The sequence below is a fragment of the Trachinotus anak genome, unplaced genomic scaffold, assembly GCF_046630095.1.
Source record: "Trachinotus anak isolate AG129_WGS33_773 ecotype Australia unplaced genomic scaffold, CSIRO_AGI_Tana_v1 ptg000005l, whole genome shotgun sequence".
In the NCBI taxonomy this organism is placed as follows: domain Eukaryota; kingdom Metazoa; phylum Chordata; class Actinopteri; order Carangiformes; family Carangidae; genus Trachinotus; species Trachinotus anak.
The window spans coordinates 23,037,068-23,098,015 of NW_027273856.1; the positions used below are offsets into that span (position 1 = coordinate 23,037,068).

General features: G+C 41.1%; 3 protein-coding genes across 4 annotated transcripts; 2 read left to right on the forward strand and 1 right to left on the reverse strand.

Moving 5' to 3' along the window:
* Nucleotides 1–16,919: 16,919 nt before the first annotated feature.
* myb (v-myb avian myeloblastosis viral oncogene homolog) lies at nucleotides 16,920–26,602 on the reverse strand. The gene is made up of 15 exons (XM_071479055.1): nucleotides 26,426–26,602; nucleotides 24,127–24,244; nucleotides 23,818–23,889; nucleotides 23,454–23,546; nucleotides 22,320–22,540; nucleotides 21,493–21,712; nucleotides 21,309–21,374; nucleotides 21,092–21,196; nucleotides 20,301–20,564; nucleotides 19,544–19,662; nucleotides 19,352–19,457; nucleotides 19,165–19,260; nucleotides 18,759–18,857; nucleotides 18,470–18,553; nucleotides 16,920–18,364 (listed from the first exon to the last, which is right to left on the reverse strand). Exons 1-15 carry the CDS (start codon nucleotides 26,446–26,448, stop codon nucleotides 18,254–18,256), a joined length of 1,797 nt encoding a protein of 598 aa, XP_071335156.1. The 5' UTR covers nucleotides 26,449–26,602; the 3' UTR covers nucleotides 16,920–18,253.
* A 5,083-nt stretch (nucleotides 26,603–31,685) lies between these two features.
* On the forward strand, nucleotides 31,686–52,826 carry hbs1l (HBS1-like translational GTPase). Of its 2 annotated transcripts, XM_071479056.1 has the most exons (18): nucleotides 31,686–32,038; nucleotides 32,680–32,748; nucleotides 33,078–33,209; nucleotides 33,366–33,617; nucleotides 43,549–43,645; nucleotides 43,766–44,007; nucleotides 45,090–45,255; nucleotides 45,940–46,057; nucleotides 47,258–47,404; nucleotides 47,960–48,034; nucleotides 48,199–48,316; nucleotides 49,017–49,085; nucleotides 49,184–49,288; nucleotides 49,915–50,005; nucleotides 50,227–50,335; nucleotides 50,797–50,897; nucleotides 51,538–51,682; nucleotides 51,925–52,826. In XM_071479056.1, exons 1-18 carry the CDS (start codon nucleotides 31,996–31,998, stop codon nucleotides 51,934–51,936), a joined length of 2,091 nt encoding a protein of 696 aa, XP_071335157.1. In that variant the 5' UTR covers nucleotides 31,686–31,995; the 3' UTR covers nucleotides 51,937–52,826. The 2 variants fall into 2 exon arrangements, with proteins under 2 accessions (XP_071335157.1, XP_071335159.1); XM_071479058.1 differs by lacking the exons at nucleotides 43,549–43,645; nucleotides 43,766–44,007; nucleotides 45,090–45,255; ... (9 more) ...; nucleotides 51,538–51,682; nucleotides 51,925–52,826 and adding an exon at nucleotides 34,396–37,040 and having other exon boundaries at nucleotides 31,850–32,038.
* A 2,251-nt stretch (nucleotides 52,827–55,077) lies between these two features.
* aldh8a1 (aldehyde dehydrogenase 8 family, member A1) lies at nucleotides 55,078–60,692 on the forward strand. Its single transcript, XM_071479059.1, has 7 exons — nucleotides 55,078–55,337; nucleotides 56,285–56,432; nucleotides 57,268–57,423; nucleotides 57,509–57,658; nucleotides 57,925–58,181; nucleotides 59,235–59,396; nucleotides 59,508–60,692. Exons 1-7 carry the CDS (start codon nucleotides 55,191–55,193, stop codon nucleotides 59,958–59,960), a joined length of 1,473 nt encoding a protein of 490 aa, XP_071335160.1. The 5' UTR covers nucleotides 55,078–55,190; the 3' UTR covers nucleotides 59,961–60,692.
* Nucleotides 60,693–60,948: the final 256 nt, after the last annotated feature.

Here is a 60,948-nt window from a genome sequence, read left to right on the forward strand (position 1 = left end):
ATGATAAAATTGCATGACACTAGGTTATCTACCTGGATGCACCTGTGCATGTGTGTATGTGTGTGTGTGTGTGTGTGTGTGTGTGTGTGTGTGTGTTTGCATATGAAAAACTCTTCCTCACCCTGCAGTTATCTGCCCAGAAGGCTGTGCACCTGTACTTTATAACTCACCTGACTAACGTGCCAGACAATAATACTAATGATAACTGAGTCAGACCAAATACCTCTATGAGGTTCCACTGTTACATGTGGGGGTTTCCTGTCTGTGTTTATTGCTTCCATTTTGTTTATTGTAATGAATAATCAATTTATCTAAGACCGTGCCCATTGAGGTGGTTTCCCTTGGAGGCAGGTGTGTACCTGTTTGCATATGAGTGAATATATGGGAGTGACTCTGCAGCCAGGAGTTCCCCCGAGGTAAGTTATCCACAACTTTTGCTTATCAATACCTCACATTGATAAACGAATAAATAATTATGTAAGACATATTGTTAATACAGCCAAACAGCAAGTCAGGGATTTTTAATATAATAACAAACACTACCCTCAGTGTGTCTGTTAGTGAAATTAATGTTAATTTGAAATTTGCATTGCCTCTGTCTTACATAATAGCAGGCCTGGACCAGCACGTGCCCTTTAGGTGTGGCCATGGTTTATGCTAGGGATAGGTTTGATTGTAGTAAATTGTGGTCAAGTGAGGTACCTACTGTAGTATGTGTGTGTGTGTGTGTGTGTGTGTGTGTGTGTGTGTGTTTGTGTGTGTGTGGTTTGTGCTCAGGATGGGTGGAGTTGGGCAGGGCTTTTTGCTCCTATCATACCCACAAAAGGCTGGGGCCTCTTTACTGAGAAATTAAAGTGATAAAGGTCAAGGCAGGAAAGTGTAGAAATTGTTCACCACAGGCATCGACTGCACAGTGAAAGTAGGAGAAAGGCCAAAGGAGATTCCAGGACAGAGCGGTGAGGGGCTAATTTGCGTGTGAAGGCCTCTGGTGTCTGAGCAAGAGTTTGTTTATGTCTGTGATGCTGACAAGACAGAAACGAATACTGCTCTGTTTATGTCAGTGGTTCTCAAAGTGGGTTCTAGGGACCTCCAGGGATCTTTGAGGGGTTTTCTGGGCGTCCCCAGTAAAAAAAAGGGGGAATAATTTATTTCCACTATGATTCCATCACAGAATGTCTGACTGTTTTGGTCAGTTCCATGTTTCCAGGTTGTGTTTATTCAGATTCCTGCCTACAAGAAAATGCCTGTCAATGGGAAATTTGCTAAATCATTTTCTTCTTTGTGAACTGTTTGTTAGCTTTCGACCAAACTGTACATCACAGCCCACATCTGCTCAACAATGGGACACTCAGGACAGATACTTTAATGAGTCGTGTGCTTACGTGTGCTGCTCTGCCAATGTGTTGATGATGATGTCTGACAGAGGAACAGACAGGTTGTATATTCAGACAATAGCTGTAGATCAGCTGTGGTATACATTTGTGATCACAGAGTGTGTAAGGCACACTAGGAAGCTTCTTTCACCATTGGTTTTCCAAAGGCTCTGTTTTCCTCATCCACACTAAAACGCGAGACCCCCAATTTTCAAAATGTTCCGCTCCCAAAGCTGCTTTTTGAAAAGCTCCACCTGTGTGAAAAACAGCAGTTTAGTGTTGACGGATGGATGTGATGTCACAGTTGTGATCTGGGTAACAATTTATAAATGCAGTGCGTGAGTGTCCGGGCGTCTGAAGTCCGCTGGAGATTGCTCTGATTCAGGAAACATGTACTTGATGTGAATGGCAGACAGAGGGAATATTCACCTTCAGTGCAGATGTACTTGTGTGTTTTTGCTAGGCTAATTAGCATCTTCAGATTTTGCCCTCCAGGACCATAACAAAGCAGAGTTGAGCATGACCAGAAGAGCAGTGAGGTCAAAGCTGAACAGGAGCAGGACAGACCGCTGCATAAAAGCAGGTAAAAGTTGTCTTTGTAAATCCAAACCAATCACAATAGATCTTTTTAAAAGCAGTAAAGTTAGAGAAGGATTTTTTTTGCCTGAACTGACTGAGCTGTGATGTGGATTGTGTAAAAGAAGCTACAACTCATTTGAACACATTTTTGTCCATCAGATGTGTCCATCAGTGTGCTCCGCCCGTCAGCCAGCGTGGTGGCAGCCGCGTTGTGCGCTGTTGTGTTTGTTGTTATGGTACAGAGGTGATCCCTCACTCTCTCACTGAGCAGCTGTCACTCCCTGCACCTCTGCTGTTGTTGTTGTCTTGATGAGGTACTTTCCCTCCCTCGCACTTCCTCCCACAGGACCCTTTGTTTATGACAGGGTGTGTGTGTGTGTCTGTGTGTGTGTTCGTGTGTGTGTGTGTGTGTGCATGTGCATGGTGTGTCTAATACATTTGGCACATGCATCTAATGTGGGCCCACGGATTCTCAGAATATGGTTTAAACTGAATGTACCTTCACTGCTTGTGATGCGCGTGCACACTCAGACAGTGCGGTGCAGTGCAGATGCACATTCACAGCAATCTTCTCCACTGACACGTGCTACCAATCACAATCTAAACTGATTATCAAACAGTGTTTTTACCGAAGAATAAGTACTTTGTCATTTCTTCCACTCATCCAGATAATGACATGCTGATAGTGTGACGAAGTCGTGTGATTGTTTTTGCATAACTCCTGCTTCTCTTTTCCTGGCACACTCTCTCATCTCACTTCCCTTGGTTTCCACTGCCCTGATGCCCACTGTGCAAGAGTGTGGACATCCTTCAGGGGTAAAATCAAGCTTTTCTCTGGAAGACAGGAAATGACAGGTACTCTCTCATGTGTGTGTGTGTGTGTGTGTGTGTGTGTGTGTGTGTGTGTATGTGTGTGTGTGTGTGTGGTTGATGAGGAGTGCGAGCAACTGTGTGAGGATAGACAGGGAGCTCTTTTTAACAGCAAAGACAAGATTTGCTTACCTCAGCTGAGCCGTGCTGCGGGTCTGTTTGGTGAGAACATGTGAATGCCCGCTTGGAGTGGATGCGTGTGAAAGTATTGTAGCAGCTTTTGCTGCATTGTTTCTCACCTTTTTGTTTTATAGCAACACTGTTAATGTACATGAAAGGCAGGTGAGAGACTGATCTGCCTTCTTGTGTGTGTGCATGCACGTGCGCAGGATGTACAGCAGCGACAGCGCTCTTGTGCGAGCTTCCCGACTTGAAAGTGTGTCCATGTATTTGTAGCAGCAGTGCTGAACACGCATGCGCTACCTGGACCATAATCCTCACCGCTTATTTGGATATCAGTGCCAATTGAGGCAGCATTCAGATTCTGGTTCTGCTCTCTAACGCTGTCTCTTCTTTGAGGAATATCTTCCAACTTCAACTTTTCACCTTGACGCTTGTCTCTGTGTTTACTGGACTTCTCATCCTCAAATCACAGGAATAAGACTCTGGGAGGAATTGGGAACCCCCTGCTAACGGCTTCAGTGATAAAAGAAAGGTAGAGTGCTGCACCCAGCAGATGGTACGTGGTGAGTGGATAAGGGCTGAACATGACACATGTACATTATTAACTCTTCTCCAGAATAAAAGAGGCTTTAAACATTTATTAGAGCAGCATGAATTCTTAGTTTGAACATGATGTATATCATGAAATATAATACTGACATTATGTAAATCAATTTACTTGTATCATGAGGTCGTCTTTTTTTTCTGTATTTTCACTAGTGTTCAAAACCAGTACAAAATGATGCCCTTCTATTTATGCAACAAAAATAATTTCTGAGCTTCATGTTGACTATAAACAATGTTTTGTTTTTTTTTTTGCTATTTATAAAAACAACATCTCAACTATCAAAGGTCCCTAAGTGGACTCCATTCAGCTAAAACTTTTAAAGAAAAGAAAAAAGTTGGTTAATAATTTGAAAAGCTTCCACCCAAAATGTGACCCCTAATCTTGTCATGGCTGCAATGAAGTTGTGTAGTTGTGGTACAAACACACACACACACACACACACACACAAACACGCACACACATACACACATTCTCTCTTTCTTACACTTACTTATACATGCACACAGTCTCTACATCCATCTGTTGTTTCTGCTTTTTTTTCCTCCCTCTCGACTCGACAATCCCACAACTTCTTATCTCTCTGCACGGCTGTGTTCCTACCACCCTGAATCCTGCCCCCCCCCCCCCCCCCCCCCCCCCCCCCCCATCCCCAGCCCCCCCCTACACACATACACACACACACACAAACACACACACACACACACCTAACACCCCTCTTATTCTGCTGATGAGCCAAGGCGCCTCTGCTTGGTCACATTACCCCAATGTTGCATTCAGATAACTTCACTGTGAAGCCTGTGGTTTTGTGCATGTGTGTGTGTGTGTGTGTGTGTGTGAGATCCAATTCTCAAGGTGTGTATAATGTTCCTAATTTCAAGTTTCTGTTAGTTTATGACATGAATAAACCAAAATGAATAGAAAACTGTGTTGTCTTCTTTGCAAAATGCATCACATAAACATGCTTGCATGCAAACTCAGACACACACATATGTTTCACCAGTACAAAGCTTCATATTGAGGTAAATGTTTTAATTTGTATATTTAAATTTGCAGAAAAAACTGAACCTCAGCTGCATTTTACATCTTTTGGAATTTTGCTTCATACAAAAATGGGTTTCATCAGTGTGAAGCATTGGGTAGTGTATGTTGTGGTGTACAGCATGTGTATTATAATGTAGTTCAGTTGCCTAGTTTACAGGAACATTGTTTTTCAGTAGGAGAAATAGAGGCAGCTGGTGGATGATATCACAATCACTTATGTATTAATGAATCAATAATTGATAGGAAAAGACCAAAAATTAGGCTAACAAGCAACGTGCTGCACGTCTCTTCTCTCTTCACATATATATTTCTGGCTCATCAGTCCTAATGCTGACACTGCACATCTGTTTAAAAGCGCTCTGACGCAACACGTTCATTTGAGTGTAAAGTGTAAAGCAGGGCTTGTTTGCACATAAACATCTCCATGGACACATCTCTCATTTTGTTTGGCAAGCACTGGTAATTGACTGACACTGAAATAGACTATGGCCTATAGCTCATTCAGTACTCTAGCAGATAATATTTTTCATATTTGTATAGGTTCCTCTCATCTGCAGATGCAAACTGTTGACTGTGTCCTGCAGATGTAAAACAGAAGAGGGCACTGGCTCTTGATCAGATCTTTTGATAATGATTATGGCATTTTAGAAATAGGAAAAAGGTGAAACACTGCCGTGTTGTCCTAAAAGGTCTTAGTCTAAACTCTTTCATAAGCCAGTGTAATATTTTGGGATATATTATACACTCACTGAGCACTTTATTAGGAACACCATACTAATACTAGGCAGGGCCTCCCTTTGCTCTCAAAACAGTCTCAGTTCTTCGTGGCATGGATTTCATGAAGTGTTGGAAACTTTCCTTTTGAGACTCTCATCCATGTCAACGTGATTGAATCATGTAATTTCGACAGAACTCATGAAACCAGTTTAAGGCGAATTTTGCTTCATCATAAAGGGATGCACATAGTCAGCAACAATACACAGACAGGCTGTGGCATTCGAACCATCATTGATTGGTACTGAGGGTAGAGAAAAGATTCCCCGCACCATTACACCACCACCAACAGCCTGAACTGTTGACACAGTGCAGGTTTGGCCATTCTCATTTGAGCACTCACATCAACATCAAGGCAGTTTCTGTCCACAGAAGCTGCTGCTCGCTGGATGGTTTTTGTTTTTTGAACCATTCTGAGTAAACTCTAGATTATTGTGTGTGAAAAACCCAGGAGATCACCAGTTTCAGAAATACTCAAAACAGCCCATCTGGCACCAACAATCAAAGTCACTGAGATTAAATGTTTTTTCCCCATTCAACGTGTGTGTTTGTGTGTGTGTTGGTGTGTGTCTGTGAGTTTTTTTGCATAGATAGATAGATAGATAGATAGATAGACAGATAGATACTCTTTGTCCCATATTGCACACACTGTTTTGTGTCATGTGTGTACATATGTGTGTTAGCGCCAAGACTCCAGAGTCTCAAGATACATCAGCTCAGATAAGACCTGTGAAAGACACCTTTCAACCTCTCTGGTATCTGCTGGGCTTATCTTTAAGGGGACAGGTGTCCCAGAACCTGCCGTCTGCATCACTCAGTACATTTATCAAGCACACGCCCACACACACATACACACACACACACACACACAGAACTGTTTGCTCAGAATTTCCCGCCACTGATAACATCATTTTTCTGCACCCACTGGAGACGTATGGATAACCCACACAGGGAGCAATGCTTATGATGTAGTAATTTTGATATTGGCTGTGTTTGCAGCTTTTGTCATTGCTGCTGTGTATTGTCCTCTTGATGGCCACAGCCCAGAACACGGTGACTAATTGGTCAAAACATTCTCAACCTTACTAAAACACCTATTTTAGACAATAGCTTAATATGAAAAAAATCAGTATATTGCTATAAGTGTCTTATTTGGACAATCAAATGTATGACATTCTTCATACCTCTCTGCTTCTCTGAAAACTCTTGCTCTTTTATTTGCATTCATGTGTCTTCTGCCTGAGTGACTGTTGAGCCCACAGGCCTTGTACAACTTTTGCTATAATTAAAGACCATTATTAGCACATAATATTAGCAACCTCTGAACAGGCACACTCAGACTCAAACTCAGAGCCATTCGGGTTAGTTTGCACTTGTCAGCATTTGCGCCTCTTCCTGTCCAGTTCCACAGAAGAAATGAGAGGAAAGAAACTAAATTACATCCGCATTCATGGTGACATATGAAATTAGTCAAGAGTTGCCACTGTAAGTTTGTGTGGGTGGGTGTGTGTGTGTGTAGTCAGATTTTCAGTTTTCATGCTGAGCTGCAGAATAAGGCAAGATGCATAAATCAGGACTAGGCACATTAAGCCTGGCCCTGATCAGGTGTCTCTTTCTTATGAGATGGAAATACATGGGACTTAACAATCTGGTGATGGGTCCATTTTACTATTTTTGCTTTGTGAAATCAACCTCTAGAGAGATGCTTCACTTTCCTTGGAAATCCGGGAAAGTGGATGTGTCCACTGCTGTAAGTCAGTTTTTACCCCCAGAAGATCTGGACACCCCGAACACATAGAGAAACACACTTGCATCAGACTGAACTTAGTTATGTTTGTAAGAACTGTTGTGTCCCTGGACTAACGTATATTTTTCATACTGTCAAAAACTCCCACAAAAAAATAATAAAACCAGCAATGAAATGGTCTGTCTACCTTAGTCCTCTGGTTTATTTAGTCATTCCCACAAACACCTCCCTGATGCTGTAAATAGTAGTGCACCAAATCTGTGACTGAAAATAATCCCCAATAACTGCACTATTTAATCCCGTGTGAATAACAGTTGCTAAAAGTATATAGGTGGAAGTATAAACTCATCGAGCTCTTTCTTAAAAACACCATTCATGTCCATGACGCCTTTGGCTTCATCAGCAATTGCGTGTAACCACTACCCAAAATATCACCATCCATTCTGACCAGAAACCCTGACTGACTGCGGAGGTCCTCTTTCTGCTGAAAACCTGTAACTCCGCATTCAAGTCTGGTGATGCATCTGGACTCAGAGCAGCGAGGAGAAAGCTCCCTGTGGACATAAAGAGCCCCCCACAACAGTGATGGGACACAGCCCTCCCCCCCAACACACAGACACACACACACAGACACATCCGGGGAGCCTCACCTGGAGCAGCAAAACAACGGAGTGACGGAGACCCACCAACACCTTAAAGAGGCTGAAACCCGTGGCCTTGGCACCTCAGCGCTCACTTCCTTCTACAGGTGTGCGGTGGAGGGCACCCTCACTTCCTGCATCACCATGTGGTACGGTAACTGCTCTGCTGCAGACAGACAGGCACTGCAGCGGGCGGTGAAGACAGCACAGAGCATCACTGGCAGCAGCCTGCTCACCATCAGTGGCATATACAACAGCAGGTGCAAGAAAAGGGCCTCCTGCATCATGAGGGACTGTACCCACCCTGCCAACGGACTGTTTGCCCCCCTCCTTTCAGGCAGGAGGCTAAACAGCATCGAGGCCACAACCTGTGGCACTAACAAATTTTGCATCCCAATGAACAGTTGCTGCTATTATCACTATCAATATTATTATTATTACTATTACAGTGTGTTGGGGTAATTTGACTGATAAATTCTGCACTTTGCCTGAAAACTACAATCTCATTAAACACTGCTGCTCCTCACTGGACACTTTGCTGCTATGATTACTCTTGTTTCATATCTGGGCATAGCTGCAATTTGGGCCCACTTGAATTATCTTTTAGACTTTTATCCTTGCTTATTCCTGTGTTTATATATTGAGTTACTTATTGTTATTTTTATGTTGTTTCACTGTGTGCTTTCTTCTTGATTTTATCTCATTTCTTTTCATGTGCAACATGTTGAATGACAACAAAAAACATCCTTATCCTTATAAAACCACTCTGAGACGACTTTTGTTTTGTGACATTAATTACTACATTAATTTAAAGCCTGCTTATGTTTAGTATTCTGTCTCCACAGTCACTGTTACCGTATTTATTTCCTCAGTTACAACTACATGACATCCCATAGTCTCTTACATAGTACATATAATTAAAAGGTATGTGTGTTTGTGTTACAGTGTGTATCTATAATGACCATGTCAAAGAACACTGCATTTTTGTCCTGTATGATGCCATTCACTGCCAGCTGTACGGTTTTTCTGTTTTTCTTTTTTTCTGTTTCGCTCGTCACACACTTTGCTTCCCATATGTCTCTTCAACAGAGGAACATTTGCTTGCCTCAGCTGTCTAACTTGGAACAACGATGATGTCAGAACTTGACAGTCATAGCTCTATTCACCCGCTTATTTCAGAACAGGTGTCATACATACAAAGAGCAAGTGTGTACGCCTATCCATGTGTGTGTGTGTCTGTGTGTTTGCCTTTTCAGCCTGTCTGTGTTTTGGACTGCAGACCACAAACAAGCCCGAGGTCTGAGTATTGTTATCTCATTGGTGCAATTATACCCACTCACACACACACACATGCACACGACTTTCACCCCATTACCTCCAACCACACCCACCCTCCAAATGAGTTCAAGGGCAGTAGGGGGTGTATCTGAAGGGAGTGTGTGAGTGTGTTTTGGAGTGGTGGAGGGCGGATGGAGGGCAGATTTATTGACGGCTGGGGGACCCCGGTGACAAGTGCCCTAAAACGGGGCGGTCAGGCGTGATCATGCCATGTGAATCGACTTGTCAGGATCACTTAGCGACAACAATGGAGTGGGCGAATGGGAGGAGAGGAAACAAGAAGAGGAAAGGCATTTTTTTTAGGAGACTCATAAGTGCGTGTGTGTTATTGGATGTTAGATTGAGGAAGAATTGAAATGTGATTTCCATGTGAGTATTTGTGCGCAGTCGTAATGTTGGTGTTATGTGGTGGTGGCAGGAGGGGTGGGGTTATGGTGAATGTGTGTGTGTGTGTGTGTGAGTGTGTGTGCTGGGCTTCACTGAAAGGCCCTTCCTTCTGCTCTATTTACCCAGGTGAATAGGGAAGCTGGACCAAGCCTGAGCGGGAAAACATGTCATTTTCTACTGCATCAGTGTTTGTGTGTGTGTGTGTGTGTGTGTGTGTGTGTGTGTGTGTGTGTGTGTGTGTGTGTGTGGGAGGGTGGTTGGGCACTTGTGACTGTATGTAAGCACAAGTTCTCAAGAAAAAAAGTTTGCCACATGAGCCCACATCCCCACCCCCCACCCTCAATCCTGAATCTAAATAGACACAAACCCTAGCACACACACATATACACACCCACACTGACACACATATGCAAACACACAAACACACATCAGAAATTCCCAGACATGTTTTGGGTTCATAGTCGCATAAAACTACCTTTAAGTTTCTTCTCCCCTCTCTTCCTCCCCTTCTATACCTTTCTGTTTTCATGCACGTAAAGAATAAACCTGACCAGAGACAGTATGAAAGTAGACAAAATGAGGTTTAGGTTGAAGTGTCTGCTGTGTGTGTGTGTGTGTGTGTGTGTGTGTGTGTGTGTGTGTGTGTGTGTGTGTGTGTGTGTATGTGTGGGTGGTGTGTGTTTAGGGGTGCTGCATGGGAGAGGGCCTTAGCCTCAGCAAGTCAGGAAATTGGGTGACAAACCTGACCACACACTCAGCACCAGAAGGCTGCGGGGGCAGGTCTCTGCGAGTGTGTGTCCATTTCTGAGTATGTGTGTGTTTGTGGTTATTTAAAAACAGCCTGTTGAACTCACAAAACACCTGCTTTAATGAATTCGATTTATTTTCAGCTCAGATGCTTCTAGAAGAAGTTGCCAAAAGCCACCATGTTGTTAGGAGTTGTCTTTTGTGTCCATATGTGCTATGATTATATATATAAACAATAAAGTGATAAAGTGTAAGCACTCTCCAGCACATTATAACAGTTATGTGAATAAAATCTTCAGCTTTTGCAGTCTAACTAGGACCAACACAAAGAAAACAGGTGTCAGACGACTCTGCATGATTTTTTTTATGGTAAAAAATAATCCCAGATATAAATGACAGCCCATAATTACTATTACAATATTATAATATTACATATTAAATCATCAGCTTAGCTAACATTTTACTTTATTTATATAGATAAATATTTATTTAAATATATGAAATTTACATGACACATTATTTCCAGTTTTGTTCCACAACAAAAAGCACATGGAGTCAAATGTACATGCAGAAGTCGAGTTGAAGTGATTAGGTGATTAATTGATTAGTTGAAAATTAATTTGGAATCATTTAATAAAAGATAGCAGCACTATAGAAGTAAAAAAGTACATTTTAGAGCCCAATCATCGGGCTGGGAAACTGTTGCTATTTTGATGGTAAAATGAATCCCTTTACATTTTGGAGTGAATTTGAAGATGTTACCTTGTGATGGGCGTTTTTCACCATGACATTTGTTGGAGACTAAATAGTTGACCAATTAATCAAGAAAAAAAAAACAGCAGATTAATCGATAAAGAAATTGATCGATACGCCCTTGTTTGAAGCTGCATGTAGTTGTATCCTCCTGTTAAATGTGTTTGGTTTAGATATCATGAAAAAGGGTGGTGATTGTTGTCTTGATTTACACAAAATGCATGCACATTAGAAGACCTTGTTTGCAACAGGTCTTAATTTCATTATTCATACAAAATGTAATACACAGAGTATTCTGGAAATCTGTCAAAGGAACAAATGCTAGAAGTTTGTCTGGGTTGTTTTTCATGAATGCATCATCACGTTAGACCTTGGATAAGTATGAGTCGATTATTTTGTAAGTAAACAAAGAGCCCAGCTATTTTTCTTGCTTTCTTCTCCGCATATCTCCTCCCCTATTTTTCTGCTGTTGTTGTTTATTCCCCTCTTTGTCAGTTATTTATCAAATGGCTAAATGTTTGGCTTTTGCTCTTTGGCACTACTTTGGCAGTACTGACCTGCTTTTGAAATGTTTACAGTTATTGTTTTGGGCTATCTGCAGCAGGCACATTGGTCTATACATTTTTTGGTCCTGAAAAACAACAAAACAACGGCCAAACGAATGGCAGCCAAATCTGGGAAGACAGTAACTGTTAGAGACGAGTCTAATCACCTCAGCAGCAGCTCCAACAGTCCCCCATCTCTCTCTGTAGCTCTCTATAGCTCTCTCTCTTTCAATGTGTTCACCTCTCTTACCATCTTATCTCTCCACCCTCAGTCTCTCTTTCCACATGGCATGGGTCTATCTGCTCAATCTGTGTGTTCTGGTTGTGTGTGAGTATACGCATGTATGTGCATTTTGTGATTGTGAAGCAATGAGTGCACGTGGGTCATACTGTGTCGTGTCTGTGTGTTGTGGTCTTCACGTGGCTGCAGATTAACTCACAAGGTTTCGGGCAGGGGTCCGGCACCTTTTACCTCTATCTGCAAACAGACAACTGAAAACAGAAAAACTGTTAAAAACATATATATAGACTAACATAGCACAGCAGCCTTCATCGTTATTGTTGTAATACACTGAACTTTGCACTAGTGATGTATGGAATATTATAGGGGAAAGAAATAGTTTGCGTGAATGATAAACTGCTAAACTGTGTTAAAATGGGTCACTTATAACACTAAACAAGCCTGAGTTTGTGGTGTTTGTTAACATATAGATTACACCTTCCCATCTGTGGGTCTGATGAGTGCAATGAGGGCAGGCTTGTCTCATGTGGCATTTACTTTTTTTCACAGTAAGCACTTTTTTGAATGAACTCTACAATTGAGATCAAGCCATTATTATTATTATTATTATTATTATTTGAAACCAGAGATAAATGCCCATGCACCTTAACTTTTTAACTTTTTACACCAAGTGGCTGATTGAAAACACTGTCTCAGTTTTTTTTCCCCACTTAATTCCATCCTAAAACTTCCGTTTTTCTATGTTTTTAATCAATTTAAATTCTTTTAACTCTTCTTCGCGCTAGTTACTGTAAGAGCAAAACCTTTTTCTTCCTTATTGACTAAATCACCAAATCACTTCAAGTGAACCTATAGGCCTTTTTCACAGAAGACATTTTGACATGTCACAGTAGGAAAAGCAGAGGTGTATATAGTAAAATGAATGATGGCTGAGTTCCATTTAGCTGCTTCAGTTCCAGTGTCCTGGTAGCGTGCACGCTGCATCACTGTCATGGCTTACTGGGACGCATGCGTGGAACAGAGTCACTGTAGCGCCTCTGGTAACAAGTCCAAATTTTAGTCCAAGAGTTGTTTAACTGTCGAGATCATCTTCAGCCTACAGGGTTTATAGTTAGCAGGGCTTCATTTGTTCTTCAGTTTTTTACATTGCCAGCTCTTTTCATGTTGATCAACTTTCACCATAAACAAATAGTTTGACATTTTAGAAAATGCGCTTATTCACTTTCTTGCCAAGAGTTTGGTGAGAAGATTGATAACACTCACAACAAGCATGAAGAATAGTGCTTGTGCTGGGAAGCTATTAACTTAACTTCCGCATAAACTTACCATAAAACCTCGTCTGGCTTTCTCCAACCTTAAAGAACATGCAGACCAGCACCTCCAGGACTCACTAATTAATATGTTTGATCTCATTTGTTTAATTTCTGCACAAACAGAGCTGTGCAGTTGACAATTAGTGGTTTCAGGTAGTGCCCTGACCTGACGTTTCCCAGGTAGCCAAATTATTCTTACAAATACTTGCGCCACTTATCGTGTTTCTTCTGGCTCAACGTACGCCCGGTTATGGCCCACATACAGCATGACTGTCAGATGTTACTTCGACATCTGGGCCAATTCTGGTGCACACAGAGAAAATCTTCCTGGCTGTCAGCCAACACTGGATGATAACAGTTGTAATCTGCACAAATGTTTATGGGCCAGCCTCAGGCCAAGGGCCCAGGCTTATGTTATGCCAGAAGTTTAACTTTGCTACCGTTGTAATTACTTAGTTACAGCATGTAACTTCTATAAATTCAACAAATAAGATGACACGTGTTAGTGAGCTTGAGAGGTGATACTAGCTAACTAATTTTTAAACTTTGGACAGAGAAACATTAGCTATTTCTCCCAGCTTGAAATCTAACTACCATCCAGCTCCACACTTCACACACAGACAGGAGAGTGGTATCAATCTCATCTAACTCTTTGCACAAAAAGTGAAGATTTCCAAAGAACGTCCCAAAACCATCCTTTTAAAACAAGTTTTGCAGTGTTATCATTTATTATTCGTAGTGTTAGCTCTTACACTATAGACCCTTTTTGCCCTTTAGGCAGGGTTAATATTTCTATTCTCAAACACATAACTTTGTTTCTGGTTCAATTTTGTTGGTGCAGAAAAAAATACAGAAAGAAACCAGACAACTATGGGTTTTCAGAGGTCCCTTGTTTTTCTCTTTCTGTCTCTTCATCACTTTCTTCTTCTTCTGCCCCCAGCTCCTCTCCTCATGGATGGTTAGGGTAGTTATCAGGCCCGGACAGCCCAGCCCAGCCCTCCTACCTGACCGCTGCCAGCAGGGAGCGGCTGCTCTTGCCTGAGTATCTCCGACCACAACAGCACTCAGGGAATGAGGAAATCGGGCTAGAGTAATCTATGAAGACCCAGGGCATGCTGGCCGGAGTGTGTGTGTTTTGTGAGTATGCACGCGCGTGTTCAGTAGCCCGCCACTTCTGCAACATCCGGCTATAAATCTATTGTGACACGTCAAACTGAATTTATGAGCCAATCTGCTTGCGACAGACATGTTTGATTTGAAAAGGGAAAGGAGGATGGAATAAAAAATGCAATAGTGAGAGTGACATTTAGAGCTGAGTGTTTCACTAGAAAACGACTACTATCTGAAAACAATGACAAGAAATCTCTTTTAAAAATGTTTGCCGTTTAAAGTGTGCAGGTTGGTCCAAAATTTAACCTAGTCCAAAAAAGTCTGAATGTGAAAATAAAATCTGAAGCACCTGGTTGCATTCAAAACATTGTTTACCAGTTACACCCTTCATTAAGGTCATGGCTTTCCTGACTTATCTTACTGCACAACAAAGTCAAACATATCCTTGTTGCCATGGATATAAAACTTAAACCTTAATCCAAGTTGTGAAGGATGCAACTGGAAACATCTCACCATCTCTAAGGAGCTCTGTGGAGCCCATATTTACTCCTGTCTCACTGACATCTGATTATTTGTGCATGTCCTCCTTTTTTTGTGTGTATATGTGAATGTAAATAGGAGGCACTTAAACTTGGACTTGAGCGGGCTGCATGTTTTGCACACCTACATGAAATGAACAGTCTTTGGCACCCTTTTGATTCTGAACGTCGTCGTCTATTCATTACAGGAAGGTACTGAGTGCCTGTTTGACCTTAACACAGCATGAGGATTTGTTTATAGCAATTTTAGCCTTTTCCACTAAAGTACTTGGTCACAAGTTACATTTTTTGCTGTCTTGTATTATTTTACATATACTTACATGTACATGAAGTGTACTTTTTGTGTTATTTTTATGTTTGTTTGCCCCTTAGGGACAATAACTTTCTTTTGAGTTGAAATGAACTGAGCATGAAAAACACTGATGAGATCCAGTATCATCGTGACTGTAGGCCAATGTTTTGATGATGTTGTGCAGTATCACATTCTCCTGTTGCCTCTCTTCAATGATTGCCATGCTGCACTGTTAAATATAACATAATCACATTCCTCGTATACTCTTCAATTTGTCACTTGATAAAATGAGCAAACACTAAAGGCAGTGAGGTCTTGTTTTTTTTTTACAGTCATGTGGTGAATGATCAGCAGTGTAAAGATCTACAATGACCAAAAGTTTTCCTCCTATTGGTCTTAGATTGAATCCTAAAAAAAAAAAAAACCCTGACATTGATCCTTCCTTTTCATCATGACAGGATGATATGTCTTACAATATTCATCTGTCTGTATTGTTTTTGCCAATAAACTATCACACACTCACACACACTCACACACACACACTCACACACAGGCAGCTGCTCTCTCACTCAGTGGAAGCAGGTGTCTGTGAATCTCGTGGGGTTTGGGGTTTTGAGTCTTTTTTTCTTTTTTTTTTCTTTTGGGTGTTGAAGAAGATGGTGAAATTCCCAATGTGAAAGTCTGCTTCTTGCTCTGGCCTCTTTCCACAAGACAACCACACACACACACACACACACACACACACACACACACACACACACAAAACCACACACACTACAGTTGCTTACAGGGAATTTCACTCCTTCACTATCATCACTTTGCTGCCTGTTTACACCATTAATGTTACTATAGCTAAAACCAAAACATGCTCTATTAAATATATGTGTGTTAATATATACTGTATGTGTCACTTCAAGGTGCAGCAGGCATACATGCACCCCTGAGGAAACTATTTCTGTTTGGCTCTGCCTCAAATGTCACAGTTCCTGATAGCTGTGTCGTTGTGTCTATCATGATGAATGTCATTTCTGTTTATATGTTCCTCTGAGACATCTTCTTGCGATGGGAACCTATGTTTGAGGGCACTGTGGTGGATCAATGTGAGGTGGGGGTGTAGGTTGCAGGAGGGAGGGTGGGGGTTGTAAATATAGCTCCTGGTCTGAGTCTGGGCCCCCTTGGCTTTCATAGCCTCACAGGAAAACAAGTCTCCTCAAGAGACTGAATGTGGAGCTCATACATGCGTGCATGTGTTTGTGGAGAACAATGAGGAGTAGTTGTTTTGTACAGTAACTGCGCACAACTCGCTTTCACATGCGCTCACACTTCTGTCTGAATTAAGTCTCAAGCTCTGTGTAAAGAAGTTGAACGCCACTTCCTTCACCAGGATATTTCTGGAACATGTAATCCCCCTTATCCACTGAAAAAAAGGGAACGGTTGGGGACATTTGCTTATTACCTTCATGGGCTGATAAAGTTACACACACTTAGTAATTGGCAGATGGAGAGAAAGTTTTATGATACGCTCTGCACAATACACACAAACCTTTGTATCTGTAGGTTTGTGTGTGTTAGGGGGATACTTTGAATACTACACTCATCACAGAAATTTGAATACTACAGATAAGTTACACTTCTGCCAACACCAGAGAGCAAACAGTTCATTCACTTCAGAGGAATTGCTCCAGACAATAGTATGCCTTCACAGTGCTGTTTACACTTGTAACCACTGCAGGTTATATGTACTTAAGTTACAGTTACAGTTTAAATATGTGGATATAGTCCCTTTTGTCTTAAAAGGGAAAAGCTTTTGAAATTCTATTGCAGCTTCCACTGAAGATATTTATATGTTCTTTAAGTTTTGTTAAAATAATATTCCCAAAATGACACTGAACACAAGGCTGTAATAAAACAACACACTTTATTTTCTAGGCAGTATAGAAAAGTATAAAAAAAACATCAAAACTTGGCATGTATAAATGCTTTTATAAAATCATTTAAAAGCTAGTATAAAAACAAGGCATTAAAACATATAAAAAAGATTGTCTGCTAAGTGTTTGACATGGGCTACTGCAGTTTTAGTATGAAAACGAAATGCTGATAGAAGATGCATTATAAAACAATACAAAACTATTCAAAGAAATGTTCAGAAACAACAACCATACAAAAGTTTCAGCTGGGCTTTTGTTTGTAGCATAATATAAAATATCAGTGTTTAGTACTCTCGCTTTTTTTACGGAGAATATAAAATTCAAGTGCGGGTTGGTCTCACTCTTACTGGGTGAAAGCTCATGGTTTCAAACATATAAGCTCATTCAATATTTTTAAATGTATAATTATATATTATATATATTTATATATGTATATCTATATACTTTAATTTTAACAAATATAATTGTTTGTTCATTGAATGTTTTCCCATACATGATACTTTGAGGGCCAGATATAAACTGAAAGTTGAAATGAAATTTTTTTCAGTTCAGTTCAATTTTTTATGAAATAAAAGGTGCCAATGTGGTAATCAGGTAATACTAAGAAGGCTGGCCCCTTCTGGTGTGAAAGACATTATAATTCATAGTTGAATAATGATGTAAGAACAGCCGTAGCTGTTCTTGTTCAGTAGTAAGTAGTAGGTAAGTGTTTACATGAGGTGGCGCAGACCAAACACTTGAAATTCTCAGTAGACCCAATATATCGTATTAAAAAAAAAAAAAAAAAAAGCAACAGAAAAGTTTCAGAGGTCAGTTTTGAATTCATTAATATGCCTTTAGATGTATGATAATGCTAATAGGGCTTAAATACTTAACTTACAACACTGCTCCATTGGCCAATTGTGAAAAAAAAAAAAAAAAAAACATCAACAAAGTCATAGTAAAAACAGAAGAAATAAATTAATCAACTTGTTCTTTATATTAATATCAAAATTCGTAATTAATAATACAGCCCGACGCAAATTATATAGCCACCATATCCCATTTATAATACAACACTGATAATAACACAAGACAGAAAGTGATAGAACAAACATTTATAAAACCCAAAGCAAATTCTATGTAAAAGATATAAAAAAAACAAAAAAGTTATTGTCTTTGGTTGGTTGAAATCCAACAAGTGTGAGTGTAAAAACACCAGTGGCATAGAGCCTCTCCCAACTGTTGTACCACAACAAATATGAAACCCGCCGCGCTGTATCCAGCGCAGAGAATGTCGATGTTTCCAGATCAACATGTCTCTGTCTACATGACCAGTGTCCTCGTAGGGTAAGTGTTGATGTACTTGAGGCTCTGCTCTGAGGCCAAAACGTGCTCCTCTGTCTTCCCACAGGTCGCCTGCTCCCAGGTACTCAGCTATTGTGAAAGATAAAAGAGGACAATGAGTTTTTATGGCTAAAATGCAATGGCTGCAATTTCCTAAATTTATATCAACACATACACATATACAAACATACACACCTGTAGTGGGCTGCCCATGCCTCTGCGAGGGAGGTGGTAGGCTTTGTGTCCATCATCACTCAATAATGAGCTAGTAAGTAGGTCCTGAAGGAAAATGTAAAAAAACATGTTAATAACACAAGCCAAGGTGATGTACATAACCAATATTACAAAAAAGTATATTAGCAGAGGAAGCAGAGGGAAGGATGTATTCCATATTTTAAAGAGTAAGTGCTATTTTAGCCGCAGATTAAGGTCTGAGGACATTGTGAGTATGCAATGTGGTGTTAAAGGTCAAACATAAACTTACAGGTACTTCTTGTGCAGGGCCATTGGGGGAGAAGAGTTGTGTGTGAAGGTCTTGTGGTTCCCACTGCATGCACGGGCTCCTCTCACATGGGGACTCCACCTAAAACCCAAAACATATCTTAGTCACGTAACGTACATAATTGTCATGAGTCATCCAAAATTGGCTTCCTTGACAACAGTTACTTCCAGTTATTCCTAAAGTAGATCAACAATGTGTTGCAAAACTGAAAAAACCCAAATCATTTACCCACATTTGCTACCACAACTGCAAACAGAAAGTACATTCCACTTTTCACCCTTGCCTTTGCTTTCTCCACATAAAAAAACTAAAACTTCTTACTGTATGTCAGTCTCACATTTGTCTACATGATTTTTGCATATGTGTGGTTATGTTGAATGGAAAGTACCTCTTGTTTTATCTTCTTGAGAGGAGGCTGCTCAATAGCACACTCCATCGGCTCCTGCTTGATGGAGTTGACCATCTGCTGCTCCAAAGGGGTATTCTGGAAAAAGCACAAATCCCTCAATGAGTCTCAAGCACACTATAGTCAGAGCAACAGAGGTTAATAAGACTACTTCTAGAGTGTCTCTTACCAGTACTTTATACTTGGGTTCCTGCAGGGCCAGAGCTGACCTGAAAGGTGTGGGCGTGCAAGGTGATGACTCCAGGATCGTACGACAAATGTTTGGAGTTCTGAACCTGAGAGAAGAGAGACACCACTGTTTGTAAAGCCTCATCAACAACAAATCTGCATAATGTAATAGATTAGAGACAGAGCCGCTCACATTTCATTCTCTTTCTGAGGCCTGATAGAGTGGTCGATCAGAGGCTTGGAGTCCACAGGTGAGTTCAATGGTAAGCTGTCGTTGTCAGAGTGTTCTGGGCTCATTGATTGGTTGAGAAACTGTGAAACAAAAGGAGGGAGGCCAATCAATTAAAGAGGTTTGACAGGTTGAGTTTTAGGCACGAACAATCTGGCAGATCACAAGAGCACACTCGGTCGAAACTATAGAGATGGAGAGGAAATGAGAAAAGTGGACTGGTGCTTCAAAAGATGGAATGATTGAAGTAAAATAAAAAAATAAAAAAGATGCAAAAACAGTAATTCTGAATGATTGGTACTGATGTTATCAGATGGTTTGGTGATTGGATGGATTCTGATCACATGCAGCTGCTTTAACTACCTGCGAGGGTGAAAAGAGTAGATTTCTGACTGGTGAATTCTTGGGAGTTGAGCAGATGAAACCAGCCCATGCTCCGTGAGCAGTTCTTGAACCCTGATTGGGCAAGACCCTGTCTGTTTTGAGAATGCTCCTATCCAAGAACCCACTGGTTGGGGCCTCACCCATTGAGGAGAGGCTCTGGGAAAAGGGTGGGAAAATAGGGGTCAAGGCCCACTACTAGGAGCAATCTATGTTGCTAACGGCTAAGCTATCTTTTTCCAACTGGACACAGTTGGTCATGGCTCAAAAAATTAACAAAATTAACTTAAAGTCAAAGGACAAACAAAACATGTACATAATATGCTCTGCAGATACTTACTGAATCAATGACAGATTCCATGAACTCTGGAATAGTATTTGAGAACGTTGGGCTACTGTGGTGATTGTTGCTATTGCTGTTATTGTTGCTGCTGTTGTTGTTGCTGTGGGCACGTGTTGCGGAGGCACTCTCCTCTGGTAGGCAGCTCTGGTCGAGAGGCAGGGCGGGGGCAGCTGCCAGGTGATGAGGTAACGACAAAGCCACACCCTCTGAGCTGTTGGACAAAGAGCTCTGGCAGGCCCAGCTCTGATAGGGCAAACTCATCTGTGGGAGAAAAAGGTGTAAAGATTGAGGGGCTGGAAATAAGTGTCAAGCAATAATCATCTGGAAAATATAAGCAAAAAAGAATGTCTGTACAAAATATCACACAGGCACAAGGGAGAAAATGCAAGCCTGACAATAAGGGAAGAGGTGTAAGAATTTAACGAATGAGAAAAACAGAAGGAGAAAGGGAACTTTAATGTAAAGGGTGACAGATGTGTTAAGTAGAGGGTTGCACAAGGGGGTCACGTACACAATAATGGTTTTAAGGTCCTATTTCATCACTTTTGCAGAAACAGACCCCCCCAGATGTTTCCTCCTCCTTATTCACACACACACAGACTCAACCACTGTCCTCAAAGCCAGGGTCAAATGCACATGCACATAAATTGAGCTGTCACATTTTCAAATTTCAATGCTCACCAACACCCAAGCTTGCACACACACACACACACACACACACACACACACACACACACACACACACACACACACACACACACACACACACACACACACAAAAGACTCACTTGTAGTGAGGGCTGGCCTCTTAACTCATTTTCTGTTGACATGAGCAGCAGTTCGATCTCTTTCACCCTCTGCTCCTTCTCAGGGTCCTCCTCACTATAGTGTCTCTGGGAGAACAAGAGCAGAAGGCAGATTTTAGTGCCAATTCAGTCCTGTTCATCTTCTTGTTTTACAATCCCAATCAATTAATCATATTGGATTTCCTTGCTTTTCTTTTACCTGTTTAGCAGCGGTTCCGTGGGGAATGTTCAGGATGTTCAAATGCAAGGCCATGGGGAAGGGTACCTGTCAACCCAAAGAGAAACAGGTCCACATCAAATGAATGAAACTCCTGCAGCAACACAGTCGGCACCATTGAGTTTCTCCTGCCAGCATCCCGAGTTTTAGTTTAAAGCCCACTCACTCTGTTGGAGATATAGGGGTAGTTTGGTGACAAGGGAGGCAGCTGCGCTTGATTGGGCGAGTGGTTGGGGAAACCCATGATGTGATTGGTGGTCTTGATGTAGCCATGGCCGATGGAGAGTGAAGAGTTGCTGTTCTTTGACGTGCTCTGAAGGTAGCCCTCCTGCTCCACCTTCCGCCTCATGGTGGAGTTCCAGTGGTTCTTTATCGCGTTGTCAGTCCTGCGTGTCATGAATGACACATATTAGCTTACAGATTATTCATTATAAAACACATCCGCACACCCGCAGCTATGCTAAATGTGAAGACCTCTAGTGAACCTCTAGTGTTACTTGATAGTGTTATCAATACAGGCAAACACACAGGCTGACACAGATAAAGTCTCAGTCACACACACACGTGCATACATACACTCAAAATTGATAAGGCTATCAGTACAGAGCAATTATAATAATGTCAAAACTACAGTATCTTTCTCTTTTTCTCTTATTCTCATTGTCTCTATCATTTGATTCAAGGCCTTTCTCTAAAACAAAAAAAACATCCTGTGCTGACACTGTATATTTCAACTCCCAACATCCCAATCCTTCTGTAATCCTATCCAGTCCTGTCTTTCAAAACAAGGGGAATACTTTCTGTATTCACACATCCATCGTCTTTCATGTTCTGTATGCTTTTCTAATTTCCTTCTTCTCTTTTCATTCCACCTTCTATGTCCTCCCCTCCATTTCACCCTCTCAACCACGAAATTGCGCAGCCAACCAACAAGGGTTCAGTGATTCATCTAGCTTCTCTTTTTTTCCCACCTTTCTTCAATCTCTGCCTCACCTGCCAGGGAGCAGCTTCGCAATTTCAGCCCATCGATTTCCCAGCTTCTCGTGTGCCTGGTAGATGATTCGGTCCTCCTCCTCAGTCCATGATGTCTTCTTCACCTCCGGGTTCAGGTGGTTGTGCCAGCGCTCACGGCACTGCTTGCCAATTCGCCCCTTCAGGTGCTTGGCGATCACCGACCAGCGCTTGGCTCCATACTTCTGGACCAGCTCAATCACCTGTGGTGGACATGTTTGTGTGTGTGGGGGAGCGAAAGAGGAAAGGCAAGAGGGGAGGAGGAAGAGCGTTGAAAGGGAAGAGAAGTGAATGGTAGTGGAGGGGCATGAGGAAAGAGGAAGGAAGGCGCAATAACAGGAGGAGAGGGAGAAGTAGAGGGGTACAGAGAAAGAAAAATAACAAGGTACAGAAATAAAAGGTATTTGGATGTAAGATAGATAGGGTATGACAAAACAAAAGAGAAAATGAAAATAAAATTTTGTTAGTTATCGATAAAAATCTCACACACCCATACACTGTATCACTGAACACTTCCCCTCTCCTTCATTCCTCTCCTCTCTCCTTCCCTCTTTCTTTATCTTTCAACTTTGAAGAGGTGATTGAGAACACCTGCTGGTGAGTACTGAGGGAGTTTCCAGTGGAACGTTAGCCCCTCTGCTAATCATTACAGTGGCATCTGGGTGGAAATATAACTCCTTTGGATGAGTTCAATAAACACTTCACAGGTTTTAAGAGACTAAACACGTTTCTTGTTGAGTAATGGCAACTTTTTAGGAAATTAAAAATGTGCAACAGCTGCCAAGTAGTTGCTACAGAATAGTTGCTTCAATCACACAGGAACGTAAAGTAATAGTTTTTTTTACATCTTGAATGACACTTGATTGCCTGTTTCCTGTTCATAGTATCCAGCTATGTTACTCCAAGTAATTGCCTAATGTAACAAACCCTAGTAGTGTTAAAGGTCATGAATGATCCCTGAAGAAAAGCAACTTCATGTAGATATTTTAATGCTATAAATAATTTAATTCATAAAGAATTTGATCAAAATGTATGCTCACATACTCTAGCATGGATATCCACTGTTTCAGGTGTAACCCACAAAGTACTGTGGGTTTACAAAGAGTATGTTCTTACCCTCTGGTCCTCCTCTTTAGTCCACGGCCCTTTGATGAGTTCTGGGTTCAGCACCTTCTGCCATCTGTGCTGACACTGCACATCTGTACGATTCTGGAAGGTCAGAGAGCAAGGGCATTAATTATCATCCTCATACTATGGGAGGTTACATACATATAAATCAGAAGACCCAAGTTGAAAAAAACATTTGCACTCACAGAGCATTAGCACAAATGAAACAAAGATCTTGTGGTTTGACATCACTTTGCCACAAGAATGCTCTGTTAGATATTGTTTATATTTACTTCCCTGTCTCTGTGTGTCTGTGTGGTATTGTGTCTACAGTATGTGTGCGCATGTGTGTACCCACAGACCTACTACTTACAGTTAATAAACTTGCAATGAGTTTCCAGTCCTCTGATCCATGCAGCTCAACAAGTTTCTTCAACTTCTCATCCTGAAAAAAGAGAATACATGTTGCACTTTGTCAGACATTTAATGTAAGTCACTGCAATAAACTTTAAAATTAGCATATTAGTCTGTGGATGTGGTAAGACTGCAAAATAAAAAAAGTTTCCAGGTTCCTGGGAAATGATCTCTCCTGAGGCACTTTTTATTTAACATGTGAAGTGTGAAATATTTTGTTTGAACAGCAGATTTTGCATTGTTTTGGCAGGTGTCTCTGTGTTTCTACCTCTTCCCGTGTCCAGCGTGTTTTGCCAAGGTGACGTTTCCCTGTCTTGGCCAGTGATCCATCATAATCATGTTCGTACATCTCAGTCTCCTCCTCATCCTCCTCACTACTGTAAACACTGCAGACAGAGAGAGAGAGAGAGAGAGAGAGAGAGAGAGAGAAAAAGCATTTTAAAAAAAGAGGTGGTGGCTGTGTGAAAAAGAATAGTGTAAGGTAATAGAAAGGTAAATAATAGCACAATAAGTACTTGTCTATTTCCAAACTACTCCCTAATCATCTCTTTACAGAGTGCATAAAGAACTCAGCCCACTCTTTAACTCATCAGGTGTCAACACAGACAGAACCAGTCATTCTTGAAGGTTTGGGTGCAGGCTTTTAGCCAAGACACCCACAAGGGGAGAAAGAGAAAGGGAGAGAGAGAGAGAGGGAGAGAGAGAGAGAGAGAACAGTGGGAGGGAGGGGGTATGGATGAACAGGTTCCAATGTTTTTAGTTTCCACAGATACTGGGATTGGCACATGTGATCATAATTTCATGACTCTGGCGTGTTCAGACCTGCAGTGGCATTGTGCTGCACAGCCGTGCATGCACACACACAGACACACAGACACGCAGTTAAACACCTAGTTGTTTTTTAACCAATCAGAATGTAGACCATGAATTACGTGGAAGCTAGGTAGGGTACTTTGGTGTCATACAGTGCAACAGGGGAACAGGAACCTGTGAACACCGAGGTCTGTGTGTGTGTGTGTGTGTGTGTGTACTTGTACAAGAGGATATTTACTGTGGACTATCTTCCTTATTTTTTGCCAGTTTACTCAAATGTGTGACTACCTGATTAACAGCAATGACCATATGGAGAAATACACAAAATACTGATATATTACACACATTTAATTTTTAAAGTTAAAAAAATTTAACCAGCAAACAACCCTCATGCATTTTAGAATAAAATCAAAAATACTTCTACATAAGAAACAGCCAATATCGTGTGCTCAAACAAGGAAACAAAGGAAGATGACTACACCACACTCAACTCATATAAAGAGTGATGAATCAACTGAAAACTGCACCATGAAGCAGTTTAATGATGACCACTGCTCTTGTTTCAATCAGCGGCTTGGTTTTGTGTTAAGTCATGAACTCTCGCCACATTTCTCTCGGGTTATCTGCGTCAGATCATGAGAATAAACCAATCGCCCGCACTTGACAAGCACGCTTGATGTAAGTATCCTAACCAGATGCTTTTCAGGGAAAGGATGCGCCGATTGATGCCCTTAGAGAAAGTGTCCAAACCCGTGCGTTTGGTGGGTGAGGGAAAGTTCAATTTGTGGCGTATTTGTGTATCAAAACAAGGGGAACGCACACACACAAACACACACACACACACAAGAAAATAAATGCAGCCTCTTCTTGAGACAAGTGCGCATCGAGGACGCTGCGAAAGCGCAGTTTCCAAAATAACAGTGAGCGCCCTTCGCTTTCTGAGATGCTGCGGCGACAGTCGGGGTGTATGCAGGTTTCATCACGGCGGGTTTAAAATGACCTTTACTCCTGCGAGAGTCGTGCGCTAGAGCCTGTCTGCAAGGAAAGCAATCTGTGGAAAACCAGAGCCAAACTGAAATAAGAGACGTTTTCAAAAACCATCAGAAACTACATTTAGGATATGAAATTGCTCGTTGCAAAAAAAAAAAACAACAAAAAAAACAAAAAAAAAAAAAACGCATTTATGTGTCCGAGTGCGTTAAGGCAAATCCACGCAAACGTCAAGGTGCATCGTGTTTATTATGGACTACAATCAAACCCGGTGTCCACGCACTGTCCACCCGCCTAATATCATTAATGCGCGTCTGTGTGTGTGTGTGTGAGGGAGAGAGAGGGGTAGAGAGAGGTAGAGAGAGGCTCCTTGCTCTCTCTCTCTCTCTCTCTCTCTCTCTCCACTGACAGCAGCGCGAGGAGCGCACATGCCAGATGACCACCACCTGTCACGAGCGCGCGAGCGAGACACCCACACCACCACCACCACTCATCTTTTTTTAACGGCTCCAGAAACACCAGCACCACCAGCACCACCAGCAGACAACAACAAAAAGAGCAGAAAAATATAAAGATATAATGAAAAAAAAAAAAAAAAAAAAAACATAAGTTCTGTCAATAAGATGCGCCCTTAACTCCTCGACTTCACGCCGCGTCCAGTAGAAATGAGGCGAGAAACGGGAGGAAAAACAAGTCATTTTGCGTACAAGACTCACATGGGGGAAAAAAAACTATGAAAGTTAGAAAGTTAAAGAGCTGCTTACCTGTTTCTCGGCCGCCGAGCCATGCTAAAATGTGTAGAGCGGCTCGCAGGTTGCGCTGAGCACGTACTTTCGCTATCTGCACTGAGTTTGTTCTCCCGGCGAGGAGGAAGGTTGACATTAATTTAAACTGCTGCGGCTCTGCTCCTCCCTCCTCTTCGCATCCCGGTAAATTTGGCGCTCCTGAGAGCGTGTGGCCGATTGCGCATGCCCAACTCAGAGTACGCTACTTCACGATAATCCGACGTTTTGCTACTACGATTTGAACGAACACGGAAAAAAGTTTGCAATTTTGGTTCATATCAAAGAAAATGATAAAATATAAAAAAAAATATATTAATTAACGTTTTTTTTGTCAAGGAGGAACCTGTAGCTTCCCACCAAAACCTAAATCAGTTTTAGAATTATAAGCCAGAGCTACACCATTATATTCCATTTTATGAATGCCATGATAAAAAGGTGGCTGGATAATAGGCTATGCTTACTGGAAACAAGAGTCAATTCTTGTTCGGATAATCTTAGTTGCTTCAAGGATGACACTCCAGACAGCTGGTGTGTGCCAATAGACTGTTCTAACAATTTACGAGGCGTTCCTGAAGGCACCAGGACACTTCAGCTTAGCCTTGTTAAAGGCGCGTTTTGCCTGGTCGTCCGCGCTAAACTCTTTTTGTCAACAATTTTCGTGAGTTACTTCTCTTCTGGTGAAAAGGAGAAGGAAACCAATGCATCTGGACGAAGTAAACAATTGCGGAATGAATTGTTGGCATGGGAGGGAAAGCAAAGTTGCAATGCTTTTTGTGCTCGGCTACCTGTTTGTGGAGTGCCTGCTGGTGTTAGAGATACAGATGTTTCTCAGTGATAAAACACACAAGACCTTGTCTTATCGTTTGGCGATAAAATGAGCCTTTGTGCTCGTCTAGACAAAGACAGTTAAATGCAGAAATGCAGTGGCACTTCTACTTTTTGTGTGGATTTATTGCACACAACTCAAAGGGCAAGTAGAGTTATATGTGCAATAAATCCGAGTTGTTCTTCAAGTTTCATTTTGAGCTTCTTAAATGGCAACTTGCTGATGATGTCTTTTTTTATTAAGAATAATACACATACAAATCAGGAACAAGTTGAGCCTGTTTTTCAGCCTGTAACCCTCTACTACAGATGAGTAATAACACAATTCTCTCTTAGTTGTATTGCATAACTTCTGCATTATTCTATATTAATACAGCTGGCCACCATGTATTATGATTATTTTGTTTTGGTTGAGTTCACTGTCCTCCCTGGGTCCAGACTGTAGTCACTGAGCCATTCATTGCAGGGAAGAGTGGGGTTAATACTTTATTTGTACAAATGTGTCTTCTCATTGTATTAGTTCCTCCATACGCGACCGTATTGTCCTGGTCACTTGTAATTATCATCGCCCCAGACCAGCCTATTGTCCCAGGGCAGTCTTCATAATAGTGGCCTGATAAAGGGACATTCACACACTTACACACACACACACACACACACACACACACACACACACACACAGCCACGTAGTGCAAATTTCACTACTTGATGCAACAGCGTGGACAGAGTGCTCACTGAAGTGAAGCACTTAGACAGAGAGAATAATGAAGACTTCCAGGACTGGGCATGGGTTAAATGAAATACAGCATGAGAGATACTTGTATTATCATTCATACTGAGACTGCTCATTTGTATCATGAAAAAATGCTGCTGTTAACTTTTGAGTGCCATTTTATCTAACTTCAGGCTCACACTATAATGTATGGCATGGTTGCCTGGTTGCAATCACCTGTAGGATTCAAATCCTATACACACCTGTGTACACAAACATTGTTCCAGTCATTTTTGCTTGAAGGAGGTTGTACTTCTAATCTTTTCAAATCAAACTTAAATTATATAGCAGCTATTGTGCACGATTGCAATACAAGATGACCCACATAGAGGGAAAGGTAGGTCAGTGACAGAAATATAGCACAAAAAGTTCACTAAAACATCAGTTGTAATCAGTGTTAACAACAGAATTAAAAGCACGTAGTAGTAAACGACACAAAATAAAGCGTACTTCATATATAAATTGCATTTCTGTATGGTTCTTTAGCTGTTTTCTACACAAGCCCCACATATGCATTTTCCCTCGAGGGTAATATTAAAAACTACATCTTGTTATCTGAAACCAAATTGAAGGAAGAGAGTCAGGGTATGCAAATACCCTTATACTAGGTTAAGCAGGAAGCCTGAGACCCATTGACTCTTAGCTGAGGACATTTGCATGGGCGCGATTGGACAGGTTAAGGGCAGGTATTGTGATGGCTGCCCCCTTTGCAAAGCTTTGTGTGCACAGGTTGGTTCATTTGAATGATTTTTAATGATGGCCCCTGGGCTTGAGATATCATCCCACCAGGCTTTCAATTCCAGCACTGGGAAGGCCAAAGGTGTATTGTTAATTGTCTGTCTGTGTGTCTGTGTCAATGTGAATGTAAAGGCCTGCGTTTGAGAAAGGCTGATCCCAAGTCAAACAAGTAGTGAATGTGATCCTGTATGGTTATGTGGTTAAATAAACCCAGACTTGACTTATTGCAAATATCTGGTTAAAACGAGTGTAAAAACATGCATTAGATCTCTGTATTATTGTTCTACAGTACACTGCTTTACAGAAAACCAGCAATTAATTTTTTAGGATCATTAAATCCTTAACATGGAAATTGTCAATCCAATGCAAAAAGCTCTTCACAAATCCCTATTGCTTTTGATTTAGTCTCAGAATTTAGTTTTTTATTACTTTTAATTTAACAACATGCCACTTTAAGGACCTCACGTGTTTCTTTGTTGACTGTAGTTGTTTGGACCACCTGTAAAAGACTGCCAAGGGTGTAAGTTTTGCATTTTCCCCAGGGGTGAGTTCCTCTTCCCATGATGCCTAGTGCATTTGGCAATTTATGTAAAGCATTACCTCATACCCATTGCCAACTTTTTGGTATAGACTTCACCCCTCACCCACTTGCACAAAGGCTTTGTCTTCTACAATTACACCAGGATTAATCTGTTGTCAGATTTACATGCTGTTGTTGACAGATTTACAATCCTTTGCTTTCACTTGACTCCATAGATACCAATACCATCCAATTGCTAACAATTTGTGACATCTCCTAGAACTGAGTATGATTCAGTTACAAAGAAAATAGGATGGATACGAACCATGAAGTTTATTAATCATTCAGTAATATAATTTATACATCATTTAAACAAAGCACCCATCCACTGATCCACTCATTCTTCTAGCAATCTGTCCATCCATCTGTTTAATCCATCTAATCAGTCCAACATTAATTCTCTCAGAAACCCCTCTCGCCCGCCACTGAGTCACTCATCAGACTTACCATGAGCTCTGTGGCCACGTCGGCAGCACAGATTTGACCAGAGATCGCTTCAAAGATGCTCAAAGATAAATGTTCAGCTCCTGTGTAGAGGTGTGAAAAATCACACCTCAGCCTCGTTGCAGCACACCATGCATATTTAATTCATCTCTAAATTTGACGGCACAAAGAGAGAAGAGAAAGCTAATACCCCATTTCAACAAACAAAGCAAAAAAAAAAAAAAAAAAAGTTGATTTATTAAAGATTTGATTTGAGTAAAGTTATTGTTGTGTTTAGCTGGTTTGTTTTTTGAACTGCACATGATTATGTAGGTTATATAAGGTAATTGTTGAGACTGTTTCTACTTTTCACTTAGGCAATATGTTCCACTGCCATTACAGATCAGGTGCTGTTTGCTACCTTTTGTTTTAAAATGTCCTAGAAACATTTCAGTGATGGAAAGGAAGAGTTCCCTCATTGTCACCTGTGTGACCCTGTAAAATGAGGATGTTTGTGTGTGTTCATTTGTATGCATGTGTTCCATGTGTGCATGTGCAGTTGTTTATTTTGACATGTAGATGTGCAACTAAGACTTCAAAACGCAGGAAGTGGAATTTTAGAGGGGAAACCTCCACCCACTTAGAGTCCCACACGCACGCGCAGACATGTACACACACTCTTAAGCAAAGACAAAACTTTGGGCACAATAAATAATACGCTCCTTGACTAACGTCCCCTCCTGATATGAATGATCCCCCTCCTGTTCTTACTAACCTCTGTCAGTCTGCTCTTCGTCAAACTGCCAGTTGCAATATGAGCCATTCATTGTGAAAAGGTCTTTACAATTACCTAAGCAGACGTCTTTCTTTATTCTGCTCTATTTTTAGGCTGGGGAGACACGCCGAACCTCATATTTCATTTCACCATGCAGATGTGCAAGTGTAATTCACCTGCATCACTGGTATCAGATTATTGTCTGACATTTTCACCTTCTCCTTCACTGGCACATGGGCTATTATAGATGAGATCAGGACAACACAATGTATTGAAACCACACTTGCATACACCTGCACACATATTAGTGAGTATAAAGTGCACATTTATGCAAAGACTTATGTGCAGAAGAACAAGTGCACATGCTTGCAAACGTACAAACACAAGGACACACATCTTATTTCTTACCCCTTTGTGGTAGATAGGCTATAGGTTTCTTGTGGTACAAAGATAGTAGGAAAAAATTATGTCACTCATTGAGTGAGTGTGTTTGTGTGAGGTGTTAAGTGTGGGCTCACATGGGCTGGTCTCTAACCATAGGGCATAACCTTTGACAAAGATGGTTAAGACATTCACACCCAGAGACCATAGGTGGGATTGAAACCTGGCAGTGTATGTCATGCAGGCAGACTCATGCACTGCTCATGACCTCATGACTATTATTTTCTCAAACTTGTGCAGAGAGGAAGAAAAGCTGCTCATCCCTTTTGTCACTGCTCGTCTGTGATATTGTGTATCCTCTCTTACATTACTAACACGTTTACGAATGCATTTTGATTAAAACATGACAGTATTTGTCCGCAAGCAGGTCATTTACAACCTCACTGACGACCTTCATCATCACCATCATCATGAGGCTCTGGATATAAACCCTTTTACTGCTCCTTCAGTTCAAACAACTTCTCTTCCTGCTACATCCCCTGATGATTTATGGTTCAATTATACGGGATGTTTTCATCTAACTTTTATTTCCCTCCTAGTCATTCCGATAAACTGAGCGTGCATCTATTTGTGTTGATAATTATCAGCCCAGTCAGTTTCTCTCAGCGTGCAAACCGTGCAGCTCGCTTGGGAGATCTGATCCCAGGCCGCGTTGGTTGAACTGCAACAGGAAGTTACGTCAGCGAAAAAAAAAAAAAAAAAAAACTTGCCTGAAAGCAAGTTTTTAAATTTTATTTTAATGACTGGATTGCTGGCCATCAAGCAAAGGACACAGATACTAAAAAAAATTAAAAGCTAGAAAAAATACCGCTGATCTAATGCATGTGAGGCTGCATGATCAAACCCGACCTAGCTTCTGCCGCAACTTCACGTAGCAGCAGAGGCAGCAGCGGCGGCAGCAGCAGCTATGGCAGCCGGGCACTGAGACACATGTCACAACAGTCTGTGAGCCGAAAAACATTTTCGCTGAGGCCGAGAGACGACACATAAGCAAAATGTCTCGGCACAGAAATGTTCGAGGTTACAACTACGATGAAGGTAGACAAACATTACTAGGTGTTGGCAACGGTTTAAACGTCATGGCAAGGCCTCAAACCGCTAAACTCGTTAGCGGCTAAGCTACAATTCACTGTTATTGATTGTAGCGCTAGTAGCTAACACTAGCTAGTTTAGCTGGCAAGATAATGTTGGTGTCGTGTCACTTGGCAAAAGATAAGTGGTAATGCATTACTACTAGCTGCTTATATATCCAAGCTTTTAGACTAGCGTCATAATGTTTAAACTTAATGTGATATGTCTGATGTGAGTTCATGTTGTGGCCAATGTTTTTGTTTACTAACGTTAACGACAGCTACTGAACTAGCTTGCTAACTTTCCAGTGTTTTGGGTGGACACGCACTTTCCTTTACTGGATATGGTATAGAGACACCTCCTGTTCTTAACTTATTACGCCCCCCAGTTTATCCAACCTACTATTGAGTAACTATAGAAAATCACCCGGCCCCCAGTACACTGTTTGTTATGCATTCTGTAAAGCTGCTGACAAGGCAAAGTGACAGCTGTTATAAAGGACTCTTTCTCTTTACTACAGCTGCATTTTTTACATGCTTGAATGTTTGTGTCAACCAAAAAGGCAAGGACGCATTTGATGCTCAGGTATAATTTTTTTTATTTTTTAGACTTTGAAGATGATGACATGTATGGGCAATCTGTGGATGATGACTACTGCTGTATATCACCAGCAACAGGTTGGTATCTATGAATGCAGGATTCATGTTGAGCTAAGGCCACACTAACTGCAGACTGTGACAATATAAAGTTACATCAGCAAGTATGTATGTTCACTTATAAGTGGTTCATAGTAATACACAAAAATTAGATTAGATTTTTTTTTTTCTCCCAGTCAAAGAAAACAATATTCACTTGCAATATATTATTGTTAAGAATATAAACTTTTTAAGTGAAATTAAATTTGTAAAAAAATAATTGATGAGATCAAACATACATCACACAGCATTTATCAGACATCACATCTCATAGTTTGGCCAATAAGTAAAGATGTTTTTGGTTTATATAGCAAACCAGTTCATCTACTCACGTCAAGAGAGGCAAGCACCAAAGGAGGAACCTTTAGAAGAGGAAGAATATGAAGATGACGATGTTCCTATGTCCCCTACCATCAGCCACAACCTTGACCCTCTTGATCAAGGTAATCTTATGAAGCTGAGGCAACAGCGTACCAGTGACAGATTACGGAGATTGTCTGACCTTTATCTTTAAATTTTTTTGGTTTGAAAATATGCAAATTGAAGACATTGAAGACAAAAAAAATGTCTGTGACTAACCTTTGTGTTGTACTTTGTAGCGAAGCTGTATTCTTGTCTGGATCATATGCGGACAGTGCTGGGAGATGCTGTGCCAGACTCGGTCCTGAGCCAGGCAGCCATGAGATATGGATTTGACCCACAGAGGGCACTGGATGCAGTCCTCTCTGAAGACACTAAAACAGCTCCAGTTAAAAGAAGCACCAATGAAGAGACAGCTTCAGTATTAAGAGTTAGCCAGGAGAAATCGCCGCTTCCACAAAGAACCAAACGAGAGCCCATGGCTGACAAAGGTACGCCTGGAGCGGATCAAAATTTGATCAATTTGTCAGACGTTTCTGTCCATGACTGACTTTTTATCCAACACTCACAATGACTGAGATATTTCACAGAAAGTCACAATAAGTGTTTTTTTTCTTGTGATGTGGCTACTGATAGATCTGATTTAATTTGAAGGAATAATATTGCCGTAACTGATTTTATGGCTACATACTGGTACTTAATGGTGCAGAAATAAGGTCAGAAATTTGTATAATCTGTTCAACAGTCAATAGCATTTCAGTATAGACAGAAGTTTCCAGTCAAAAGTCTTTGAACATCCCCCATTTTATAATTAAAAAAAATCATTGCTGTGAAGAATGAAAGATAACAAATATTTCCCGCAGAGCAGGCGTTAAGGGTAATGATGAGACAACTAAGGTATTAATATCAAAGAGGTTCCAGAGAAACACAAACACTTGTTGCGCAATAGACTGATAAGTGATTGAGATAGAACCTGGTGACATCTAATACTATATCATGACATTTTTGACTGAATTCATTTTGGTTCTTCAGAAGATACTTGACCAAAAGATCATTTTGAATAATACTTATCAGTATTGTTTTCATGAAAGCATAACAGCAACTGTTCATTTCACACAAATGTGTGGGTTGACACGTTTAACACATGTAAATGCAAATGTTTAACAAAGTGCCTTCTTTCTGTTTTTCCCCCCCTCACATTTATGGTATGATTCATCTGGGCTCTTGTCGCTCCTCTTCGACACCTGCAATTGGCTTTCGTAAGGTAAGGAGCCTGCTTGTTTGCTTCTCACACAGACATTACATCCGAGGCACATAACACACAGTCCGATCGGTGCAAACATTCACGACCATTTGTGCCAGCAAGTGCACCAAACTTGCATGACCACTTATCTCAACATAAGGCTGACCTAGTGCTTAGCAGCTCTAAAAATCAAAATGTTATCTGTCAAAATGTTGGTTCAGGTGTTAGCAGTCTAGCTCAGCTCATGTCTGAGCATGAGCAGAAGAGTAAGGGTATTCCCTCATTAAGTGCTCTAACCTTAGGACCTAATTCACCTCCGTCCATTATGTCTAATCCCAATAGTCTTTCATTGGGAACGTTGGCCTCTTTAAATATGTCCTCAGCATCTCACAGCTCAGCTCCCTCCCTCCTCTCCGTTTCACTGAGTAGTCTGTCACTAAACAGCCCTAAACCAACAAATGCAGGCTCCTCTCTGGCTGTTCCTCCAGGGTTTGGGAGTCTCAGTTCTGTACTCCAGAGCAATCCGCTCTTGGTGGGAGTTGGAACTGGAGGCAAAACCACAATGGCTGATCCTAAGGGAAGCCCATCATTGGCTGATTTAATCCAGGAGCACTCAAACCACAGCCCAACAATCAGTAACTCTTTCCCTACTCCCCATAGTAGCGGGGTTTCTGTAAAGTGTCAGGGTATAACTGCACCAGCACAAACTTTCTCACTGTCTGAGCTTGCTTCACAGCACCAAAACAGGAACGCACGCATTCAGTCTCAATCACAGAGCACTGAACGACCAGTAGACACACTTACCTTTTCTAAACCAACCAACGTTACCCCTACATGCCTGGGTGGGACTGTTTCACTGTCAGAGCTAGCCTTGCAGCATCAAACCAACAGTTCCCTAGCTTCTCCTCAACCTGTCAACACTGAATCTCCTGCAAATGCACTGAAACAACCACCTGGCCTCTCTGAGCTGCTCTCTTTGTCACATTTGGCTTCTGAATACAAAGACGAAACCTCAACCACCTCATATGGGTCACAGTACTCCCTCACCTCGCTCCTTTCACCAGCAAAACCAGAGAGGGCGGGTGTGTTGGCAGAAAGCACTTTAGAGGGTGGCATCAAGTGTGGGCCCGACCACAAACCGTACCACCAAAACTCCAGGCAGCCTAATCCAGGCCAGACTATTGATTTGAGTGTACTCATGGCCCAGTCACATGGAGTGGGCCCTCGTCACTTCGACAACGACCTCCTGTCACCTTCCTGTCCAGCTCCACTAGCCTTGAGGCTGGATTCTTCAGTTTTTGCATCACCTTCAGTATTTGCAGTTACTTTGTTGACTCAGAGCCGCAGACAACAAAAGAGGAGGAGGGATGTATTGAAGGGAAAAATAAGAAGTCAGAGGACAGGAAGTGGTTACCAGGCCTTCCTCTGTAACTCGCAGGACAAGTCCAAAGAACAGCTTACCCTACTTTCACCAATTGTACCATTCTGCTTTGACACGCCGTCACCTGATGACATTGTCCGTGCCAATCAGCGAAAAGCTTTCACCAGGTAGACGAGGAAATAAAAAACAACTAAATTCAGTTGCATCCAGGTTGGTGCTAAATTCTCTCAGTCCCGATGAGAACCTCAGATCTTTCTGGTGGCCTCTGCTCCACCAACTGAACAAAACTCAAAGGAGATGCAGATCTCAGGGTCATCAGCTCTTATGAGTCTTTTTAACTACTGTGTCCCACAATTAGTCATGTGGAGTGAGGAAACTTTTGGGACCAGCAGATCAACACAATTACATACTTGCTGCTACTGCTACATAAACCTGCTAGAAACAGCATTTTTTTTTTTTTTTTTTTTTTTTTTTTTTTTACAATGGACAAATCTTATGTTGCTACTACATACACAACAATGATATTTTAGTCAAACAGGACAAAGAATGAACAACTCATAACCACTCTGGCAGCTTGAAATCAATTGCAGCTAATGTTTCAAAGGATTTTAAGAACTTTATGAAAGATTTATCCTCATTTACTGTAGTTAAACATTTTTTCTATATTTTAAATTTTGAGTCTTATTTTTGTATGCTTAGACAGCCTTTGGCTTTTTAATTTTTGTATGACAGTAAAGTAGTTTAACATTAGCCAGGAAAAATAAAAGTGTGTCTCTGGCGTGGCCTCTTTTTCTTTTCTATCTTTGAGCTGCATGAACCCTCAAAAGAGAAAAAGAGGTTGATTTTGTTTGCAGGTGTGCTGCAGCTATTGGAATATGGATCAGTTAACCATTGTACTGGTTTACTGCTGCCTGCATTTGAGATCATGGGGTTGACTTTTTGGTTTAGAGGACACCTGGAGATTTTCCCATGAGAGAGAACACACACACACACACACACACACACACACACACACACACACACACACACATGCATACAGACACATGCACAGACAAGTGAACACTTTTTATTGTTTGATATTGACAAAATGAGTTTAATAGGAATGGATGCCAGCACTGTGAATAAAGAGTGTAATGCATAAGTCAAAATGAATGCCTTCACACCTTTTAATAGGCTTTTAATATTATGATGCACAGATGGGTTTGATTTACACTGGGTGTGTCATCACACGCTGCCAGAGGTTAACTTGTTAATTTTGAAATAAAGATGACTAAATTTATGTACTCTTGAGTACGCCTGTGTCTGGGCGTGTCCTTCTGGTTTTATGTGGGTGTGTGTTTGTTTGTCTGGGTGTAAAATCATATAGTTTTGTGTGTAATGTATTCTACAGTTAAATCAGCACTCTATTCCTTACTTGCTACAATCTAATATATTGCGTCACCAAATATGTATGACACCTGTTTATTCACAATAAGTCTGTACTTAAGGATGGAGTAGTTTGCATCAATATCAATTTGAAATCATTTAGGGGTTGAATGGAGGGCATGGGAATGTTTAAGACAGAAAACTGCATTATGTATCTGGTGCAGTGTTTGCACTTTTTAGGCTAGGCCAAAGTTTCTTAAAGTCATCTCACATTTTACATGTGAGTCATTGGTATTGGTTTGAATGGAGAATCTTGGCCCTAAAGAAGTGAATGTTTATAACGTAAGATTAAACAAGGACTGCTTCAGGGGTTGGCAGATAACATCTTGCACGAAATGCAACAACTGTAAGGTGCCCTGTTGTACATATTTAGTCTTGCAAACCCTAAAAACTGGTGATCTTCTTTCTGTTGTCGTCAGGACACTGGTCTGTACTGTAGTTATGAGGCAAGAGAAGAAGAAGAGAGCTAAGAGCAAACATTTCATATGGTTGAGTCATTTTCGTGCTCTGCCTTATGTGTTGAGGACACTTTTTGAGTGAAGAAGTAGGGTTTGGGTTAGACGAGAGTAAACCTTATGCAGTTGCAGAAAAGTGAGCGAACTGGACCCTCAGGGTGTCAAACAGACTGGAGAGCCTGAGGGAAGTGATAGACAATAAAGGGCAGACAGTGGAAATAATGACAAGTCAAACATTAGAAGTCAGACAGGTTTCTCATTGTAGTCCTGGGAGCATTATGAAGTTTGGAAACAATTAGGTATATTAGGGATGCTGTGGTCTGCTTTGAGAATGAAGATGTGATCTGCAGTATTTTTAGATTTTGCACTGAAAAAATCTATAAATGTTCATGCACCCTATTAACAAGTGGGTTTGTCCATAAACTGTTTTGTCCTTTTCTCTAAAGGCGAGCCAGTGTGTGGGTTTGAGCAGGAAGCTGCACTCTTGGAGAAAATGTCACCCCAAGCGAACATCGACTCGACACAGCAGCCAATCATCTTACTCTCTGTGTCTCTTTTACACCACCTACGTAGGAAAATCTGATCATGTCTCTCAGCTTTCACAGCTTTGTCAGAGGCTTTGACAGATCAAATCATTTTGTGTCTTTACAGGCTCTGCATTTCTGCAAGGCGTACTTGTTGCACAAACATTGTTTTGTTGTTGATGAGGTGCCAAGACTGGAAAATACCATTTTACTCACAGCAAGTGGTCAAAAGAAAGCGGGTGCATATGGACATATATGGCTTCAGTTTGCTTTGTTGTGGTGCAGTATGTTTACAGGAAGAAAGGCATAGAGAGAGACATACAGCTCTTTATCTAAATGGAAAAAGCTTCATAATACAAGAAGTTTGCAGCAGGCGTGTACATTGGCTTCCGAGATCATTCTGGTTCATTCATTATTCATTTGTTGTACTGTTGTAGCTTGACCTGTCACAGCAGTAATGTTTTTGTGCAAATTAATAATCAAAAGCACAGATGTATCTTATTTAGATGCTTGTAAGCTGCTTTGCAGAGGCACATTGGTTAACTGCAGCTTATCTTTTGTACCTACCTGAGTAGTGATTCCACAGATATTCATTCAGATTCAAGTGTCATGCTTAGCTCTGTGCTCTAATTCACTTTCTAGTTCACTCATCCACTTTCCCAATGTAGTAAAAACTGAATATGTAGTAGTAGGTTATTTACTAAATTCAGGTTATGGTCACTTTCTGAATCATTATTACCTTGCATGCTGTCTCTTTCAAGTCGTGATCTATAATGTTAATTTGAACATCTAGCAAAGGCCAAACAATGAATTGTGGGATCTGTGGAATCAAAAAACACTAAATTTTTATAGAGCCCCAGGCTGCAAATAATGTTTTGGACACATAGTCAGGGTTCAACAAACTTTTTTTTATGAAGCCATTTCACTGTAGATGTCTGTGTGTGTAGGCTCATACTAGAACGCAGATTATTGAGCCTTTATGACATCTTTGGTGTAGGGCTGCACAACTCTGTATTAAATAACTTTTTATGACTTTTTTTTCTTCCAAGATTTGTACAGAAACTTCTTAACACAGATTGCATTATAAAAATTGCAGGAAAACACGACGGACAATTTCTTTCTTTACTTGCATGAATATGTGTGTCTTTTTATCACCACATCAAACGCACAAAAATGTTGTCGCCAAAACCTAAAACATAAGTAGGGAGTTATTCACTGTGAAAACCTTCTTCTTAAAGAGACCGTGACACCATATCCACAGACTTAAAACAGAAAGGCAGACAGAATAACTGCGTGTAGATAACACAGTGTGTTAGTATACATTATAGTGAATTCTGTCGATAGAGTCCACTATAGCATTATCTTCAGTCTGCACAAAGACAGACAATATGATCCTAACACACAGCACTAAGGGTGCAAGTTAATATCTAACTGCTTCATAAACTTAATGATTATTACAGGAAAATTGAGGAGGCTGATGCTGTCCACTGTTTTGCTCTAAACTTTAAGGGGTAAGCTCCTCCAGGCGGCAGGGATTTTCTGATATTTTCTTACAGCTGACTTATTGTCATGTGGGAATGAAATTACATAGAGGTGTGACTCAAAATTGAGATTTTAATATGAGTAATCTTGGAGACCTGCTTGCCATGTAAATTTGCAGGTATTTGGCTAATACCACAGTTCCCTCTGTCATTACAGCTACAGCCTCCCAGTATGAACACAGTGCCTTATGCGGAAAGTAGTGATGGTAGTAGATGGTTGATAAATTGTCTTGGGTTCCCACCATATAGACAGCTTTGCTTTATATCTCAAGAGTGAATGTTTATGAATGTGTATGGCAGAATCTTTTGCCTTTATACCCTGTGTCTTTCTTCTTTGGAAGCTCTGGATGTGTAGTCTTATCTGTCACTCAAAACAGGCCCCACTGGACTCTTAAGCAGGAGAGCACTGAAGGGAAAGTGGGTGCGCCACAGAGTATCACTTAAAAATAGGTCGACATGCTTGTTATATTGTTTTGGTGAACAATATAAATCCAAACCTGCCCTGACATGACTGGTTATTGTGCTTTAGATGAGACATAAATCTTCTTGTAGTTCTGTTTTGAAATAATATTGTGTTTACAGACACAACAGTAGGTGAGAGTTCTCAGGTAGTTGGTATGACTCAAGTTGACTGCTGAGTAGGTAGCTGTAGAGGATGAGGAGATATAGCTTATGAAATCTTGAGGGGTGGTACTGACACTCTGTGTCTGTGTGTGTGTGTCTGAGTGTGAGTCATCCTGAAAGTGGACAGATGGGTCTCTACTCAGAGCTTTTCCCTCAACCAGCACTCTCGTTTCCTTTATAGTCGTTTTTCATTCATGTCTTCATTGAGTTTTCAAATGTGAATGAAGTCTAACTTATATTTTGGTTCACAGGTACATCCAATAATTTTGATTTGTCCAATTACTTGGCCCCTCTGGTAGAAATCTCTTGTACAGTAATGTGGAATTGAAGCTGGAATTAGAATATTTGTACTATTTGCACTATTTCTGGCACAGTGTTTCCTATAATGAACCTTAAGATTCTAGCAGCCAGAGCAAGACGGAAGTAATCTAAGAGAGAGCTAACTTTGACACAGTCATATCAGCACAGACACAGATACAATACTGAATCAGTTAAAATGTTTTTCCCCTCTTTTCCCCCCACTTTCCCCCACGTTAGGACTATGACAATTTGAGTTAAGTCAAACATAATTCTTGTCTTCCACAGCCTTTAGCGGCCTCAAGTGGTGGGGAGCCTCAAAATCCAAATTTTCTTTCCACAATTATCATTTTTTTATTGTGATGACTAGCAGTTTGTAGAATGTTCAATTTGTTTATCAACCATTGATTTGAGAAAGTGTTGTGCTTTCCTGAATGCTCAGAGCATATGCAGTTGATGCTGTCAAACAGAGACATTAGAAGACACTTGAGTGTATTTGGACAAGGGGGGGAGAGGGTTGATATTTGCATATCCTGGGCGGACTCCTCTTATCCTGTGCTCAGTTGGGCCCTCAGGCCAAGGTGTACAGATGAGTCACTCACTGCAAGGGTCCCCTATCAAACGAAATCCTGGATGGAAGAAGGCCAACTGTTTACCTGCTAATCTAAACAGTGTAAGGAGATACTGCTCCGAGCCTCAGAACCTGGTTCTACTGTATAGCTATTCTCAGTCTGCCCCACTGTTAGAGCTGCCCCCAGGCTAGCCCAAAAAAAAAAAAAAGAAGAATTATCTTGCAAGTCAGTTGTTTGCAAAGGTATTACAGTGTTTTGACAGGGCAACATATTCAGTAGTTAAAAAGGGGGGTTGTTTATTGCTTAAGACCTTAGGGGAGTGTAGAAGGGCGCACCTGTCTGTTTCACCACAGGTTAAAATACAGATTCTACTGATCCTAACTGCCCTATTATATAATTCAGTCTAAAGAGATAATTTGCTCCACAACTAATGCCCCGCATAAGTGGGCTGCAAGCTTTCGGCTGGTGTTCTGTTTGACACAGGTGGTAGAAACCTACACGTCACTGTAGTAGGCACAAGAAAAGTCTCCAGCTGCAGGAAGAAGCCAAATTCCCCAGAGTTCTTTTTCTATCTCATGTCGCTGCCTGCTGCAGGACAGAGCACCATCACACATAATGATGCAGATTTCAGTGATGATGATAATGTTAGAGATCTGAAACTGTTTAAGGTCCATATAATACAACAACATGTAGTTTTCACAACTTTCTGTGTAGAAATAGATTCATCCATCATCATTTCTTATGTGCAACTGGCAGTTTTTATAAGCTGTAACCTTGTATGTGTATGTGGTGTGTATATGTTTGATGCAGCTCTACACTGGTTGTCCCCTTTTCGATCTTTTGAACAAATGTTGATCACTGTGTGGAAACAAACAGGTGCAAATGCCTTTACTTTATAAAGAAAAAAGCCTCTTAAGAGTGCAGTTAGCTGCGTAGTTCATGTAGCAGTGTTTCAGAATGAGGGACTTTTTCTGTAATGCAGAGCCAGTCATTCAGAGAATGCTTGGTTAGAGAAAGTCCATTAATAATGCTGTTGAATGACACCTCCTTTCCTCTCATTTTCCCTCAGGGTATTTTTTTATGATGAATAAACTGCATGAAGCTCACAGAGGCATGCAGAAAGGATTAGTCTAATGTGTACAATGCATGGCAAAGCTGTAAGATCAGGAAAATGTACATGCAGCATTTTTCTTGCTCGGAGGTTCTAGGCCTGAAGTGTTGAAATTGTATCACTGAGGAATGTGGAGGAGTTTGTCTGTTTTCATACAAACCAAAAATATCAGGAAAAGTGATGGAAATGACATTTTATGACCAACATCACTTTTTAAAGTTGTAACATATCCATTTTGGGGTATTTGTGTGTTGTGCATCTCTTTTAGTATTAATGTATATATTGTCATGTATTAATACACACATATATGTATTGATATATATATATATATATATATATATATTTGTATATTTCTTTTAATCAGTTGTGCGTGACGATACACATTCCCCTCCAGCGCGGCGCTTTGCTGATGTGACACCTTTACAAAAGATTCATTCTGCGAAATGCTGTGTCACGCTGCTCTATTTACGTGGAGACAGGAGGCAACGGCCACTTCTGAAATTAACCCTTTCTGAACCAGGATGACACTGCCACACACATGCACGCAGACGCACACGGTGTGCAGTAGAGGTGGCTCTGCAGCCCAGTCTAAATGAATCAGAAGCAGGTTGATATGACTGGGACCGGTGGCCATTTGGGACTGGGATGACAAAGCAATGATATCAACAAGTCTCACTGCTGCAGAATACGATAGTGCAACTGATTCCATCACATGCTTACACTTAAGAATTTATATATGTATTTGTTTTATGCCAGTAAGTGACAACTATGACCAGGAAAGTAGTCATAAGAAATATGTTGTAGTAATATCTTCAGGATGTCTTAATCCCACAGTTACTGGTGAACATTGCTGAATAAGCTATCTCTGTGTTTCATTTTGTTTCCATATATAATACTAATTAGCGGATGTCACAATAAATGTCCTGGAGTTAGTCATTTTTACAGGAAAAGCTCAAATCTCTTGTTTAGACTCATGTCCACTCTGCTGCTCCACTGACTGTCAACTCTAAACTTGAGTATTGAAAGTGTGAACTTTTACATGTACAGGAACTTTATACAGTAATTCTGATTTTAGTGGATGGCCTGACAAAGTGCCCAGAATACATATAAAACATAATGAAATATGATTTCTGTACCCCATTTTAAATAGGAAAAAAATGTAATATTTTCCTCTTGTCAGAGGCCACGGTGAGTCATGACTGCCCTTGTTTATAAGCAAGTGTACATTTTGTTCCTCTCTCCTTCTTAGCTAAAAGCAGAGATGCGTCTCAAAATAAACTGGACTCCAAAGTGGCTCGCATGACTGTCTCTGGCAAGAAGCAGACCATGGGCTTTGATGTTCCCAGGTATCTAATTCACCTCTGCCGCTAATGATTTAGGAATCTGTATGCAGGCATCATTCTCATCTGTTGCAGAGAGGAGAAAGTTTCATGTCATCGTGATTAAAACTCACATTCTCTCCTCAGCACAGCGGAGAACGGCAGCACCACCGCTTCCGTGCGCTGTGGTGGCAGTCCAGAAAACGCGAATGTGACACCTGCCACAGAGGCCACCTCCAAACGTCCTGAGACCCCATCTAAAGGGTCGAATGGAGACGAGCCCGCCACAGTTCCCACCCCAGGCCGCAAGTCCCGGCAAGCGATCAATATCAAGGCTGAGCTGGAGAAGAGACAGGGGGGCAAACCTCTGTTAAATCTGGTGGTTATCGGTAGGAAAAAACTGCACAGTGCCACTACCACTCATAAACCACCACAAAAACCACTTGTAACTTCAAACTCTAATTCAGTTGATAGCACATTTAGTGATTAGCACAATTACAAAAGAAAATTGATTCTGCACAAAAAGGAAAAAACTTCTATCCTCATACAAGAAGTTCTTACTTGCTTCCTACAGTGCACACAAGGGCTCAGTTAAATACACAGAGGAAGCACTTCATGCTTTGTTAAGCAACTTAAGATTTTAATTTTCTGGGAATTTAGATTACACTTAATTAAAATTACAGCAACAAAATATGTATTTTGGGAGTTCCATCTCTTTTTAAATGAAGTTGTGCTTCTTGCATCCTCAAGATAAATAAATGTGGGGGTTTTCCTGCAGGAACACTTCTTCAACATTTCTCCCTCCAAAATTTAGTTTTCTTACATTTTAAACAGCATGCATGAGATCCACACATTAAGACATGGCTGATGGGAGGGGAAAAAAAGAGAACACCCCCCCCTCCTTTATTTGGTGAATGTACACTGTGAGTTCCTTATACGAGTTCTTCCATTTACAGTTTGATATTTGGTGTCGTGTTTAATGCCCCTCTTTGGTTTCCTTGTTTGGTGTGAAAATGTCTAAGCTTAATAGCAGTGAAGGAGATGAACTGCAGACTACCACAGTTGCTTGATCATATTTTGCTCATTCTCAGTTAGAAAAAGTGACTAGGTAGTTTCAGAAGTGCAGATGATTCTAGTTTCCCACAGCCTGTGAAACCTTTCGTTTTACCACGGCTCTCTCCCTTCCCCCTCTCACCCTCAATCCTTGTTCCCATTTCTGTCTACCTCCCGCCACTTGTGCAATTCTGCTTCTTTCCTTCTCCCATCTGTGGCTTCCCTTTGCCATGTCCTATGTTCTCTCTTCCCCCACCTGTCTTATCACTCTTTTTACAGTCTTCCTGTCTGTGCCAATCTGTTCTTATCTTTCCCCGGTGTCTTCCCCACCCACTCAAGCCCCTTTTGTCTATCACTTCCTTTCTCTTTACATCCTTAAACCTCTGGGATTATTACATTATTCCCTCCTTCTCTGCAGGTCATGTGGATGCAGGTAAAAGTACGCTGATGGGCCACCTGCTTTATCTGCTGGGCAACGTCAACAAACGTACCATGCACAAGTATGAGCAGGAGTCAAAGAAGGCGGGCAAGGCCTCTTTCGCCTACGCTTGGGTTCTGGATGAAACTGGCGAGGAGAGGGACAGGTACATTTGGAGCATGAAGCTGCAAAAATATGCATGGACAAAATTCTCTGTTGCCCCCCTCCTCATAGAAGGCACAGGTCAGGTTTGGTTGCAGATAGATGAAGACACTTGTGAAGTGCAGATGCTTAGCAAACTTTCTCTTCCTGCTCTCTGCTTCTGGTTATTAAACAAATCTTGAGAGTCAATCCTTTTGTCCAGTTGCTGGTATTAACCAGTACCAGTGATGGAGAGTCAACATCATCTGTCCAGGATGTGATCTGGGAAAAAAAGAAATGGCTTGCTGATTGGAATAACCAAATCTTTCCTACACTAGGTGGAATATGTTTTGTTTTGTGACCTCGAAAATATGTTATTGTTGGAAATATGTCTGCGTTTGCCCCCTCTCTGTTGTTGTCACCAGAGTGAAACGGAAGCGAAATATGCCAGAAACAGAAAGTGATTCGGGTGGGAATCCGTATTCACTTATCAGTAACTTCTGAAGCAAGTGCGTAATACAGTGACAGACTGAGAGCCTCGCCCACTAGAAGACGTTGCTCTTGAGCTTAAATTGACCAAAGCTTTAAATCTTCATCCTCTGTTGGGGCAGTCCAGCTACACAATGCACAAGATTGTTTTATTTAAAGTATTTTCACACTCAGTGTTGCTCTTACCGCACAAATAAAAAATGATTTGTGTTTTTTACAGAGGTGTGACAATGGATGTAGGCATGACCAAGTTTGAGACAAACTCTAAGGTGGTGACCCTAATGGATGCGCCCGGACACAAAGACTTCATCCCCAACATGATCACAGGAGCTGCACAGGTAGACCATGTAAAAGTCTTGAAGCAGCCCGCACTTCTTACAAAGACCAGTCTAAGTGCCTGAAATGGGCCTGAAGGGAGTATAGTAGTGATACTTGCCTTGCTCATTTTGGGTTAAGTCACAAATGACTTTTGAATGATTGATTAAGACTTAGCATTTTCTTTTTTATTAATAAATGAATATTTATTCATTTATTAATAAAATGCAGCAAAACAGGAAATAGACTGAACAGGATATCAAAATTAAAAAGTTGAATGTAGTTCACTACTTTAGACCAGTGTATATAAATGTTTAAAGAGCAAAACTAATGAGGCAGTTTTCCTAATTTTCCTGAGCAAAATGACCAAGTAAAAATTTATAAAATGTAGAGGAGAGGAGAGATCACAGTTAATATAATTTAATAATGCAACATTCACATATATTGTTTATATAAAAGTGTTAGTGAAGGTGCTGAATAGAGAATATTGATTTTCACTTAAAATATTACAACTCTTCCAGTATCTCTGAATATATCAGTTAGCTAAATTTGTGGCTTAACCACTTAAGATCTTAACTGCTCCTCGACGTGACATTAGGCTTCTATCGAACTTTGCAAATCTCCCTCTGATTAAAATCAACTATACCCTCAGCTTGCCACACCCATCAGTATGATTTGAAACAACTTTTGTGGTTTTGGGTGTTGGTGTCAGAAGGTGTTTTTGCCGGCATGGGTGTGCTTGTCTGTCTCTTTTTTGGGGCTCTAATGTAATTTCTCTTTTTACCATATGACTGTCTTCACGTTCAGCCTCTTCATGTACTGACTAAGGGGTTTCTGTTCTGTAAGCAAATCAAGGTGTCAGTCAGACACGTACTCTTAAGGTCAAGAGGATATTCCTGCCTGAAATTAGCCAGTAAGGCATTCGATTAATTTAAAAAGAATTGTATTTTGCTATCTAATACACAAAGTATTTCATGCATGATTGTTACAATAAATTGCTAAATCTTATTGGAGCATGAACAGTAAATTGTAAGTATTGTGTATCTTGTGCACAGTTTGTCCTGACACTGCTCTTAAGGCTCATAAAATCTGTCTACTGTTACATGTGTGTGTTCAAACATCAGAGTTCAGCTGTGAGTTTAAGTGTGATTACGATGCTCACATCTGCATCAACAGAAATGGATGCATGTGAGTCTCATCTTTCCCCTTGCTTCTGTCTGCAGGCTGACGTGGCTGTGCTTGTGGTAGATGCTAGCAGAGGAGAGTTTGAGGCAGGCTTCGAGGCGGGGGGTCAGACCAGAGAGCACGCCCTGCTGGTGCGTTCGCTGGGCGTCACTCAGCTGGCTGTGGCTGTCAACAAGATGGACCAGGTCAGACCTGCCTCACATTACTGACACACAGTGGGGTTGTCTTTCTTCTGTTAGAGCTGTTGACCTAGAATATTGTGGTGCAGAAGATACAAACGATATTATTCTCACAAGTTGGTGAAGTGGTGTTTCATTTTCACAAATACACATGAATCCTGGATCCAAGGGGACATATAATTAAAAATCGTCTGAAAGTGGTTCGTTACTTTTCAAAAATATGAAACATTGTAGAAAGTGAAAGTGCAGAGCAGTAAGAACATGGGCGTTCACTGCTAAAGTCTAGTCAAAGAGTACAGTTTCCCTGTAATGAGGCAAATGCTTCGATATAATTTGTGTTGTTTTTTAGATTTTCTCAAAGTTCATGACAAAACACCACTAAGTGTTTCTGTCAGGAGAGAAGTCGACCTTAGGGAACTGTGTGTGTGAGATTGCATTTTTGTGTTGTTTGTTTCCTATAATTACTGGCATATTGCTGACACATTTCCTTTTCAATGCTGCGCTGAGGGGAAACTTTATTTCCGTGTATTTTTCCTTTTTCCTTGTGCGTGTATAAACCAGGTAAACTGGCAACAAGAGCGTTTCCAAGAAATCACCTCCAAACTTGGCCATTTTCTCAAGCAGGCAGGATTCAAGGTGAGTTGGCACTAAGTCACTCAACATCTTGACGTCCTACAATATTAACCTCCTCATCAGTGTCACCATGTTAACTGTCGTTTTATACACTGGGGTCCAAAAGTCTGAGGCTAAGAGGAAGTATTTCCTAGGAGTTTGAAACTGGTGTTTTTCTGTTTCTGCAGGAGTCTGATGTTTTCTACATCCCCACCAGCGGCCTGTCAGGAGAAAATCTTGCCACAAGGAGTTCAGTTTCGCAGCTCACCTCCTGGTTCTCTGGTCCGAGCCTGCTGGAGCAGATTGGTAATGCACACTGGCATGCATCAAGCTGCCCAAAGTGTTAAGTCCCATTTGACACTTGGACTCACTTTTCTCTGGGGAAAAGTAAAAAAAAAAAGGCGCAAGCTGCATTTCCGACATTTTTCCGTCATGGGTGTCTTGCAAATGTGTGAACAAACACAACAGTTACTCATAGGTTTTTGTGTTTTTTTGTTTATCTGTAGTCATCTAGACCGGTGTCGAATGTTAGAGCGTTTATTTAACTTTAAGAAATAAAAATCGACCAAAAGAATGTCTTTAGGTTTTTCCTGAAACCAGGGAAACAATTGAACATCACTCAGCTAACTAGTGACCAATCTGCAGCTCTGCCAGTAATTCCTCCAGCTGACCCAGATCTGTTGAATATCAATTACTTAACTTTTCAAATACTGTGTAATACTCAAAGGACAGATTTTGAGTGAAATAATTATTCAGAATGACTGTAGCACAGACTGACTGTGGAGAATAATGCAGAAATAAATTAGTTTTTTGTAATAGTTTTGCTTACACTCTTTATTTCACACAGCGCTGTGACTGGACTTATGTCCAGTAAGAGGACTATATAGTGTTATTCATCCAGTACCAGTGAAATGATTCATCAACCCTTGCCACCAGTTCTCACGATATTTTACTGTTGTTTTCTTCCTCTTTTTTGTGTCTTCTGTATTTTTCCTCTCTTCTAAAGATGCCTTCAAATCTCCTCAGAGGTCTGTAGACAAACCTTTCAGACTATGCGTCTCAGATGTGTTCAAAGGTAAAGTCAATGATGCATACTGTTTTAAGATTTTGTCCCTTTTTCATTTTTTTTTTTTAAAATAAAGAGTTTGCTGATGTTGCATTCTCTCCTCTCAGACCAGGGTTCAGGTTTCTGTGTTACGGGGAAGATCGAGGCAGGTTACATCCAGACTGGGGACAGAATACTGGCTATGCCTCCTAATGAAACCTGCACTGTCAAAGGTACGCACTGGTGTGTCTTTGCTGCCATTGTGGTATTGTGGCTGACTTTGGTACTTCAGTTTCATTTTTTATGTAGCCTACAGAGAATTTTCTTCATTGATGGCAATATGGTTTCTGATTTGATCTGATTTGGTTTCTTATTATTTTAATTTGTTGAATTTTAGCACAGTTTAAAAACAGAGTTTTGTAAAGGCTCAGTTATTATCTGCCGCAGCAGCAGAGCATGACGCCTGAACCTGATATGTATATACAAGAGCGAGCTGTTGATAGGCTGACAAGAATGCCACCAGGCTCACTCACACATTCAGTGTATACGTTCAAATACTCAAAGCCACTATGCTTTTTTTGTTCTAGCATCGACGCAACACACTTATATAACTCAAAGGGGGAAATCTTGTAACAGTAACAAAAGACTACACACACATGCACGATACATAATCATTAAAAAATAAGGGTAAACAGCATTATAACATGTTTCCACAGACAGGCTAAGCTATGCTAAAAAAGTCTCCGTCTCGTCAGATTCAAGCACACCTGCATCTGAGTAATGGGTGGCTACTGAGTGAGTGGTAAACACTGCCATCCCGTGGTAACTAGGTTACTTACACTGTCTGTCTGCACTGCAGGGATTACTCTACATGATGAAGCTCTGGACTGGGCTGCAGCAGGAGACCATGTCAGCCTGACAGTCACCGGCATGGACATCATCAAGATCAAGTAAACAAGTGCTATGACAAATGGCAGTGTATCAATTAAAAGAAAGAAACTACTTTCTTTCATGTTAAATCGTGATGATTCTGTTTGATATGCTGTGGTTGCCTGTGTGGTTCAGCTTTGGCCATAGCCAGTTGTTGCAGGGATTTATATGTGATTTAGCGTTTTCATTATGCCTAGATTTTATGTATTCATTGTATTTTCTTATCCCTGCTCTCTTCTAGTGTGGGCTGTGTGTTCTGTGATCCGAAAGAGCCTATTCGAGTCTGTACTCGATTCAGAGCCCGAATCCTCCTCTTCAACATCGAGGTTCCCATCACACAAGGCTTCCCAGTAAGTGCAGGCAAACACACTCATAGAACTAAGCCCCTGTTCAGAGCTGGCATTAACACACGTCCTCAGTGATCCGATCACAAGTGGACAGCTCTTAAGTACATCAGTTCACACCTGGCTTTAAAATGTGTCTCCACATGTGTCTCCAGTGACCACTCCGTGCTTTTTATAGGAATAAACACGTTTGCGTTATTGTTTTGAGGCAATCCGACAGACGGGCCTGTTGTCAATGTGCTTCTGTGTCAGAGGGAGAGAATCAATGAATCCGTAATGTGTTCTCAATGCGTTCACACATGTCCTTAGACTCTCCACGTGTGATAGGATCACCAGAGACACATGTAAATGCCAGGTCTGAACAGGGCCTAAGACCTTTTCATGATCACTGTACGTACAGGCTTTCTGTCTTGTTGTCTGTATATGTTTATTAATTGTGGTACTTTTTCTTTGTGTGCTCGGTGAAGGTATTGTTACATTACCAGACAGTCAGTGAGCCAGCCACCATTAGGAAACTGATAAGCGTTCTACACAAGAGCAGCGGTGAAGTCCTTAAGAAGAAACCAAAGTGAGTTTTTTTTTTTTTTTTTTGGGTGGGTGGGGGGTGGAGGGGGGGCACTGTATTACATTTTGTTATATAAATACACACATCAGGATTCCCTTTGCTGTGTACTCTATTTATAAAGATGGTGTAGAAGTTTTCTTTCCTGTTTAAAAACAAAGCACAGAGGGCAACCTGATAGCCGAACGCTTAAGGCGCATACCATGTGGGTGCAAGTCCTCTGAGCAGGCAGGACTCCCAGCTGCCCACACCCTTTCCTGCATGTTACTGCCCTACTGTCTGTCCAATTCCCTGTCACTCTCCACTGTCCTATAAATAAAGGCTTATAAATGCCCCAAAAAACTTAAAAAAGATAAACAAAGCTTTGAAGCTGTTGCTGGGAACTGGGAAGTGAAAAACAGAGTTACCTTCAACAACTTTAAAGTGCTTTATATCATTGTGCATGAGCTGCTGTAGCCTTTTTAATGTGGCTATCATCTTCAATATATGACAAGAACAACAGCTTTTACAAATCATTGTAGTTAAATGGAATAATCACCCTCATCAACCACATAGAACAGCTGATTGTCCTTTCACAGGAAGTGCTTTATATTACTTACTTGAATATAACAGCTAAGAGGGAATCCAAATTGTTGTTCCTGTTAAGGTGTTTGAGTAAGGGTATGAATGCCATCGTGGAGATCCAGACCCAGAGGCCGGTGTCATTAGAGCTGTACAAGGACTACAAGGAACTGGGCCGTTTCATGCTGCGATACGTAGGCTCCACCATTGCTGCCGGGGTTGTCACTGAGGTAAGGTGCAACGAGGACAGAGTCAAAATAACATATAGATTGCATGTTACTGCATAACTGCTATCCTGTTCTTCTGTATACTGTACCTTTCTATATACTATATTGTGCATATGTAAGTATGTCGGCCTGTTCAGCCATGCGAAAGAACTGACACCAGTTGACACCAACTATAGTTTTGTTTTTTCATTTCTTAGATAAAGTGTCCTTAGTACGTTTCCCTTTGTTTTTTGTTCTCACTGCAGATCAAAGAATGAAGACCAATTTCCATCAACACAGAGCCGGTCAGGCCTTGCTCTGGAGACTGCATGCAGCCAGAGACAAAGTGCAATTCCTCAAAGAGATGTCATTCGTGGACTCAGAGCATCACAATCATCCATCCATCACTCCATCCAGTGCAGTAGCTGCTTCTCCTGACTGCTCCTGGCAACACTAACCGCACAGATACCAACCATGTGGCCAGATGCCGGACATCCTGACACAGTGATGCTGAGCACTCAGCGACCCCCACTTCACATTTCTTCCCTGTGTATCGATCAGCCATGGTTGTAGGGCAACATTTGCTTTCTGCTGTATTTAAGGAGTGAAAGAACAAGTCTACATTTCTACCTTACTGTATGTAAAAGATAATATGAGAAATGAGGATTTCACTTACAACTTTTATCTATACTAAGGCTCTCCTAATCAAAACTGCTGACCTTAACTAATTTAAAATTTAGGCAGAAGTGAAAGAATGTGATGTTATGTCATGTGGGAGTTAAGGGCGAAATTTTTTTTTTTTTTTTGGAATATGTCTGCATCTCAAATTACATAGCTACGGGGACAAGGTCTTCAAAGACACTTCAATGTTTACTCTCACCAAGGTAGAGTAGTGTGTGAACAAAAAAGGGAAAATTTAATTTCCACTTCCATTTTGAGAAAGAGACTGAATTCTCATTTATAGAGATAATTACTTGAAATACTTCTGCATAGGAGATGTTCAGTAAAGCAGCAAAATGCTTTTTGAAGGGCTTTTTTTCTTACATTTCTTACAAAGAAAGACTCAGTTGAATGGAGGTGGGAGGTCAGTGGAGCTGTATTTCTGTTTCTTCATGTGTTAAAAGATGGTGTGAAGAGAGATGATGCAAAATGAACGTGACATCAATAATCTGTGGTTTGAGTTTTGATTTCAGTAGTTTGAAGTGTCCCTTTCGTGTCCACTCTGTGCAAATCCTTTAAAAGCTTGGTGACAGGTTTAAACTGGGGTTTCCAATGTCGAAATATGCATCTGAAAATACGTAGGAAGTGAGAATCAAGGGGTGATCATTTTTCCAGTCAAGTTTGATAGTGACACAGCTGGGGTTGCTCCCACTGGGGTGGAAAGCACCATGAAAGCCAAGGAAATTTTCTCTGTTCAAGTTGTGTGAGAAAGACGGGAAAGATCAGAAGAGATTGATGTTGAATTAACAGTGAAAGGAAATGAATCCCAGGGCAGACATTAAAAGAACAAAGTAGTAAAGACAGGTAAAAAAAAAAAAAAAAAAATAGTCAGATAGAGATGTGTACAATGACAAATAATGTGTTTGAGAGAGTTTCCTGGTTGCTGTCTTTTCTCAGATAACATTTTGGTGACGAAGGTGCTGTGAGATAATGTCTTTGATTAACAGCAACCTTTTAAGTTCCTATATGAGAACACAATTAAGTGTGTGTGCATGAAAATTGGCCAAAGGTGTGTTAGGCAGGGAATGGACAGAAAAACAGAAATACTGTGTTAAAATACAGTAGCCCTGCAATATGTGCTGACTTAGTTTGTTAATGTTGGTGTTTTTTAAACTGTCTCACATGTTGGTTTAACTCAGTTTTATTGTAGTGTTATAGAGTGGCGTTTTTTTTGCATTAGCTGATTTGGTAGGGTTTGTATCTCTATGCACCAGCAGTCCTAGCACTGACTATCTGGCTTTTGTGTGCTTCGGTTATCTCTGATACAGTACTGCTGATTATTATTCATCTTTATATGACTCACTTGTACAACGTGCTGCCTAAACTGCTATCAGTCACAAACACCGCAAAGGTATATGATGTCTCAGAGGCGAAGGTCTCAAAAATCATTGACAATATATTCCATTTCTCATGATGAAGAGTTTCCACCACACAGACGTTGTGTAGGTCACCCAGCTGCCACAGGATGGCGGTGTTCAGTAAACGTGAAAGATCACCACACGCTCACAAAGTCCTCACACAGATGGACACCTGCACAGACAGGTACAGCTCTGAGTCTGTGTCTGTCACCTCGGAATACATTTGAAATGCAAAGCCTCAACGACCTCTGAGTGGCCTTTAAGGACTCTCAGAGGTCTGTGGACAGAGCCAAGAGGAAGAGGAGAATTGGAACTGTTCTTAAAACTGTAAGTCTGTTGGCCTCTATGATAATGATGAATCACTTTCTCTGTAAATAGATGACTAATGCTGTGGCTTCATAGTCAGAAGCTGTACTTTCTGTATCAGTACTTTCTAAAACTGACACATGGTTGTTACCCTTGTGTACACAAACCTAAAACAAAACACTTCAGGGACGTAAACCTTTCAGTATGTCTCATGGAGAACTGTGTGTAACTTACTGTTGAGTTCTCATGATACAGAAAGGTGAGTGCTTGCCTTGCCCTTCCACTGTGGCCTTGCATGTCTCTTTGCATTGACAGGAATGCATAACATAATACCTAATAACTAGCCCTGTGATGTCCATTGGTGGGATATAGGACCAAGCCGCACTTTGGGCCATTAAAAGGTTTAATCTTTAACATTTATTTAGGAAAAAGCCTTTAAGCAATAAAACCTGATCTTGGGCAGAGGAGACTGGCTGTGAGGATAGGTTGCTCGCTGACATCCAAAAGACCTGATGCCTTTTGTTGAAATGAAATAGTAGCTGCTGTGGAGCTTTCCATTAGATCACATTATCTTTTTGGGGCGATGGTGTTTGCCCAGTCGTATTGGACGTGTAGGTATTCAATAATGTCCTGCTTTTGACCCTAATCCTGTTCTACGTTTACATAAAACCCAAATATATGGGTTCCATATCCCTGTACACATGATCAAATGAGAAACCTGGATAAGGTGTTTAAGTATGTAATCACACTGGTCAAAAATTAAGCTTAATGAAAAAGGAAGTCCTGCCAAAAATCACTGAAAATACTTTTGAAATGCATGAACCACTATGGATCTAAGCCACCAAAACAAGCTAACATACCTGTACCCATACATTGTTTTTTCTTCCCAGTCTTGATTCTCAGGTGTACTGCACTGATCAGTAAAATAGTGGCGCCATCAATGACCAGTGCTGTGCTCTGGGAGAAGCTTCCGCTGTTACACAAACACGCCAGTGTCTGCTATTGTGAAATGTGCAGGGGGAGGATCAGTGTAAGGCCAAGTTCACTTCTCTTTGCAGCTGGATTCATGCGGTTTGAGACGCTGTCTGCACCAGCCTGCAGTCATTTTACTCTCAGTTAGTTGTATTGTCGCATAAGAGCTGACAGTCATGGCGAAGGCCTCGGGGCAGCGCTCATACCTGGTTCTGGAGAACTTCATCGGAGGAAAATTTGTCCCCTGTCGGGATCACATCGACTCCTACGATCCATCCACTGGAGAGGTCTACTGCAAAGTACCTGACAGCGGCAAGGAGGAGGTGGGACATCCTCACACATAGATATTACTAGCCTGTACTATACTATACTATACTGCACTGTGTATTTGGTGCTTCCTCAGGAGTGCATAGAACCTGTGGGCCAGGTTCCTTTCCTTTGCTGATAGCAATAATACCCATTCTGAAATACTACACAATATTTGTAGTTACTATTAGTGTGAATCACTTGCACAGCTGTTTTTGAGTTAATAGTTTTCATGGTGTTTCTGTTCATTGTCCACTCTATTAGATAACCATTATAAACATAGGATTTATAATCATATTGTGCAAGCTGTTATTTAAATCAGCCCTTGGGTGAAGTAGTACTTGCAATGGCCAAAAGGTACAGGAGCAATGGACAGGACAGTTAATTTGTATGTGGCATATATTCCTGTTTTAATAAAACGTAGGTGCAGGTTACCTCAGATTTGAAACACAGTTTCAGAGGGAAGCACCTTTGCTCTTTGCAGAGTCAACAGTCTAGTAATCATTAAACATATTAAACAGACATGTGCTTAACAGTGGTAAGATTATAGAGAGTAAACATGCATTTCTTAGCTTTATTGTAGTATTTTGTGAAGTCAAAGTTTTCAGCCGACGTAATGAACACACACACATTCCCCCAGTACATGCAATGTACTTGTGACCCCTGAGCACAGGTTATGGCCTCAGTGTACAGGTCAGGTGTGAGTTCAAGCAAAGAGTGAGTTTTTTTGGGTTGTTTCATCAAGTATTTTTAAAGGGTGAAAGTATCTAGGAGACCTATATCACAGGCAAGCAACTTTTTTTTTTCTTTGCACTTTAATCGTCAGATTTCTCTTAAGACCCCTTGGGGTATGTGACCCCCAAGTTGGGAACCATTTGCGTAGTGTAACACACTCCATCCTTAAGCACAATCTGAAAGTCGCACAGAACAGGATCCTAATCTGCCGGTGCATGACCTCCCGCAGGTGGATGCAGCAGTGGCAGCAGCTAAAGAAGCCTTCCCCGACTGGTCTGCCCGCGGCCCACAGCAGCGAGCACAGGTCCTCAACAAGCTGGCCGACCTGATCGAAGCCCACCTGGAGGAGTTTGCCCGAGCTGAGTCCAGAGACCAAGGTGTCTTGTAATACACATGATACGCTTCTTGTATGAAACAAAGCGTCAGTCAGATAATCAGTCAGGTGGAATCAAGCAAGTGGGTTAAAACTGGTTAAAACAAGGTGGTTACTGATCTTAAACACAACTGGATGTTAAATCATTGCAGCATGTTGCTTCTAAATTGCAAAACCAGTTTCTGTTGTAGTAGTTCAGAAATCACCAAAGACTGCCATGTTTGCAGCATGTTTATGACCACAATACACAATACAATAGTGACAGAAGATTTTTTTATTTTTCTTGGGCTCATACTAATATTGAGGACAAAACCTACTGCAGGGTTTGTCCTGGGGCTGGTGCTTGAGGAAATGGGTGACAACATGGGGTGATTAAAATCAGACCATCATGAAAGTACTAAACAAAGTTCATGGAAATCTGTGTATCAGATTATGTGAAGTCTTGTGTGCTAAACTGACTTTTGGCCTAAAGGATGTGCTGGAGGAAAGATGAAGCACTGCCCAATATATGAAGGGATCATACCCTGGGAAACATGACTGCTCAGTCAATCTCATGGCATTTTGGTGACACAAGATGAATAATCAAGAGCTTGTAAAAAACATTAGGGTTTTTTATGTATTTTGGGGTCATTTTTGGGATATTTTGTCATGGATGCAAAGTGTGGGTGAAAGGGACATTTAGACTCGATAAAAGTTAAAAAATAATGAAAAGTGTTTCAACACAGAACATTGGTGCAAGGTTTATCTGTTATGTTGGTGTTTTTCTTTCCAGTAATGTGTAAGCAAGTGCTATATTACCCTGTTGTTCATTACTTCAACATCCCTGGTGTAATTTACAGGTAAAACAGTAACATTTGCACAGACTGTAGACATTCCCCGATCGGCGTACAACTTCCGCTTCTTTGCGTCATCGATGCTCCACCACACCACCGACTGCAGCCAGATGGACCACATGGGCTGCCTCAACTACACCATCCGCTGCCCTGTGGGAGTGGGTGAGAGCTCAGCGCCTGTTTGCATTAAAACCTGCAAATGTTTGTGTTTTATGTGTTTTTAAATTGTGTTGTTGTGTGTGTGCAGCCGGTCTGATCAGCCCCTGGAATCTCCCACTGTACCTGCTGACCTGGAAGATTGCACCTGCGATCGCTGCGGGAAACACGGTGGTGGCCAAACCCAGTGAGATGACATCTGTGACAGCCTGGATGATGTGCAAGTTGATGCAGCAGGCTGGTAGGACTACAGCACCCACAATGCAGTAGCAATCAGCTCACACATACAGAAGTTAGAGGGAGTCATTTGTTATTGCACATAAACATATTGTGAAGATGTTCACATAAAATGACACATCCCATTACTTGGTTTCTGCACACTGTCAGAACTCACTTTAAATTAGTACTATTAAAAACTCATCTAAACACATTTAACTGTTACCTCAATTAAAATTATCAAGTAATGATGATGGATACGTAAATGTCTGTCTCTGCCTGCCTCTGCAGGTGTCCCTCCAGGAGTAGTCAACATTGTGTTTGGCACTGGTCCGAGAGCAGGCGACGCCCTCGTTGGCCATCCTGACATCCCATTGATCTCCTTCACTGGCTCCACAGCAACTGCCCAGCGCATCACAGAGCGGAGCGCCCCCTACTGTAAGAAGCTCTCTCTGGAGCTGGGAGGTAAAAACCCTGCCATTATTTTTGCTGATGCAGACCTGGACCAGTGCATTGAGACCACGGTTCGCTCCAGCTTCTCCAATCAGGTAAGGAAAGTGTTTCTGAGTGTTAAAATACTATTTTAAGGACTTGTTTCTCTGGCTTAAGCTTGTAATGACCTTTTTTGGTGCTACAATTTAATACAACAGTTTAATTTGATTGAATTTTTTCGAGTGAAAAAATAATAACATAAAAATCCATTTAGTAACAGACCCTTTAATTGCATCAGTCTCATGGTCTTCACATGAAATTTGGCTCGGGTGTGGCCGTCAAAGTTTTTTTTTTTTTTTGTCAAATCACATATTTATACTGAAATAGAGGTTGACGTTTTGGAAAAAACATTTATTCACTTTATCAGCAAGAGTTTAAATAAGAAGATTTATACTATTTTCCTATCTGTACAGTAAATATAAAGCCACTGCCAATAGTAGTTATCTTAGCTAGCACAAAGAAATGGGGAAACAGCACCCCTGGATCTGACCTAACAGGACCATTAATAGTCAGCAATTAACACATTATATATTGTTTGTTTAATCTGTAGCAAAACCAAAGTGTAAAGTAAAAACAACAATTCAAAATAGTCCAGCACAGAACCTCCTGTGAAACAGTGGATTGGCACTTTTACAGTCTGTTTTTTGTACAAAATATAACGTTTTAATTAGTGATATTTGGAGGATGTGGTAGCTGTTTTTTGTTACTCTTGGACAGAGCCAGACTAGCTGTTACCTGTTTCCAGTCTGTTCCCTGTGCTAAGCTAATTGGCTGCTGGTGGTAGCTTTATATTTACCATACAGATATGAACTTCATCATACAGACACAAAAGTTGTCTTTATCAGTTTTTTTAAACTCATTAATCACTTTGTAAGCTTTACTTTTGAAAGTGCTACATGAATAATTATCATTTTTATTCTAATTATTAATGTGAGTAAAATGAAGGCTATTATCTGTCCAAACTCTTATGTCTGTATATGATGAGGCTGCAGTGGCATGATTTGTCCACATGGGGGAGATCATAGCCCATATTATCATGAGATGGACGCAGGGAAACAATGTCCTGATCCCTCACCATCAGAATCTTCTCTCATATCTTCTGTTTTCAGGGAGAGATCTGTTTGTGCACCAGTAGGATTTATGTAGAGAGGAGTATCTACTCTGAGTTCCTGGAAAGGTTTGTAGCTGCAACTAGGAAGTGGAAAACTGGTGTGCCTTCTGACCCCAGCAACAACAATGGAGCACTCATCAGCAAAGAGCACCTGGAAAAGGTGGTTACATAAAGAGTGAGATGCTGTGAAACAACAGTATTCCTTTTGAAAAGGCATGTTTTAAATACTCACAACCGTTAAGTTGTAATCCCTCTTTGTCTTGATTCCCAGGTTCGAAGCTTCGTAGCACTCGCCAAGTCTGAAGGTGGAATTGTCCACTGTGGAGAGGGGGTTGACCAACTGGACCTGCCTGAGCAAAACAACTCCGGCTACTTCATGCCAGCCACCGTCATTTCAGGCATATCTGACAGCTCCCGTGTTATGCAGGAGGAGATCTTCGGCCCCGTCACCTGCGTCAGCCCCTTTGACACAGAGGATGAAGCTGTTTCCAAGGGCAACGGCGTGCGTTACGGTCTAGCGGCCACCGTCTGGTCCCGAGACGTGGGGAAGATTCACCGGGTGGCCAAGCAGTTACAGGCGGGTTTAGTTTGGACCAACTGCTGGCTGGTGAGAGATCTGAACCTGCCCTTCGGAGGGATGAAGAACTCTGGTGTGGGGAGGGAAGGGGGGAAGGATTCCTACCACTTCTTCACTGAGGTGAAGAGTATCACGATCAAACACTAAGGAAAGACAGGAAGCTGGCAGCAGTGGCGAGTCTTGATTGGAGGAACATTTTCTGTTAGAGGCCGGGACAAGGATGTGGGGAAAGTTTTGCAGTTAATCATGACTTTGTCAGCCTGTGTCAGCAACTCTGAGGAATTTCAGCAACAGATTTCTTCTCACGCTCTCTCAGATTATCAGAGCCTGTAATTAAGTCACAATACAAAAGTCAGAGAAAGTCACAGTGCAACAATATAATGCTAGCAGAGATACAAAGGGAATATTTGGTGAGAAGGAAATACATCACCATGTAAAACATTAGAAAATTGTACCACTATCATTTGTTCTTTGCTGAATATTTTACACCACAATCATCTATTTCTGAGCAGATGAAATGCATGGACTATTTTTCTGTCTCAAAATTAGAAAAAATACAAACCAGACAAGGTTAACCCAGATAAAGTGAAAGCTTTTTTTCTGCCCGTTTTAAGAAAAGAAGTCAAGTACAGTTTAAGAATTTAAGAACAGAAACTTAATCCAACATCTTTTTAAAGTTTGAACGGCAGGTTTGTGTCCTGCATGGCAGTTCAGGAAGTAGCATAGTAATTCTGAAAAGAAGGCACAAATGTTTCTTGTGAAGCAGGTAAACACAAAGAGAGTTATAATGTGGGCCTCATACATGTGGACAGGAGTTAGTTCAGGTGCTTTGTAACACACACATGTATTGGCTTTAATTAAAATATCTTATATAAATCACACGTTTTTGTTGTTGTACTTTCGAAGTGTGGGTTATGTCATTGTTGTCTGTGTAATGCAGTAACTCGTGATGTTTAAGGGACACCATGTCAGTCAAAAGATAGATGTCAGATTCTGTTACAAGAAAACAGGTCTGCCAACAGATTAGCGTTCACTTTGAAAGTGAAGAAGTCGACGTTTGACATGTTTATCAATGCACTTTGTACTTTTCATGTCTCATGGCCCTTTACGGTTGTACACCTGGTCAAAGTCTGCT

Coding starts and splice junctions, on each gene's coding strand:
- myb (XM_071479055.1), bottom strand. CDS start 26,448: ATGGCTCGGCGGCCGAGAAACAG. Junction 20,565..21,091: donor GAGGCCAGCCCTCACTACAA/GTGAGTCTTTTG, acceptor TTTCTCCCACAG/ATGAGTTTGCCCTATCAGAG. Junction 18,554..18,758: donor GCCCTGCACAAGAAGTACCT/GTAAGTTTATGT, acceptor ATTTTCCTTCAG/GACCTACTTACTAGCTCATT.
- aldh8a1 (XM_071479059.1), top strand. CDS start 55,191: ATGGCGAAGGCCTCGGGGCAGCGCTCATACCTGGTTCTGGAGAACTTC. Junction 56,433..57,267: donor AGCTGAGTCCAGAGACCAAG/GTGTCTTGTAAT, acceptor TGTAATTTACAG/GTAAAACAGTAACATTTGCA. Junction 58,182..59,234: donor GCTCCAGCTTCTCCAATCAG/GTAAGGAAAGTG, acceptor TTCTGTTTTCAG/GGAGAGATCTGTTTGTGCAC.
- hbs1l (XM_071479056.1), top strand. CDS start 31,996: ATGTCTCGGCACAGAAATGTTCGAGGTTACAACTACGATGAAG. Junction 49,086..49,183: donor CGTCTCAGATGTGTTCAAAG/GTAAAGTCAATG, acceptor CTCTCCTCTCAG/ACCAGGGTTCAGGTTTCTGT. Junction 50,006..50,226: donor ATGGACATCATCAAGATCAA/GTAAACAAGTGC, acceptor GCTCTCTTCTAG/TGTGGGCTGTGTGTTCTGTG.